This window comes from Lissotriton helveticus, chromosome 11 (assembly GCF_964261635.1).
Source record: "Lissotriton helveticus chromosome 11, aLisHel1.1, whole genome shotgun sequence".
In the NCBI taxonomy this organism is placed as follows: Eukaryota; Metazoa; Chordata; class Amphibia; order Caudata; family Salamandridae; genus Lissotriton; species Lissotriton helveticus.
Window position 1 is genome coordinate 746,400,655 of NC_136072.1, and position 72,089 is coordinate 746,472,743.

Here is a 72,089-nt window from a genome sequence, read left to right on the forward strand (position 1 = left end):
CAGGTGGTATATAGACTGACGTGCCAATGTGGTTTACACTACATAGGACTAACATCCCGTAAAATCAAAATCAGAGTACAAGAACATCTGAGTACCATAAGGGCAGGGAAATTAACAACAAAACTGCTACAACACTGTTTTACAGAGAAACACACCTTCACCTGGACAGTGCTAGAAAAGGTGAAAGGGACCCCCCCCAATATTGAAAGCATCTTACTCTCAAAAGAAGCACGGTGGATCTATAGCGAAAAAACTGACCAAATGGGGCTCAATGAAATTATCGAATGGAATAGGATTAAACTGTGAGTCCATTATCAGCCTTGTTCCGTTTTTCTACCCACTGTGGTTGGTAGTGCATGTCAGGCATTATGACCTGACAGCGGGGTTGCAACAGCGTGCCTCTCACCTTTACCTGGAATCACTGTGTGACCGGCGTTATGTAGGCGAGGCCTCATTGATGATGTTTGTATGCCTACCTGTTGGTACATTGGAGCGCTTTAGATGATTACTAATTACTATATACTACATTAGTTTTTTCAGCCCTTAGTATTTCTGTCCTTCTAGGCATTGGTATGGGGCATACACAGAAAGTCTCACTTTTTTCTTTTTTCTTCACAGCTGATGAAATATGTTTCCCTCTTGCATAAAATGTTTTATCCCTCTATAAACAGATAGTTCAGCATTCATGGCTGGATGGTCTGTTCACTCAGGAAACCAGTCTATGATGGCCGCCATGTAGCACACTCAACTCGGCCATCGTGTGAGGTATGCACTGTAACTACCAAAAAACCTTCCCTCCATAGATCCAGTAATTCTTGAGTGTGGGCGCCCACGAGATAATGTGTTTACACTATAGGGTCTGTGTTTCTAATTGATACTAGCTATGGTCCCGTAACAGCCGTTACTGTTCCAACATGGCCGCCACCTTCGGCACCCGCGTCGCGTGTCATACGTCGAGGGGCGTAGGCTGCCGCAGGCTGTTATTACAGTGTGACCGGGTCGGAAACGGTGTGGAAGAGAGAAAGAGCCTACACGGCGATATCACGGTGAGGGGTATCATTGCGATTCATTTTCAAGCCTGTATCGACGTACTGGGCAGGGTAGTAGTCCTGCAGTCCGTATATACAGGGGGCATTGCGTTCCGATACTGTGGGGCGGTTGACCCTAAAAGCGAGGCAGCTTTAAGTTTTCTATCAGGCCCAGTTTGGCGACGGCTATAGGCTATGATCAGATCCTCATCGAGGATACATTTGAAGGAGTACGATTGTATGAGATGACGAGTTGTGCATGTATTCCGAACAGAATTAATACCACTGCCTATATGAATGGTCCCAATTTGTGGAGTTGAAACAGTTTCTTTTAGTCTCACATTAACGGGACTGGCTTTTAATTTCTCTATACATTTGTAAAAACGTTCTCTGTTTATACCAGTAGATAGCTCAAAAGCTAAGTGAAGGCGAGGACTCACATTTGGAGCACCCATGCATCCTTCTCAACCCCGGGGCGGATGGTATGAGCAACTAGGCTGACTCTGGGTAAATTAAGGGTATATATATATCACACTATACATACGGCTTACAAATGGTTTGTTTACATGTTTTTAACTGGTTCTCTGCGCCTGTTTTCCTTGACAGTTAACACAGAACGAGTGTCCAAGAGTGGAGTGGCAGCATATAGTGCAGCCCTGATGAAACTGCTTAAATTGATATGGCAGTGAAACATTGACGGCACTGGCAATAGGTAATGGTACGCATGAATAGCTACCAGCCTTTTTATTCGTGCAGCATATAATCATTTCCCTATAAATAAAGTTGGTCAAGGGAACTGTATGCTGTGTTTTATGCACTTGTTTATGTTATATGTTTGTTACTAGCAGACGTTTCTGCTTTCCACTGTTCGTTACACGTTTTTGGTTGTTTGTTTTGGACACTTTCTTTCTACTTTCTTTGAGAATCAAGTGACTACCGATGATGAGACAGGGGCTTGTCTGGAAATTACATACCAGCTACCCCGTTGGTGGTGTTTCCGTGAGGTGTCATTTGTTTCTCGCACATTTTTTCTAAGCAGAATCCAGTCCAACACTGGTGGAATATTGGTCAGAATATTTGTTGTTCTGTGTCTCTGTCAAGGAGGATAGGCCTTTTTTAATGTGATTTTGGGCGGAGTACAGTGAATTGTCCCCTCATAAATTGCAGAGGACAGGAATAGGTAACAGTACATATAGACTGGTCTATTTTTTCAGTCACTGATATGTTTTGATGCCCGTTGACTGGGTTCTTTGTTGTAGGTTTAAATTTGAGTGGAGGGCGACCCAGTCTTTTTCCCTCTGAGCTCCCATAGAATTTGATTATATTTAGAAGGCACAAATGCAGAGAAATTCATTTAGTAATCGGAAATATTCTGTATTCCACTCATCTCCCAATATAAATGGTACTTAACTTCTGTAGCTGGACCTGGCCACTGTGATACAGTACAAACCAAATACAACCTGTAGACATCCTATTTGACCCAGCAGAATCTATGTTTTATTTACTATACAGGTAGCTTCAGAATTAAGGCCCTAGCTCAGCCACCACACAGTAAAATCATACCCAGACATTTCTGAAAAGTAGACACCCGGGGGTGTCCAGTGGCCATTACTTGTGCTATTCTAACCTGTTTTTATCACACAAAAGATCTTACACACCTCGAACAGTGCCAAAAGCACATATTTTCCTCATTTTCCTGTGAGGACAAGCTCTGGAATTGACAGGGCGCCTCAAATTTCCCACCACCCGGTGTTCTCCAAGGTCTCGTAATAAAGATGGCAGCTCACTTTTTTAAGTGGGCCTACTGTCCATGTAAGGAAAAGGCCCAAAACACGACATGGGCAAATTATAATTTTCCAACCACAAATCGACCATTTCTGAAATGTTGGTGGTTGTGAAAGTCGAGCCTTAGCTCATCCAGTATTCAGAGAAACATACCAAATCTACATATTTCTTAATACCAGGCACCAAGGGGAGTCCAAGGTGGCAGGGCTTGAGTTACACTCACCAGGTTTTTTACCCAGAAACCCTTGCAAACCTCAAACTAAAAACTAGACACATGGGGGAGTCCTGGGTGACTTGACTTCAGTGGGTCTCACCTATTTTGTTTTACCAAGAAACCTCAAACTTCATGTAAAAATGCACATTTTCCTCACATTTCTGTGAAAAAAAGGTCCAGAATCTCTGGGGAGCCACACATTTCCTACTACTCAGTGATCCTCCAAGTCTCTAGATAAAAATTATATCTCACTTCTGTGGTGGCCCTAGTGCCCGTGACAGGAAAAGGGCCAACATTCGACATAGACAGATTTTCTATCCAAAAAACAATCCTTTTTGCAATGTTCTTAGCCGTGGAATTGGTGCCCTATCTCAACCAGCACCCAGGGAAACCTACTAAACCTGCACATTTCTGGAAACTAGACACCCATGAGAGTCCAGGGATGCATGTCTTGTGTGACACTTACCAAGTTTGTTTACCCAGAAACCCTTGCAATCCTCAAACCTGTTCTAAAATCATACCTTTTTCCTCACATTTCTGTGAGGAACAATTCTAGAATCTGCAGGGAGCCACAATTCTCCTTCCACTAAGAATTCCCCAAGTCTCCCACTTGTGTGGTCAAGCATAGTGCCTGCATCAGGAAAAGGCTCAAAACATGACATGGACAGATCAAATTTTTATACCCAAAAACCAACCCTTTTCAGCAATATTGATGCCTATAGAATTTGGGCCCTAGCTCAGTCGGCACCCACGGAAACTTACCAGACTTGCATATTTCTATAACCTAGACACATGGGGGAGTCCTGGGTGGCATAACTTGAGTCGTTACACAGCCTTAAGCACACACAAATTTTATATGTGAAATTGTGCAATTATTCTTCAGATGCCAGTTTTAATTATTGGTAAATGTTCAATCTTTATTGGTCTTTATTGGTCCTTGGCACACTGCCAACATGTGCTTCATAGTTTAGGCATCTTACCCTATGCCTTCATCAGGGCTAAAACAAAACAAAAGCCTCTATTTTCCATAGGCCAGATATATGTCCTCAGCATAAATTATAATCACCCTTTATAGTAGTGTTTTGGACTTTAGATATAAGCACAATGAGGCTTTTTCAGTTGATGGAGGTGCAACCGACATGTGACACAAGGGGCTGTATATATTTATATTCATGTAATTATTTTCTTAAATAATGTATGAATTGAGTGTTGGGTGATGTGAGGATTATATCGTATACACTGAACTTGTGTCTCCACTATACAGCTACTCTGATATGAAGAATATGTACATTATGTCACAGGGTTCTTTTTTCTCATTCTGAGGACATATATCTGGCCTATGTAAATTAGAGGCTTTTATTTTGTTTCAACCCTGAAGAAGTCAGAGGCAAGATGCCCAAACGACAAAACACGTGTTGGCAGTGGGTGAAAGACAAATAAAGATCAATAAATATTGAACATTTAACAAAAATGAAAAATGACATCTGAAGAATAATTGATCAATTGCATTTTAATAATTTACATGTGCTTAAGACTGTGCAACTATTTATGAAACTCTAGGGTTCATTTGGGGTTGTTGGGTGCGCATCCTTCCTTTTTAGCACCATATTACCTGGTTACATTTAGACATTTAGGGCCAGATGTAGGTAGCCCTTTACCGGTCGGTAACGGCCCAAAATCGGTAAAATCGGCCGTTACCGACCGGTATTGAGAAAAAGAGATGTAGGTGTGAAAAATATACCGAATCGGTAAATATGAATCGGTAAAATACCGATTCTGTATTTTCCGAATACATATTTACCGAATCGGTATTTACCGATACCTTATTTACCGAGTCCTTATTCACCGATTCGATAAATAAGAAATCGGGAAAAAAGCCCATCGAGATGTAGGAAAGGCCAAAAATACAGAATTCAATGAAATTCGGTATTTAAGATTCGGTATTTACCATGGACTGAAAGCAGGTGGTAACCCTGTGCAGCCTATATAAATGGGCCCAAAATGCAACAGTGTTGCAAAAATGGCGGCACTCTATGTGATTGCGAGGAGGCGAAGGCTACAGGCTGCAGGTCTGAGGGTATGGCAAAGGGAGGAGCAGGTATAGAGGCAGAGGATCACTCTGTTCCAATTGACTGAGCCTGAGATACTCCAGAGGTACAGGCTGCACCCCAGGACCATCATGGGCCTAATAAGGGACCTCCACCCATACCTGGATCACCCAACACCCAGGGCCCACGCCATCCCACCCCATGTCCAGGTGCTGTGTAGCTTACACCTGCTGGCCTCTGGGAGCTACCAGAGTGTGATAGCTGCAGTAGGAGGTGTATCCCAGAGCTCTCTGTCCCGTTTTTTCAGGAAGTTCCTGGATGCCATGACGCAGAGAATGGGACATTACATCCGGTTCCCTGACACACCTGCGGAACTTGCAAAAACAAAAACTGATTTCTATGGACTGGCACACTTCCCGCATGTGATAGGCTGCATAGATGGCACCCACATTCCCCTATGCCCACCTGGAGCCACTGAACACATATACAGAAACCGTAAGTCTACGCACTCGATCAATGTGCAGGTGATATGCAATGCAGGCAACATCATCACCGACATAGTGGCCAAATTTCCTGGGAGCACACACGACTCCTACATTTTCCAGAACAGCGGAATATACACACGGCTAGTTGCTGGAGATTTTGGAGATGGATATCTGCTAGGTACATACGTGTAACACACCCTGTAATGAATGGCAGCTGAATGTGCAATGTGATTGTAACTCATGTACCTCTCATTCCCTCCCAGGTGATAGTGCATATGCCCTGCATTCCTTTGTGCTCACACCGTACCTCAACCCAACCAACAGAGCCGAAAGGCGATACAATGTGCACACAGGTCTACTCGCATCGTAGTGGAGCGAACATTTGGACTCCTCAAGAGCAGGTTCCGCTGCCTCCACAAGAGTGGAGGTGCTCGACAGTGCACCCCCATCCTGTGTTGCAAGATAATAGTGACCTGTGCCATATTGCACAATCTTGCTACCAAGGAAGGCACAGAGGTGGAGTTGACACATCACGAGAACATCGATGATGACCAAGAACATGCAGAGCCACAGGCAACAGGACCAGCAGCACTAGATGGTAGATTGAGACGGACAGAAATTACACGTCGATATTTCTAGGTAATGTATGACACATAGACAGGTGTAGTGTTTGACAAGTGTAGTTTAATCTTCACTACATCATCATTGTCACATCGGAAAAGGCTTCATTAATCAAAGTCAATGTCTCTGGCTGCTCCTGCTCAGTTGCCGTCACTGTGTGAAGTTCAGTCAATCAGCAGCATAGGTCAGTGCTTACGTCCACGCACCACATTGCGCGATTGTTGTGCCTGGCTTTCAGATTCCCTGCTGGGGCCTGACTCTGCATGGCTGCGCCTGCCGCTCCTGCGCACCTCCGAAACTGGTGTGCTAGAGCCACTCCTGCTGCTTGACCCCTCTGTCTCCTCCACACCCGTGTCACCAGCATTGCCTGTGTTAGTGTTGAGCATCTGCTCCATTGCAGAGGTCACTCTTCCCATGCCCCGTGTCAAGTCTGTGCAGCAGTGCACTACTGCATCCTGCATGGAAATAGAGCGTCAGCACAGTAGTGAGGTACTTGTTCCAAATCTGTTCATTGCCTTAGTTTGTTGGCGCATATACTGTCGATCCCTGGCACGCTGCAGATGATCCCTGTCCAGCTTATCCGACAGTACTCCCACGTATGTGGAGATGTCTGTAATCCCCTTTGCTATTTGATCCAGACTTGATGCAATGTGGCCTATACCCTTGTCCATGTTGGACATTTTACTGTTCATGCAGCGAACCTGCCTATGCATGGCTAACAGTGCTTTGGCCTGTTGGCTCTGTACCTTCACCATTGTGCCCTCCAGGCAACAGAAGATGCTCTCCCCTTCCTGCCCATCCCCACCCTCACGTGCCCTTCTGCCAAGAACACTGGTGCGCGCAGTGCCTTCTGCTGTCGGTGGTCTTGCCCTGTCAGCCACAGGTGCATTCTTGTGGGGGACATCATCCTCATCCTCCGATTCAGAGGTTTGCAGGATCCTCTGAGGGGGCTCCTCATACCTACCTGGCCCTCCCGGCATAGACACCCTGGACATTGGAATGGGTGTGTTTGACAGGTCTGGAGATCCAAACAACAGAGGGGAAAGTGGGACAGGTGTTGTGGGGCGGTCTGGTGATGAGGCTGCCTGGGTGGTGTCGTTGCCTCCTTCTACCGTGCTGTGACCAGATTTTCTCTTCTCTTTCTCCCCTCTCTTAGGTGCTGGTGCCCTCTCCTCCCTTGGTGGTGCTGAACTGCGTGAGGACTCTCATGTGGAATAAAATTGACATAGGGTCAATGTTGTTGTTCATCTGTGTGTAGTTATTAAATAAATAGTCTACAAAACTTTGCCCAGTGCACATTGTGTGTTTGGTGATGTGTGTGGCATGCCTTGCAGAGTCATGTGGTGGATGCTATCTATCTATGTATTCATGGCTAAGTCTACCATGATGCATTGCTGCCACCAAGTATGAGTTGTTATGCAGTATGTTAAATCTACACAGTGGGGTACGGGGTCAGGTTGATGGTTGTGGATAACGGTACATGCCTCTTACCTTGTTTTTTTGTAGCTTTTGCTGTGCTGTCCAGGTCTCCTATCCCATGGATGCATTCTGGCTCCATGGTGGTTTCCACTAGCTCCTCAATCGCTGTCAGCTTAGGGGCTTTGCTCCTGCCACCTCCAGTCTCACCAGCATCCTTTTTCTGGGCTGCAATCTTCTTTTTTGTCACGATGCGCATGTCATACCACCGCTTTTTTATGTCCTCAATCTCCCGGTGGGTCACACCAATGGCATTCACTTTGCCCTGTATGGAAATCCAAATGTTCCTCTTCACAGTCTCTGCAACATGCAGAGACTGTCTCCCGAAAATTTGGCTGTAGTGGCTTACAATTTCCTCTACAGCCACCTGTAGTTCCTCTGGGCTGAACTTGATCTTTCTTTTTCTCTCCCCACCATCCTTTTGGCCTTCATGTGACTCCATTCTGTAGCACTGCTTGCCTGTGGATGCTCTGCTCCTCTCACCTCTGCTAAAATGTTTGTTCTGTTGGTTTGCACCTGCATGGGTGTGGCCACTCCCAGGTACTGGGGTGGAGTGCTTCAATCTGATTGGTTGGATTCTCAGGGCCTTGGTTGTGGGGTGTGGAGGGGCTCCCTGATTGGTTGGCAGGCTCACATGGCTTTTTTCAAACTCCCGATTCGGTAATTACCGATTCGGATTTATCCAATTCTGTAAATCCCATTCATTCCTATGGGTCAGGAGGCCCATAGGAATGGTTGGGTTTCACCGACTCGGAATTGTCCGATTCGGTAATTACCGAATTGGGTTACCGAGTCATTCCGAATCGGTAACTTTTACCGATTTTTTACCTACATTCCATTTACCGATTCAGAAATACCGATTCGGTATGAGTCGGTATTTATGAATCAGTAAATGGAATTGACCTACATCTGGCCCTAAGTGTGTACTGTAAAGTGAGCACCATAAATCCTAACAATCACCCTGTGTCAGTAGTCATAACTTGAGTGGTTCTCACTATATTTTTTTTACCCAGAAATATCATCCCCATTCAGAGGCTGCCCCTAGGCTTAAAGGGAGCTACTATATAATATAGGGGAGAGGTGTGGCGCCGCGGCCAGGGCGACTGACGCTGGAATCTGGGGACCACGGTTCGATCCCCGGCTCCGGCGGCAGGTTAGCCCAGCACCATGCGACTCTGGGCAATAGCTTGCTTAATCTTCCCGACGGCCCCCAGCGCCTAGAGACCCTAACGGGTGATTGTGCGCTATACAAATGTGGATTATTATTATTATTATTAATATTTTCAATTCAACAGTAATTGAGATGAGCTATTTACTTTCCTCTCTGACACCTAAAAGGCCAAACAGGAACCGTTTTAGATTCTTAAATTAGTCCTGCATGCTCCCTTCATTTTACTTAACTCATCAAATGGCCAGAGAGCGGTTAGTATTTTCTTCTGCGCTGCGGTGCATCAGAATCTTGAAACCTTCATCAGGAAACGTGATTCAAGCCACTCTGCCCCAACACTATTGAGCACGTTATAAATAATTCACTGTCAGTTTACACTTTTGTGTATGTTTACTACGGTTTTGGTATTAACAAACTATGAATTTAATTTGACTAAGAGTAACTTTATGACTGCAGAAACTTTGCAGTCATGGCAGAGAGCTCCAGAATCTCCTCAGTTTTGGAATGACTATTAAACTTGCAGTCTATAAATATCAAATAAATTGTAAACCTATACAAAAGTATAAGTTTGACTTTTTGAATCATGTCATTAACTTTTACATGTTCAGGTAGTGAAAAACTCCTAAAGTCATTTTTCCCGGTTGCTAGGCCTAGCCCTCCCACAGGTTAACTTGGGTTACATTATCACATTTATTAAGTGCTAACTTTTGATTGGGAACAGATAGGAATGTCAAGTTTGGCTTCGAATGAATCATAAATCTCCAATAGTCAAGTCAATTATAAGGCACAATTCTCAAAGTGCCACTTTTTGAAAGTTGGAATTTTTTTGTTCTAACCATTTGGTGCCTGCATCCTGAGTCCTGGGTCACATGACTGTGAAAAAAAGTGGTAGTTGGCCTTTGTGTATTTCTCTCAAACAGGGAGAGAAAGAGGGGCCAGATGTTGGTAGGATGAGCCACTCTGCCAGAATGATTGGGGTGAAGCTGTTCTTGGGCCAACTGCATTTCAATGGACTATTTCCAGCTCACACCGAAAGAAACTGGCTACCAATGTTTTGTCGTCCTAGATTATTTGGAGCCTTGAGGGGGACTGGATGACCTTTCCAGAACCAGAGGGGGGAGTAGTATAGGGAGTCCTCCCACTTCAAAGGCTGGCATCAGGTGTAAATATTGGACCACCTGAGTAACTCATCAGTCACTACTAGACCTGTAGAATAATTCAGAAGGACTCCCTTGCCTTGTACTCCAGAGGACAGCTCTACTGCTTGAGGCCTGCAATGGTTAAGAAAAAATTGACTTTCTCCGTGTTCCCAGGCCATCTGAGTGACTCCAAAGGTCAGTTGGCTGACCTCCTGTTCTGAGCTACAGGGGTGTAGCAAGCTCCAGATAACTCCCTGCAACTTGCCAGCTAACCTGCTGCACTGGACTTGCCTGACCTGCAATTAGAGCTGCTGAGACTTGCTGTCCTCTGTTGGAGTGAGTTTCATCACTCAACTGAAAGCTTTAACCACCTTACCAGCGGCAAGCAATGCATAGCCCCGCGAAGCCTCGCAGTACAGCTACAAGCTCCACTGAAACCGATGGTGAGTGAAACAAAGCTCTGACAAGCCCTACTGCATTCCTGAAAGCTTCTTCAGACCTGATGGCACATGATGTGAAGCCCTACAAAGCCTCACTGCACTGCTTCATTGGAACCAACGCTTGACGATGCGGAGCCTTGCAAAGCAACGCTGTGCAGAACGCACACCACAGACATAAGGTACAATTGGCAATGTGCCAAACTTGTTCCTGTGCCCGGCCTGTGCTCCATCATGGTCATCCTGAACTTGTTACTTTGTCCTGGTCTAGTTCAATTAGACACCAAGAGTTGGCGCGTTCTGCTTCTTGGCGCTATTTTTATCTAAACCTTTAAAAGACAATATCTCTTTTCCAAATCAAACCTGCATAACCCCTGACTTGCCACGAAGCCGTGAGGGAAACGGCTGGGGGTACCAGCTGTCCATACCGTGCCGTGAGGGAAACAGGCAGTAAGACCCGAGCTGGCGAACTCCAACTCCCAGCAGCCCCAGGATACCAGGCGCACCTGTAGCATCATTGCCTGCGCCCTGAGGTGCTTGAAATTTGAAGTGCGCGCAGAGCACCGCGGGACGCGCAGGTGGTGCCCGGGCGAAGCCCGTACCAAGGACGGGCCCGTCCTGCGCCCATCAACGACAGGAGGAGGCAGGGCAGGGGCATCCCCCTTAGCTCTCTCACAAGATATTATACACGGAAAGACCGGTTTGCTGGAAGATATCGCTGGACTGCTTCCCAAACAGCAAGTAGTTATTTTTCTTTTGGGAACTTGGAACTTAATTACAGTGTATAACTACTCCCATAGTGTGTGTAGTTATTTAGCTGGGCAGAGAGTCAGTTACCCTTGGGGCTCTCTAGCTGGGATTAACCAAATTTAGGAGACCAATGATTGTGCCCACTGGATTATAGTAGAAATTGGACTGTATTAGAAATCAGAACTGTATTTTTATAGCGACTAGGTCAAAGGGTGTTTCCCCTCTATTTATTTAAAATAAAGAACATGGGGAAACCCTCTTGTATTTCGAAGAAAAATGCAGTCCGGGGCCAACCAGTCATAGCAACACCACCACCAGTGACATCAATTGATAAAATGCTGCAAAGGGCTCTAGGTGTTGTTACCTCAGAAAACCAACGGACTGAAAGGCAGCTTTCCATTACCCCGGAGCTCTGTTTGCCTACCCTAGACCCTCCAACTGAAATTAATTTGTCTGGTACCCTGACATCCCCTGAAATTGAGATACTGTCAACCCCATTGCATGTGGACCCAGTTATAAACTCAACAATATCGCCTAACAAGGGTATGGTCACACATAAAAAGGGGAAGCATAAATTGACAGCTGGGAGGGTGACTACAAACAAGAAGGCAAGGACGAGGTGTGATCCAAGAGAGGAAGTTCCCAATGATCAGGATCTTGGAACAGAGCCCCCTACTATTATGGCCACTACATCTAAATACCCAGTTTGGGAACAGTCTTTAATTGCAGACCTCTTGTCTCAACTTGGTGATCTGATTAGGCAAGAGGTGGCCCCGTTAGCAGACCAATTGAGACTATTGACGGATATGGTAATAGCCAGGCAGATGCAACCCACCCCTCTTGATAAAAATAATGGATTAATGGGGCGGTTTAGTTAATAGTTCTATTCCATGCCCTGGGGAGTCCATGAATAAACATATGATCACTAGTAGGCAAAGTTCCATTGATAGACAACCCGCCACCCAAGGCTCGAGTAACAGTCTAAAGTCCTTGCCCACACAACTTGAGCATGTCCAGTGTACAAACAGTTTACAGACACCAGCTCTTACTGTGCCAGAGAGCAGCCAGCTACCGGCCTGTCCCCATCCCAATCCTGTAATCTCAGGTGAGAAACGGGATGTAAGGAATAAAGAAACAAGGGGTAAGGGTGATGATGTGCTGCCAATCATAGATCTTCCCCCACAATCACTACCATATGTAATCGTTCTAACAGGGGTTCCATCCTTAAATGTTTCCCAGAGAGAGTTGCAGCTGTATCTTAGGGACAAGAGCTTGTTCTTGCTAGCTGCACACAGGCACTTCCCTTATGAGAGGGCAGGGAATATTTTGATGGTAAGGAGAGTAGATTGGGTGGGACCCAACAAGAAAAACACCAGGGGTGATTGTGTGATTATTAATTTCAAAACACCCCAGATGGTAAGCTCCCTACTTAACAGAAGAAGCCCCCCTATCGAGTCCGATAAAGGAGTGAGAATGTTCCCCCTTGATTACTTTTACTATAATTGTGCCAACCAGGAGTGACTGAGCACCCTCTTAGGCCACAATAACAAGAGGGTGGAGGGACAACAACAGACCAGTAGCCATAACACCAATAGGCCGCTGTTTTACAACTTGCCAGTTAACAACCGCTACGGCCCCTTGGAAGAAGTGGATTGACTAACAACCACAGAAGCCATGGGTTTTGGTAAGAATGGCAAGGATAAACAGGAAGGGAATGTGCTGGAAAACTTGGGGACCCCCCCGGGGTCATCCTTGTTTGTTGTGAAACCAGAACTAGTGGCATGTGACGGGATGTTGCCGGGGGCGGGGGTATGTCCATTTTCTCCATTGTCACTCGAAATTATACCAACTACCCCCACTAATTATCCTACGGATTCCTTAAATCTTCTCAACTCCCAAATGACAACTGAAATTGCCCTTAGTCAATCGGATGGAACAATTAGGAATTGGGGAGACCTCAAGATTTTATCTTGGAATCTGGCTGGCATTAAGGCCAAGCTATCTTCCCCTGAATGGGGTGTGTTTATTAATCAGTTTGATGTCTGCCTATTCCGGGAGACATGGGCAAGAGATGATTGTGCAAGGGCGGGCTTTGCCACCCACAACATACCAGCTATTACAGGGGGGCCATTGGGTGGATTATCCATATGGGTAGCCTCCCATGTGGGCTGCTATCCAACTTCCCTGAATACCTACTCCCAAGATTTTCAATCAGTATTGCTCACTTTTCCATCCACTTGAAATTAGCAATCATCAATCTCTATTCCCGTCCAGTATCCCTTGCTCAGGAATCTAAAACTCTTGAGGAATTGAATCTTTTTATCCCGAGGGTGCCATCAAACTCAGGTTTGATAGTGGGTGGAGATCTAAATTGTCATTTCGAGCCCCTTTCAGGTTCGTATGATGTTATCACCAATGAGGAGGACCTACAGTGGGATATACCTGACCCCAAACTTGTCCAGTAAAATCTTGGTCACCCCTGGTTTTACAAAGTAATGCCATTGCTTTAACCCATTCTCTGAGGACCTCTAATGGCCGTACTCCTTCAGACAGGCCGAGTAGGCCCACATTTATTAAAACTGGCCAGGCCTCTCAAATAGACTACATTATGGTTGAGTGTAGCTCCCAGCACTGAGAAAAGGACGTTGAGGTCATCCCACGGGTGGACAGTGACCACAATGTTTTGTCACTATCTTTTGGGGTTCCAGATTCTCGTATATTCCCTGTTAGTAAGACCCCCATTGATGATAGGTTAATCCTGACTAACAACAGGAGAAGAATAAAATGGGGGGCAGTGAAACAGTCTCCAGAGAAATTGAAAGAACTGTATGAAATGGTTATCCCAATATTGCAGGAAATGGGTACGTCCAGGGTGGACTGAATTAATCCAGGCCATATATACTTGGTTGCAACACTCCATAACCAGCTTATAGACAATTTAGCTAATATTTTAAATCCCATTAGTCGTCCAAAAAACCCAGAGAATCACCATACATGTGGTATAATGATGAATGCCGTAATGTTGCTGGCGGCTATTAAAGGGGAAGATAAGCCACTGATAAAAAGCAGACAGGCTTACTACAAAGAAGTTGTCTCCAGTGCAAAAGTGTCCTGGGAAGAAAATAAATGGCTAAATATCAAATCTGCCTTACTGTTTCGGGACATGAAAGCATTCTGGACAATAGTAAGAACGGGTTGCAAGGAGGGTAATCAAGCGGGCGAACCTAATTTGCCAGCTAAAGTGTGGACTGAGCATTTTACAGCTCTGTTCGCAATTGACCTAGAACAGGATCCTCAAATAGTTTCTAGGGGCATACTCTGTTCACAAACTACTTGTGCAGAAGATCAACCGGTACTATCTAGTAGACAGGCAAATGAGGTCCATGAAGGAATAACACTACGAGAGGTTATTCTAGCGATAGAAAGACTACCTGCCGGAAAAGCACCAGGCTTAGACAAAGTCCATGGGGAATTGTTCCGGGAAGAACCGTTAATTTGGGGCCCCTATTTGCTAGTGCTATTCAATGCCATCATGAATGGCATGCCCATCCCTGACACCTGGGCCGGGGCCGAAATTGTCCCAATATTTAAAAAGGGTTCCCCGCTACACCCCGCAAACTATAGACCGATCAGTTTGATCGATGTCGCACAAAAACTGTTTGCCCTGGTAATATTGTAACGAATCCAGGACTGGCTGGAAGAAAATGACATCATTAGTCCCTATCAAGCAGGTTTCAGGAAGAACACCTCCACACTGGATCAAGTATTTAGATTCCAACTAATTACTTGGAAGACGGTATCATTGGAGGGTGGCAGCTTCTATTTGATATTCGTGGACCTGAAAACTGCTTTCGACCTTGTGCCTAGACCCAAATTGTGGGGGGTTTTAAGAGATATGGGGATCCCTTCCTATCTACTTGATATGCTGATCAAGTTGCATGATGACACCTATGCCCAAGTAAGATGTGGAAGGGGAGGAGAGTTAACCAACAGGCTCCCAGTTGGCAGAGGTGTATGACAGGGCTGTGTGCTCGCACTGACCCTGTTTTGCCTCTTTGTCAACGCACTAATCCCACTACTGGCTGAGGTCGTAAACAATGATGCCCCAAAGCTAGCAAACACCAAGGTGGCAGCATTGATGTTTGCTGACGATACCCTCCTCTTATCAAAGAAACCGATGGGTATCCAGAGGTTACTGGACAGCTTCTCTGTATTTTGCAATACTAGGGGCCTGGTGACTAATACTACTAAAACCAAATTTATGATTGTCAATCCCCCTAAGACAACACACCCCAATCCACAACTGAATGGAATGTTTTTGGAAAGGGTGTCTGTCTTTGAATATCTAGGCGTTACCTTTCAGAAGATATGCATTGGGTGCCCCAAATAGCCAAAGCTAAGCTCAAGTTATCTCAGATTGCCGGGTGCATAGCCAAATTGGCCAGGGAATCACCTTTTAAACCCATTGATCCCACGCTTGAAATGTACAGGGCTCAAGCGCGGGGAGAAACTCTGTATGGGGCGGAACTTTGGGGGCACTGTTCGTCCTCTACCCTAGCTGTAGTCGAGAACAGATTCCTAAGACAAATAATGGGTCTCCCAGTAGGTACCCCGCTAATTCCTCAACGACTAGATTTGGGTATCTCGCCGATCGAAGATGAGGTTGCCCTAAAACCCCTAACCTTTTGGCGAAGACTCTGGGCAACCCCCGAACTAGTATCTTACCAGGCAGAAACAAATGAGCTTCTATCCTATCCGAGATTGCTGAAAAGGGTTCCTTGGTTCGCCCATGTGAAGCAAGAGTGTGAAAAGCTCACTAAACCATCTTTGTGGAGCACCCCAGGGGCTACCAGCCCCTTGGTACCTCGAGCTTTATTACCAAGGACCTACAGCACCCAAAAGCTCAAAGCCATGCATTCAAATCCCAAACTGGGCTCCCTTACAACTCAGTTTCTTGCAGTGAAGAATAAATACGAACTTGTACTCTTTTTGGATGATATCCTTTCACAGGTCGCAAGAAAACTGTATGTCCAGTTCAGATATAGCACTTTACCTGTACGCGCTTTTACTAATAAATCGGCTGGGCAGAAAGAGGAGGGGTGTCCAATATGTATCACACAAGAGGAAACAGAAATGCATGTTTTATTGTTCTGTCCTGGTTATCAAAAAGCGAGGCGCTACTGGCTAGTACAGCTTTGCCGGAATCTGGGGTTCGAGCACTGCAGGGAGGCATTTCGGGTTTTAAAATATGATACATCCAAACCCATTGTGTTTGCTGTTTCACGTTACTTAAATACAATGTGGCGAAGGAAATGGGCTTTTATCGAAAAGGGTAAAAAAACATAAATTGCATATCTGCATCTAATTTTTAGCATAATGTGATCAGTATGTGATTAGTTTCTGTTAGATACTGACTTTTTAATTCACTTTGTAAAAATAAGTATTCTTGACGAATGTGATTTTATTGTAAATAGTGTATCTTTTTTCCAGTTTTTAAATTATTTATTAAAATATTGCTGCTATTTTTTTTAATTGTTTGCCGATTTCAATATATTAATTGATATATTCGCTCCTTGATGCCCCATTTTTTTGCCTCCCCTCCTTCCACTCTAGTCATCTGGTAAAATTATTTGATGTGACTTATAATTAGAAATTGTTTTAATTTATGGAGTGTTCTTAAGAATGGTATGAATTCCTTATATATAAGTCTGTTATTTGGTGTTTTGTGTACACTTTTTATGGACCCAGAGACCGAAATAAAAGTTTTTGAAACAAAACATTTCCAAATGATTGGATTTTTGTTGATCTGGTATCATTTTATCATTTTATTTATTAAAATGTACTTTATTTTTCTGAATTGGTTAGGAATTTTTCATGTTTTGTATTTTTACTTCATGCATGAATATTTTACACATTGCTTCTAAATTAAGCCAGATTGTGTGCTGCATAAATATTTTTACACATTGCCTCTAAGTTAAGCCAGACTGCTTTTGTGCCAAACTATCAGAGCGTTAAGCACAAGTTAATTTAGTTACTTTTGTGGTACACCCCGACATGGATTGTGGCTGTTGCTTCTCCGCCTCAAACAAAACCCAATTTCTCAAAATGTTTTTGGGGCTAGATAGTCAATACAATTCCAATATCTGCGGAGCAGAGTCTGGTGAAACCTTCGAGCAGGTGTCTAGCTTTCTTTGATGGTACACTGTTGGTTTGTGGCAAATTCCTCCTGGATGCCAGTCTACTTTCTCTTTGGATGGTGACTGCTGGCGGGATGAATTATTCCCCACCCCATTTGAATGCTGCTCCTAGACATAATGTACTAGAACATCTATAAGGATTCCCATAGTGAACTATAAGAAGTGATTGCGCAGTGAGGATGTATGGCTATATCGGACTCAGTCAGTTATCGGAAGGTGGGGGTACAGTGAATTGCAATGAAATGCTCTAAATCCTCAATGTCTCACTTTGTCATGGCATCGGTATCTGCCACTGTGTTTCACTGAAAATTCGAGTATAATTCAGTGTGTTATTCATTTTATCAAGAATTTCAAAATAAGTAAGACCAGATCACATCCAGCCTCCACTCCAATCGCTATACTGGGTATTGATGAACCAGCCTACATTGTTTAATTTTGTGGAATTTTCAGCACATTTTGCGAAATAAACACCCCTAGATCTTAACACTTTTGCCATCACCAAATATGTTATCACCTATGTGTAATGCTTTTATTGAGCTTTTAATGTTCTACACTGTCCAGGGCACACGCTGTCCAAGTATGTCTGCCTTTTACTACTTAATCATTGGCCTACCTTCATTGCTTGCTTTAAGACCCATTGCACCCTTTATTCGCCACTGATAATATCCCATAACGTACCGCATGCCACCGGCAGGCATCATGTTTGCAATATAAAATAACAATCAAGCTTGCCAATAATTGCTGTTGCGTTTTTGAGTGGCAGGTGGATCTTTGTTGAACGAAACAATGGCTGAACACTCTGTGCAAATATCATCTCTGTGAAAGGACTCTTCTGACAGGGAAAAGCTCCACCTGCCATTTAAAGAGGGACGTTTTTGAACTCGTCAGGGTTGCCGCAGTTCTTGATGCATGGATTCAAGTGCTTGCTTTCTGTCGTGCTGACTCTCTGAAGGCTGACTTCCAGATTTATGATAATCAGGTTGCTTTCCTTCCACCCACTCCTTTACCTATTATTTCAGTAAAATTATCTATGGCAGTGTTTTCTAAATCAAACCTTCGCAAAGGTACGAATTAAACATAGACAACTACTGGAGCCTAAAGTGAGGTAATTAGGAATAACTTTCAAATATAAAGATACGGGTCCAGGAATCGACGTATAAAGTCTTTTTGACCTTTGCAATGACTGCACTGCACTGCAAAGCACAATGTGTTAAAATTACATTGTGGGCCTCATTATGTGTGATGTTAATTTCACACCTCCAGTTAACACTACCAGAAGTCCTGTGTTAACTCGGGGAGTGCAAAATTGACACAGGAGTAATATGGACAGTGGCGGCTGGCATCTACGGGGAGGGTAGTGGGGTGATAGATCGCACAGACAAAATAAAATAAACATTGCTAAAACTTACCTGAACGCAGCATCCTCTGCTTCGGTCCTTTTCTCTCCACATGAACTGGAAGCAGCAACTCCCTTGACCAATCCCGGCACTGCTCTCATGCTCTTAACTAGCAGTAAGAGAGCAATGTCCCGATTGGAGGGTGCAGCCTCACTCGCCACTCCAGAGCGCTCTGGAGACCTGCCCTTGCGCTAACACAGCTGGGCATGGTCAGTGACTGGCTGCCGCCCCCTCCCGATGACCACACCAACCCCCGGACACATGAGCATGAAACATGGTTATCTTTGGAAGGCGGGGGGTGGCAAGGCCCCCCGGCCGTATTTATTAAGATATAAAACAATACATTTTTAATTGCACGATAATCAGTTGATACAAAAATCAGCAAGACATTAGATACAAGATTGTCAACATGTGTGAGAGACTAACCTTAACAGAAACTCTAATACAGATTGTTTCCTAACCGAATCTAACATCCTCATCTGAATTTTTGTATACTAACATTTCTGGCCATATGGCAAGGTCGCTAACGGGTGTCAGGTCCTACTAGCTGCGCCTCACCAAAAAAAGATGTGCGCATGCGCAGCCAGGCCCGGTAATTACCCGGTCCACGCCGTGAACTCCATTTACCCACTAAAGGAGGGCCCTTACTCTGCGCCATCCGGTGACGTCATAAGTATGCGCGTGCGGGGTGGCTACCAGCCTAAGGAAAGCGTGACTCCTCCAACCCGCGCCCCTTTGAAGCACCAGTTACCTTGCCCCTGAAGTTCTAGGAGGGGCCATTGGCCCCTCCCCCTGGCCGGGAACCTCCATAGGATGATGCCCGCCCCCTCAGACCTTAAAATAGCTGCTCTCCGGTCATGACCTTACCGCATGCCCCATTCCTAATAAATACGACGACCTATGGGAAAAAATTCTAAAGGACAACTACACTGACTAAGTTAACTATCACGCATAACACCGTAGACCTAGAACAAGGGAAAAAAAGGCCTAAAATCATTGTAACCATATAACATACTTCAATACCATTAACTAAACGGGGAAAAAAGGCCTAAGAGAAAGCATCACAAGCAAAATACACCAACAAAACAGTTTTCTATGCATGGAAAATTGGCCTAAATAACATCATAGCAAATCACCGACTGAATCAGACTACTAATGCATACAACACCGCATAGTTCCAGGGATGGTGGGTGGGAAAACAAGAAGACCCGAGCGCGGGGCACAACCGGTGTGGGGGAGCGTCCAGGCAACAAGGGGTCACCTGGGCGCTCCCTGCTTCTTTATCCTCGGGGGGCCAAGGGGGGGGGCGGCCCCCCCCCCTCCCAACCCCTCCTGCAGCCCCACCCCCCTGACCCAGATGTCGCTTAATGCCATCCGGTTCAGGGAGGGCACCAACCAATCGGCGGTAGGGCGCACCCCAGAGGACACGCCCCACCGCCGAGGGGCACATAGGAGAGGAGCGGTCGCCGCACCGCCATGCGGGCGGGGGGGCCAAGAGCCCCCCCTTTTCACATGGTCAGTGACTGGCTGCCGCCCCCTCCCGATGACCACACCAACCCCCGGACACATGAGCATGAAACATGGTTATCTTTGGAAGGCGGGGGGTCGCAAGGCCCCCCGGCCGTATTTATCAAGATATGAAACAATACATTTTTTATTGCACGATAATCAGTTTTTACAAAAATTAGCAAGACATTAGATACAAGATTGTCAACATGTGTGAGAGACTAACCTTAACAGAAACTCTAATACAGATTGTTTCCTAACCGAATCTAACATCCTCATCTGAATTTTTGTATACTAACATTTCTGGCCATATGGCAAGGTCGCTAACCGGTGTCAGGTCCTACTAGCTGCGCCTCACCAAAAAAAGATGTGCGCATGCGCAGCCAGGCCCGGTAATTACCCGGTCCACGCCGTGAACTCCATTTACCCACTAAAGGAGGGCCCTTACTCTGCGCCATCCGGTGACGTCATAAGTATGCGCGCGCGGGGTGGCTACCAGCCGAAGGAAAGCGTGACTCCTCCAACCCACGCCCCTTTGAAGCACCAGTTACCTTGCCCCTGAAGTTCTAGGAGGGGCCAATGGCCCCTCCCCCTGGGCAGGAACCTCCATAGGATGATGCCCGCCCCCTCAGACCTTAAAATAGCTGCTCACCGGTCATGACCTTACCGCCACAGGCCAGCATTGTTAACCGACGATCTGGCCTCCCCCTTCCTAGATCTCAACCAGGACAGATTTACTTAGCAAATCCCTCTAGCCAGGCCCAGAGATTATTAGACCACAGGACGTTCCCTGCCTCAGTCAAGTGTACTCCGTCCCCCAGGTAAAACTGCTTGCCCCAGATACATCCATGAGGAATCGTCTGAAACCGGGGGACTCGGAATAGTTTGTCCAACTGTGTGTTGAATCTCTTTACCGAGTGCTTCAACGCCCTGACCGAGTCCCCCCCTCGCCACTGCCACCGAGGGATAAGTTGCGACCATACTACTGTGCAGCCCGGGCGAATCCTAGCCACCCACCCCGCAGTGGAGATGATCTCCTCAATAAGGATGCGCCTCCCCAGTTTGGCCAAATCATTCTCCCCAAGGTGAAGTATCACCACTGACGGGGGGGCGGGCTGCTGAGCTAAGAGTCCCTGGAAGAAGCCCCTAAACTGGCTGAGGCACAGACCCCCTCTTCAAATAAAGGAGATATGAAACCCCTTTCGCGCCGCCCTGTTCCTACGGTCTCCTGAAAGAAAAACATGTTCAGCACACCTCACATAAGAGTGGCCCACAAACCAAGTCACCAGTTTCTTGCGCTCTTCATGCCGCTTGTGTTGTGATGGTGTAGATTGGCGACGCCCGGCGGCAAGTTCCTCCCCTGGGTCACAGGTTTGAGAAACTGCAAAAAACCAGAAACATACCAGGCATGAGCACCATCCTATCACAACATGTCAATTCGTACATATCGTTTGTAACATTCAGACGACCATCTCCCTATTCTCTTCACATTCTCCACTGGGAGACCCCTTTCCACTGCTTCAGTTGCCGCCCCAATCCTAAAGGAGTGCGTGCCAAATTCCTTGGGATCAAAACCTGCCTGTCTGACCGTCAGTTCTAAGACTCTCCAAAACTGGTACCTGGTCAATGGCGTACCATCGGCGTGACACAACAGTGCACCCCCGCCGTGCCCTCACGCTGCCTATGGAAGACTTCCACATGATAAACCGGGCAGCAAGGATTGGCCCGGGCCCGGTGGAGCACTATGGTGTGACCCCGAGATTCCTGGTCAGTCTTGGATCTCTGAATTGTCACCCACATGGTATCCTCTCTAATCTTTACACAGGCCCCCTGTAGGCCGCCCAGCTTATCTTCCCTTGACGCTGCAACCAACTCGCCGATTCTCTGGGCCCCATAGAAAGCCAGGGAAAATGCAGCCTTGAACAGAAGTACCTCCCACTCTGAGCTACAGACACTGTGAAGCGCCACCAATAAGGCTGTCAGCCGCGCTAGCCCAATGGGCCTTCTCCTATCTGCAGAGTGACCTTGTAAACGGCGCCGACCCCTCAAAGCCTTGCCCACCATAAAGGTGTTAGTGGGATCTCGCATGCCCTTAGCCTGTGCAAAGAAGAAGACTGCCACCCTATTCCTGCTCGCAGCCGCCACTGAGCGCCCTTCCCTGTGCATCACTTCTAAGTAGGCCGCAAAGCTGTCCTCCTGTGCCCACCTAACCTCCCATTCCAGCCCCAAGAAAGCACGGTAAGACAAAAACGCCCCTTCGTAAGCTGCCTTGGTCCTGGGGGCTAAGCTAGCAACCACGAGGTCCTGTAATCTGGGGCACCAATCTGCCAAAGTACTGCCGGGAAGTGCGCCGGCGAGGGATCTGCTGCAGGAAGATGTTCCGTGAAAACCTGCATTTTAAAGCGAGAAAGGGAGTCAGCTGCATTGTTGAGGATGCCTGGGACATGCTTGGCTCTGAACACCACATTCCATTTTAAGCACTGTAACACAATCTCCTTTATCAGGTGCAGTATGAACGGACAGCGTGCCCCCTGTTGATTTATACATTCGACAACTGTCATGTTATCAGACCAGAACACCACTGATTGATTACATAGGTATTCCGGCCAGACCTTCAAAGCCACCCATATTGGGAAGAGCTCCAGGAAGCCAATATTGGTGGTCAGACCCCATGCTCTCCATTCCTCCGGCCACCGCTGGGCGACCCATTTTGTCCCCAGGATGGTGCCGAAGCCCGCACTACCAGCGGCGTCTGTCCATAAACCCAGCTCCGCTGATGTGGCGGGAAGACCGGACCACACTACCCTGCCATTAAAATCCTCCAGGAATGCCATCCAGATATGCATATCCTGGCGAACCTCAGATGACAACCTCGTGCGGTGATGTTTCTCCCGTAATCCCTTCATAGATTGGGCAATGGAGCGTGAGAATGGGCGTGCCATTGGGATGACCCGCAGAGCAAAGTTCAGTTGCCCCACCACTTCCTGCAGCTGTTGTAGGGAAACCTTGTCTTTGCGTAGGCATTGCCGAAGAGCTGTTCTAAACCTAGACACTTTGTCCCTGGGCAACCTGAAACATCCCTCCACTGAGTCAATTTCGATACCAAGGAATTCGAGGCAGGTGGACGGGCCGACCGTCTTACCTGGCGCCAGCGGGACCCCAAAAGCCCGCATGAGCACGCAAAATTCCTGCAATGCCCAAGCACACTCCTGAGAGCCCGCCGCACCTAAGAAAAGGAAATCGTCCAGGTAATGCATGACCTGCTGGTGGCCCGTCGCCTGTCTCATGACCCATTCTAGGAATGAGCTAAACGTCACAAAGTAAGCACATGATATAGAGCAGCCCATGGGCATGCATTTATCCATGTAAAACTTGCCCTCAAAATTGAAACCTAGGAGGTGGTGGTCCGCAGGATGGACTGGGAGGAGACGGAAAGCAGATCCTATGTCGGATTTTGCCATCAGTGCCCCTGGCCCCAGAGCACGCAATAAATCAACAGCCTGGTCAAATGAGGCATACTTTACGCTACAAATCCCCTCATCAATCGCATCGTTCAAGGATGCTCCTCTTGGTGCCGACAGGTTGTGAATCAGTCTAAACTCGCCTTTTTCCTTTTTGGGTACTACTCCAAGCGGTGAACACACAAAATTGGGGACAGGTACCTCCTGAAAAGGGCCAGCTATCCTGCCCAGCAACAGTTCCTTGCTAATCTTAGCAGCCACTACTGTAGGATTATGCTTTACTGACAATTGGTTCCTGCAATGCGCGCAACCTGTGTAATCCACCGCCGGGATCCTAAAACCCTGTGAGAAACCTTCCTGGAGTAGAGTGGCCGCTGTGTGGTCCGGGTATCTATTCAACCATGGGATCATTGCTAAAACGTGTATTGGCGTGGGGGGGCCCCAATCGTCTGCACTACTCTGGCTTCCCCCTTCCCCTCTGACCGTGGTTGCCTTGCTTGGACCTGCAAGTTGTCTCGGGGTGGGAAGGGTGACCACAGACTGCACATGCATGTCTAAATCTACAGGTGCCCGGGGCCCTTGTGCAGGAGCGCTTATTAAAGTCCCAGCATACCCCTTTCCTCTCTGACACCCCCCCTATTCTTCTCCGGGACCTCACTCCCCTGGGCTGACCGAAAGGGCTGTTGGGGTCTGGCGGAGAACACCCTGACTGCACTGGTGGACTGGGATGGGGCTGTGTCCCCTGAGAACCGCTTATGCCACGACATAGAGTCCACCCCGTCCCATGCCAGTGATGTGTCAAATTCCTTGGCTTTCCTGAAATTAACATCATACTCCTTCCATGCATCCCCATTGTATTGATCACTCCACCCGACAATCCTGCTCTGGTAGCAAGCCATTGCTGCCTGGACATTAGGGGGGCGGTCGGCCGTAATAGCCGTGAGAACGGAAAAGGCCCTGATCCAATTCTTCAAAGTCTCCTCTACCCTGAACCTGGAGCACTGTGCCCTCCACTCACTCGGATGCATCCATTCCTTCAATAACTTGGCCTGCTCCATTTCCCTATTGTCTAGTAACAAAGAATAAATATAGACATATTTTCCCGCCCAAATCAACTCCTTCACTGCCTGGGACACATGTTGTGTCAAATTTTCACTCCTGGATGGCACTGAGCCGTCCCCCAAGAGAGGCAGCGCCACCTCCTTACCATTTCCGGGCACCTGTGCTGGTAGACCACCATCTCCATTCGGTTGGGCGGGACTGGAACCTGTAAGTGAAGAAGATGAGGGCACCGCAGTACTGTTGGCCGCCGTCGCAGCTTTAATCTTTTCTACCAACTTCGCCGCATGATCTGATGAAGCAGGTAACACACACCCCTTTTGCAGCCAAGGCATAATCTGAGATACCAACTCAACAGGGACCGGGTCCAGGTTACCAGCTGGCACCTCAGGGACCCCAGGGGGCGTGTCCAGTGGCACTGGTGTGGTAGGCAAGGGAGCGGGTGTCGGCGGCAACCCGGGACTGGTATCGGTACCACGGGCGGGGGGGTAGGCCCCGCAGGAGGGGGCGCCGACGGCATGGCAGGAACCGGTGCTGCGTGCCCCGGAATTACCGGCAGAGGTGGAAGAGAAACCGGTACCGCAGGTACGGGCGTACTTGGGACCGGGACTAGAGGTACGGGGGCTGGGGCACTGTACCTCGGTTTCTTGGCCTTAGATCTCCTTGGTGGGGTAACGAAATCCCCCCTCGGCAAGGGCGCCGCTCTCTGCCGCACGGGCCTGCCTGATGGGCCTGGGGGATCAGCAAACCTCTCATTCATGCGGGCCTCCAATTCATCAACTTTCCCCAACCTCTTATTAATTTCGCTCATTTCACGCATCATGGCGTGCATCATAACCTCCATGCTGGGCCCTCCTTTACCACCCTTTGGCCCCGGCATGCGTGCACACCCCTGCCCTACACTCCTAGTGTTACAACTCAGGTGACCGTGTGCTTTGTACCTTCAGTTGGAGGGTGGACAGGGGGCTATAAGCACCATGCAACCGTAACCGCAACGCCCCGGCTTCTCCGGTTTGTCAGGGGTGAGTAAACTCTAACGTAGACCCACCCAGCGGCTACCAGAAGCAATGAAATGCAAGCCCCCCGCCCTCCTCTTACCAATCCAATCCTGCACCTTTCCACAGCCTGTATCGGGTTTGCGACCACGTCTACCGTTCCCCGCACTGGGCTCACCGTGCACGATATGCTGTAACTCTGTACTGTATTGCCTGAAATAGAAAAACTATTAATGCCTGGGAGTGGCAAGCTCAAGCAGTTCCACAATAAAGCAAACACGGTGTAAATTTATCTGAAATAGAAAAACTATTAATGCCTGGGAGTGGCAAGCTCAAGCAGTTCCACAATAAAGCAAACCCGGGGTAAATTTATCTAAATTCTTCCCCCTCACATAAACCTCGGCCTCCCAGGCCCACTCCAGACCCAGAGAACACTTCACGCAGCTACACACAGCCCGTACCCAATAATTACAAACAAACAGACAACTGCGAAGCCAATGTATCATCACTCAGGTCTCCCGTCCAGGACCTGCCCCAATCGATCCTGCTTCGCCCCCGCACCCGAAAAAAATCGATCTCAGGCGCTGCCTGGCCTGACCGGTATGCCCGCCCATTTATGGCACGGGAAAAAAGGCGGGGATTACCCGGGGAAAACACTCAGCAGGACACCAATAATCCCCCACACTCCCAGAAAATAGGCGCCCGACCGCCGATTAAGACCCTCTTTTTGGCTCGCCGCCTGTCCCACCTCGAGCAGCAGCAGCGACTATCCCGCGCTGCTCGACTCTGCCTGCACCCGCCCCGACAAATACCTCGTATCGCAAATCGCACAACTGCCTCCAGGTACGCACGCAGCGCTCCTACTTTACAATGAACCCCCTCTCTTCCGGCGAATAGTCTACGTGGCTGACCCCCCTCGAGGGATGAACACCGAGAGGATCCACCGCAGCACACCGCCTCGCACAGTTCCCAAACGGCACCTGGAAAACAAAACAGCCAAAGTCAATAAAACAAGAAGCCCCGAGCACGGGGCACAACCGGTGTGGGGGAGCGTCCAGGCAACAAGGGGTCACCTGGGCGCTCCCCGCTTCTTTATCCTCGAGGGGCCCGGGGGGGGCGGCACACCCCCCCCTCCCAACCCCTCCTGCAGCCCCGCCCCCCTGACCCGGACGTCGCTTAATGCCATCCGGGTCAGGGAGGGCGCCAACCAATCGGCGGTAGGGCGCGCCTCAGATGACACGCCCCACCGCCGAGAGGCACATAGGAGAGGAGCGGTCGCCGCACCGCGATGCGGGCGGGGGGCCAAGAGCCCCCCCTTGTCATTAGAGATGTGTAAAGTGCTAATGTGTGGCTGCCCGCCAAAAATACATGTGCACTTTTTTAACAGTGAATAAACAGCCCACCCTCCTGCCTGTTGTTGTCATGCAGCACTGGTCCTGCCCCCGTCCTGACACTCTGTTTAGGATTGAGGATGAAAAAATGGCAATAAATTGCCATTTTATTTTTCAACTCTAGGGTTTTTGGGGGGATTTTAAGTGGGGCGACACTCCTCCGCTCCAACGGAGCAGCGACCCCTGATTGAGGAGTTACTGGGCTAATCAGTAATTCCTTATGATCAAAAGGGGGGGAAAGGATCAATTGTCCTGCTTAAACCTTGGGTTTCACAAGTCGAGGAACTGGTATCTCCCAAACAAATATAACTCTCATACACGTGTATTTTGGATGGTTCTTTCTTAGCGGTATATACTGGGTACCCGCTTTTCTACACGTGCGTGCGTAATCATCGAGTTATTTTTTGTATTGTGCACCCTCCACCAGGAGGTTTTGCCTTTGGTTTAAGGCAGTAGTGATCGTGAATAGTCGGGGAGGGGTTGTGGTGATGGTATAGTTAAAAAATCCGGACAGCCAGACTAAGACAGTTTTAATAGGTCTGGATTCGGACTCGGTTTAAAAAGTTAGTGGTGCACTTTTTGAATTTGTAAGGGGTTCAAGTGCATTTCATATCTAAAAAGAGGTCAACATGTTTCAGCCTTTGGTAGTCAGAGGATCTTAGGCTTTCGTCAGGACCAATAGGGGTGAATAAATAGTGATTAAAGCAAACGTTGTGAGAAGAGAAAAGGTAAATTGACCTGATCCTTCGTGATTCAAGGTTTCATTGTACCTGAAAAAATGAAGAAAAACACACACAAACGACAACAAATAGGGAGACAGGGTGCGGGAAAACACATATTATGTACAATAGTGCCTTTCAATTATTAAGGAACTCATGAATGGCAATGCTTTACCTCATACTCAATTCAGGCGTCAACTCTTCCTTTGTCATGCTTCGATAGGAGGGAGGGCTAGTACTGTATTGTGGTGCCCATAGTTTTACCATAGTACTTTCTCAGTGCGTGGTTTATAGTGAGGACTATTGTTGTGGTTGGTTCATAGTTACATTCATACTTCATTCACACCATGCTTTCTGTCGCATATCAATCGTGTGGTAATAATTTCAAAATAACATGCCCATTTGATGGTCAGAACAATGTCTAGAAATCAATGTTGCGAAGTGCGTTGTGCGTGACGACTGATGTTCGCTTATCAATCGAGTGATTCTAAATTTAAAACTCATGCTCTTTTGATGGTCAAAAAATAAGTCTACGAAACTTAGTTGCAAAGTGCATTGTGCGTGACTGTAATTATGCCCAATTCGCTGCGAGCGCTTATGCATACCTTGTCTTGGATGAAGAAATACTTCATCGGGGAATGAGGCTGCTCGAGAGAGGTTACTGAGGAAGTATTGAGAACAGATTGTTACAAGGGGTCGTTAATACTTGCGGTTTTGGTTCTCGTGTTCCAGGCTGAATGCGCGTCGCTTTACCTGAGTGCCTTCTAGCTCGGTCTATGCCGCATGTGCTGGCTCTGCCTCTCATCACCCGGAACTACAGGGAGATGCGGTTCCGGGTGGACTTTAACACTCTGTGACTAGAAAGGGAAGAGTTACTTCCCGCTATGCTTGGAACTTGTTATGAAATGTTAATAATTTAATTTATTTAAATGGAAATAATTCTCAACATGGTTTGTAATCCAGTAATTCAATAAAGCGAGTTTAGGTTGGATTAGGAGAATTTAGAAACCAGATGGCCAGATTGGTTCTATAGGTGTATAGAACCGGCTGGTTAGCAGAAATAACGTCAGGGTAATCCCAATTGGTGTCATCTCGTGACGTTATCCAAATAGAACCAGGGGACATAAATTGGTGTTGCATTCACTCATTCTTTGGTAGATTCTGCAGTTGGCTTATTTTAGGGAGAGTTGTATTTAAATAAGCATGAGTGTGGCCAGTGTTAGTCGAGACATCTGAGTGTGTACTCTTTTGGCAAAAGTCAAAAGGCAATGAATGTGTTGGATTGGGGCAACCATTTTAGTTCTCACTTGGGGTACTATGATACAATGGGGCTTAGGTTGTATTTCATTTGTTCAGGGACAACCACGGAACAGAATCGTTAAGGCCCTGGGTATCCGTTTTGAGCCTATGGACCCAACGTTGTTCCTTTTCGAATAGTATTCTTGTAGCGTTTCTATCTACTGTGTCAAGGCTTTCTCAGATTACCCAGTGCAAGTCATTCACTGTGTGTTGCTTTTCCTTGTAATGTGACGACATCTTTGTCGTGGTTCTTTTGCAGTTCACATTACTCCTGTGTTCACACAGTCTCTGTTTTGCTTTTCGGCAGCTCATCCCAATATATCGCATGTCACAGGGACATGTGATCATGTACACGACATGGCTAGTATTGCAATTCGTGTGTTTTCTTAGTTTCCATAAAAAATTTGGGAGTAATTGCAATTCTTTTGTAGGTTCTGTGGTTGCACACATTACACAGGTCCCACATGGGTAGTGCCCGGTGATTGGGGGATTGTTCCAGAGTCCTGGTTGTTGTTTTTTCTTTCTTGGAGGTGGTCGTGTGTGGACCAAGAGATCTTTTATGTTGCTGCTCCTCTTGTTTGCGAATCTGGGTTTGGGCCAGGTCAGGGTGTTAGATGTTATAATCCTCCAGTTTCGGTTGATGATTTTTTTCACCTGGTTTGTGATTGGGCTATATGTAGTAACGCAGGTGGTTCTTTCATCGGTCTGTTTTGGGTGGCTTTCAAGGAGAGATTCTCTCGGTTGGTTTCTTGCTCGTTTGGCACAGGAATTAATGATTCTTTTGGGGTAATCTCTGGCTGTTAGTTTTACACAGAGATCATTTGCTTGCAGTTTGTAATCTTTTATGGAGCTGCAATTTCTCCTCAGTCGCAGAAATTGACTGTATGGGAGATTCTCTCTCAACGGGCGTGGGTGGAAACTGTTGAAGGACAGTAAACTGTTTTTGGCGGTAGGTTTAAAGTATGTTCCTGTTTTTAGGGTGTTTCCTTCAGCGAATACAGTTATGTCTAGGAAATCGAGGCTTTGTGCATGGGATGTGTAGGTGAAGTTGAGACATTCATCTTGAGTGTTCAGCCACCTATGGAAATCCATCAGAGATTCCGTGTCTCCTTCCCAAATTAGCAGAATGTCGTCGATATACCTTTTCCAAAAGAGTATATGACGAAGGTAGGGATTATGTGCATTGTGGACGTAAGTCTGTTCGAAAGTACTCACGTAGAGTCCCGCCACGCTGGGAGCAAAGACACTGCCCATAGATGTCCCATGTTGCTGGAGATAGAGAGTGTCTTTATATTGAAAAAAGTTTTCCATCAGGGCCATTCTGCAGCACTCCAGTACGAAGTGTCTTGGTGTTCGATGGTGCCATTCATTATTGAACAATATGGATGCTAGAGTCTCTAACACAAAAACAAAATGCCCCCCCCAGGAAGACCGATTGTGTCAGGAATAAATTCCATCCTAGAGCCATTGTCGCAATTTGCAGACCAATACCTAAGACCACTGGTCCAAACCACACCGACCTACTTAAAAGACACACGAGACCTAATTAATAAGTTGGAGAACTTTGAGTACTCAATAACCAGCATGCTCCTAGTAGGTTTAGACGTGGAGAGCCTCTACACAAGCCTACCACAACAGAAGACGTTAGAGACTCTAGAATCCATATTGTTCAATAATGAATGGCACCATCGAACACCAAGACACTTCGTACTGGAGTGCTGCAGAATGGCCCTGATGGAAAACTTTTTTCAATATAAAGACACTCTCTATCTCCAGCAACATGGGACATCTATGGGCAGTGTCTTTGCTCCCAGCATGGCGGGACTCTACGTGAGTACTTTCGAACAGACTTACGTCCACAATGCACATAATCCCTACCTTCGTCATATACTCTTTTGGAAAAGGTATATCGACGACATTCTGCTAATTTGGGAAGGAGACACGGAATCTCTGATGGATTTCCATAGGTGGCTGAACACTCAAGATGAATGTCTCAACTTCACCTACACATCCCATGCACAAAGCCTCGATTTCCTAGACATAACTGTATTCGCTGAAGGAAACACCCTAAAAACAAGAACATACTTTAAACCTACCGCCAAAAACAGTTTACTGTCCTTCAACAGTTTCCACCCACGCCCGTTGAGAGAGAATCTCCCATACAGTCAATTTCTGCGACTGAGGAGAAATTGCAGCTCCATAAAAGATTACAAACTGCAAGCAAATGATCTCTGTGTAAAACTAACAGCCAGAGATTACCCCAAAAGAATCAGTAATTCCTGTGCCAAACGAGCAAGAAACCAACCGAGAGAATCTCTCCTTGAAAGCCACCCAAAACAGACCGATGAAAGAACCACCTGCGTTACTACATATAGCCCAATCACAAACCAGGTGAAAAAAATCATCAACCGAAACTGGAGGATTATAACATCTAACACCCTGACCTGGCCCAAACCCAGATTCGCAAACAAGAGGAGCAGCAACATAAAAGATCTCTTGGTCCACACACGACCACCTCCAAGAAAGAAAAAACAACAACCAGGACTCTGGAACAATCCCCCAATCACCGGGCACTACCCATGTGGGACCTGTGTAATGTGTGCAACCACAGAACCTACAAAAGAATTGCAATTACTCCCAAATTTTTTATGGAAACTAAGAAAACACACGAATTGCAATACTAGCCATGTCGTGTACATGATCACATGTCCCTGTGACATGCGATATATTGGGATGAGCTGCCGAAAAGCAAAACAGAGACTGTGTGAACACAGGAGTAATGTGAACTGCAAAAGAACCACGACAAAGATGTCGTCACATTACAAGGAAAAGCAACACACAGTGAATGACTTGCACTGGGTAATCTGAGAAAGCCTTGACACAGTAGATAGAAACGCTACAAGAATACTATTCGAAAAGGAACAACGTTGGGTCCATAGGCTCAAAACGGATACCCAGGGCCTTAACGATTCTGTTCCGTGGTTGTCCCTGAACAAATGAAATACAACCTAAGCCCCATTGTATCATAGTACCCCAAGTGAGAACTAAAATGGTTGCCCCAATCCAACACATTCATTGCCTTTTGACTTTTGCCAAAAGAGTACACACTCAGATGTCTCGTCTAACACTGGCCACACTCATGCTTATTTAAATACAACTCTCCCTAAAATAAGCCAACTGCAGAATCTACCAAAGAATGAGTGAATGCAACACCAATTTATGTCCCCTGGTTCTATTTGGATAACGTCACGAGATGACACCAATTGGGATTACCCTGACGTTATTTCTGCTAACCAGCCGGTTCTATACACCTATAGAACCAATCTGGCCATCTGGTTTCTAAATTCTCCTAATCCAACCTAAACTCGCTTTATTGAATTACTGGATTACAAACCATGTTGAGAATTATTTCCATTTAAATAAATTAAATTATTAACATTTCATAACAAGTTCCAAGCATAGCGGGAAGTAACTCTTCCCTTTCTAGTCACAGAGTGTTAAAGTCCACCCGGAACCGCATCTCCCTGTAGTTCCGGGTGATGAGAGGCAGAGCCAGCACATGCGGCATAGACCGAGCTAGAAGGCACTCAGGTAAAGCGACGCGCATTCAGCCTGGAACACGAGAACCAAAACCGCAAGTATTAACGACCCCTTGTAACAATCTGTTCTCAATACTTCCTCAGTAACCTCTCTCGAGCAGCCTCATTCCCCGATGAAGTATTTCTTCATCCAAGACAAGGTATGCATAAGCGCTCGCAGCGAATTGGGCATAATTACAGTCACGCACAATGCACTTTGCAACTAAGTTTCGTAGACTTATTTTTTGACCATCAAAAGAGCATGAGTTTTAAATTTAGAATCACTCGATTGATAAGCGAACATCAGTCGTCACGCACAACGCACTTCGCAACATTGATTTCTAGACATTGTTCTGACCATCAAATGGGCATGTTATTTTGAAATTATTACCACACGATTGATATGCGACAGAAAGCATGGTGTGAATGAAGTATGAATGTAACTATGAACCAACCACAACAATAGTCCTCACTATAAACCACGCACTGAGAAAGTACTATGGTAAAACTATGGGCACCATAATACAGTACTAGCCCTCCCTCCTATCGAAGCATGACAAAGGAAGAGTTGACGCCTGAATTGAGTATGAGGTAAAGCATTGCCATTCATGAGTTCCTTAATAATTGAAAGGCACTATTGTACATAATATGTGTTTTCCCGCACCCTGTCTCCCTATTTGTTGTCGTTTCTGTGTGTTTTTCTTCATTTTTTCAGGTACAATGAAACCTTGAATCACGAAGGATCAGGTCAATTTACCTTTTCTCTTCTCACAACGTTTGCTTTAATCACTATTTATTCACCCCTATTGGTCCTGACGAAAGCCTAAGATCCTCTGACTACCAAAGGCTGAAACATGTTGACCTCTTTTTAGATATGAAATGCACTTGAACCCCTTACAAATTCAAAAAGTGCACCACTAACTTTTTAAACCGAGTCCGAATCCAGACCTATTAAAACTGTCTTAGTCTGGCTGTCCGGATTTTTTAACTATACCATCACCACAACCCCTCCCCGACTATTCACGATCACTACTGCCTTAAACCAAAGGCAAAACCTCCTGGTGGAGGGTGCACAATACAAAAAATAACTTGATGATTACGCACGCACGTGTAGAAAAGCGGGTACCCAGTATATACCGCTAAGAAAGAACCATCCAAAATACACGTGTATGAGAGTTATATTTGTTTGGGAGATACCAGTTCCTCGACTTGTGAAACCCAAGGTTTAAGCAGGACAAGTGATCCTTTCCCCCCCCTTTTGATCATAATGAGTTAACTCCGGAGACTGAAAGGATCTTCTCTCTACCTCCCTACCCTCCTGATTATACGTATTAAGCAGCGTGCAGCTGTGGGAGCTACATCTCATAGGCACTACTAGCCTGTGACATCAGACTGCCTAGCAAGAATTGCAATAATGGCAGGAAGCTTTGGTCTCAGTTACACAACTGAGGACATCGATGAAATCCTGGCAAGACCGCCTCTACTCATGGAAGGTGACCTCAACCAGACTCTATCTTCGACAGCAGAATGGGACGAACTAACAGAGGTCAAGAAGGAACAAGTACGAAGAGCAGTACATGGCATAATCATGACCGAGTATCTCCGAGTCAACGCGGCACCCAAAGGCCTTTGGGTGACGAATGCACCACGCATTTTTTTGAAAGATCTTGCGTTCAGAAAGGATTGGTCCTCCATATCATGGAAGTGTACCAGAGACTATCTAGTACTTATAATTAAAACTGCAACTAGACTTACGGATGAACTCGCAATCAAGATCGAAATTCTGGAAACAAAAATGAACAATACAATCAATATCACTATCTACAAAACCCGCCTTGATGAGATAAACAAAGAAATGAAAGACACCCAAGAATATCTAACCCAGACAAAACTACAGAAACTTGCTAAAGAATTAAAGAGATTCTCCCCGGAACGCATTCACCCATACAGTAGTAAAGACTACAAATCAAATGACAATTCTGACACCAACAGCATGTCTTCAGACAACAGCTCAAACCAGAGTGGGGATGATACCACACCACGAGGCCGTGGCAATTTTAGGAACAAAAGGGGACAACAAAGAGGTCGTAGCAACCAATGGCGCCCCCCTTTTTACCACAACAGTGGACAAGGGATACCTTTTCACCCATTCAATCCCCAGTTCCAAGGGTGGCCGAACCCATATTTTCCGATACCCATGAACCACCAAATGCCCCCACAGGGTGTTCAAAATTACCAACAAGGCCGTCCTTTTTTAGGGAATGGCCAGAACAACCGAAGGTCCAGACAGAAAGGAATAACCTGGTCCGACCAGACACGACAGGTCCAAACACGAAGTGTCACCAAAGCCAACACAAACCAAGGCCCGACAGTCTGATAGTCAATTTAACAGGACAAGAATTGACAGAGAACCAAACCAGTGTACTTAACAAAGGACTAGGCTATGTACCGACACCAAAAACAGACATTTTTAGAACGAAGTGCGAGCTTGCAAATTTCTGCCGCACCCTAAAATTGAAAGCGTTTTTCAAAGGAGAACAACAACCTCAAGAAGGAGATACATCTTTAAGAAACAAGTCGACATTCTGTCCACTCAATTCGCAGGTACCCATCGAGATCAGTACCTTTGAACAAGCAATCATGAAGGAGGTTGAGGAATTGAATCAACACCCCCCAAAACCATTCCAGAACCTAACTAAAGCTGAGAATATTGCTTTAAATGAATTGAAGAACAATCATGACATAGTCATTAAGCCTGCGGACAAAGGCGGAGGCATAGTCCTACTATCAGCAGAAGGATATGACCACCAATGCTTGACCCTACTAGCAGACCAGAAATACTACCAAATTATCACGACTGACCCAACACCACGACTACAAAGGACAATAGCCTTAATGGTTGAAGAAGCAGAGTGCAACAACTGGGTGTCCAAAAAAGAAGCGGACTATCTGATAACAAGGGAACCAGTCACGCCCTATTTCTATTCTCTACCCAAGACACACAAAAACTAAATGCCCCCCCCAGGAAGACCGATTGTGTCAGGAATAAATTCCATCCTAGAGCCATTGTCGCAATTTGCAGACCAATACCTAAGACCACTGGTCCAAACCACACCGACCTACTTAAAAGACACACGAGACCTAATCAATAAGTTGGAGAACTTTGAGTACTCAATAACCAGCATGCTCCTAGTAGGTTTAGACGTGGAGAGCCTCTACACAAGCCTACCACAACAGAAGACGTTAGAGACTCTAGAATCCATATTGTTCAATAATGAATGGCACCATCGAACACCAAGACACTTCGTACTGGAGTGCTGCAGAATGGCCCTGATGGAAAACTTTTTTCAATATAAAGACACTCTCTATCTCCAGCAACATGGGACATCTATGGGCAGTGTCTTTGCTCCCAGCGTGGCGGGACTCTACGTGAGTACTTTCGAACAGACTTACGTCCACAATGCACATAATCCCTACCTTCGTCATATACTCTTTTGGAAAAGGTATATCGACGACATTCTGCTAATTTGGGAAGGAGACACGGAATCTCTGATGGATTTCCATAGGTGGCTGAACACTCAAGATGAATGTCTCAACTTCACCTACACATCCCATGCACAAAGCCTCGATTTCCTAGACATAACTGTATTCGCTGAAGGAAACACCCTAAAAACAAGAACATACTTTAAACCTACCGCCAAAAACAGTTTACTGTCCTTCAACAGTTTCCACCCACGCCCGTTGAGAGAGAATCTCCCATACAGTCAATTTCTGCGACTGAGGAGAAATTGCAGCTCCATAAAAGATTACAAACTGCAAGCAAATGATCTCTGTGTAAAACTAACAGCCAGAGATTACCCCAAAAGAATCAGTAATTCCTGTGCCAAACGAGCAAGAAACCAACCGAGAGAATCTCTCCTTGAAAGCCACCCAAAACAGACCGATGAAAGAACAACCTGCGTTACTACATATAGCCCAATCACAAACCAGGTGAAAAAAATCATCAACCGAAACTGGAGGATTATAACATCTAACACCCTGACCTGGCCCAAACCCAGATTCGCAAACAAGAGGAGCAGCAACATAAAAGATCTCTTGGTCCACACACGACCACCTCCAAGAAAGAAAAAACAACAACCAGGACTCTGGAACAATCCCCCAATCACCGGGCACTACCCATGTGGGACCTGTGTACTGTGTGTAACCACAGAACCTACAAAAGAATTGCAATTACTCCCAAATTTTTTATGGAAACTAAGAAAACACACGAATTGCAATACTAGCCATGTCGTGTACATGATCACATGTCCCTTTGACATGCGATATATTGGGATGAGCTGCCGAAAAGCAAAACAGAGACTGTGTGAACACAGGAGTAATGTGAACTGCAAAAGAACCACGACAAAGATGTCGTCACATTACAAGGAAAAGCAACACACAGTGAATGACTTGCACTGGGTAATCTTAGAAAGCCTTGACACAGTAGATAGAAACGCTACAAGAATACTATTCGAAAAGGAACAACGTTGGGTCCATAGGCTCAAAACGGATACCCAGGGCCTTAACGATTCTGTTCCGTGGTTGTCCCTGAACAAATGAAATACAACCTAAGCCCCATTGTATCATAGTACCCCAAGTGAGAACTAAAATGGTTGCCCCAATCCAACACATTCATTGCCTTTTGACTTTTGCCAAAAGAGTACACACTCAGATGTCTCGACTAACACTGGCCACACTCATGCTTATTTAAATACAACTCTCCCTAAAATAAGCCAACTGCAGAATCTACCAAAGAATGAGTGAATGCAACACCAATTTATGTCCCCTGGTTCTATTTGGATAACGTCACGAGATGACACCAATTGGGATTACCCTGACGTTATTTCTGCTAACCAGCCGGTTCTATACACCTATAGAACCAATCTGGCCATCTGGTTTCTAAATTCTCCTAATCCAACCTAAACTCGCTTTATTGAATTACTGGATTACAAACCATGTTGAGAATTATTTCCATTTAAATAAATTAAATTATTAACATTTCATAACAAGTTCCAAGCATAGCGGGAAGTAACTCTTCCCTTTCTAGTCACAGAGTGTTAAAGTCCACCCGGAACCGCATCTCCCTGTAGTTCCGGGTGATGAGAGGCAGAGCCAGCACATGCGGCATAGACCGAGCTAGAAGGCACTCAGGTAAAGCGACGCGCATTCAGCCTGGAACACGAGAACCAAAACCGCAAGTATTAACGACCCCTTGTAACAATCTGTTCTCAATACTTCCTCAGTAACCTCTCTCTCGAGCAGCCTCATTCCCCGATGAAGTATTTCTTCATCCAAGACAAGGTATGCATAAGCGCTCGCAGCGAATTGGGCATAATTACAGTCACGCACAATGCACTTTGCAACTAAGTTTCGTAGACTTATTTTTTGACCATCAAAAGAGCATGAGTTTTAAATTTAGAATCACTCGATTGATAAGCGAACATCAGTCGTCACGCACAACGCACTTCGCAACATTGATTTCTAGACATTGTTCTGACCATCAAATGGGCATGTTATTTTGAAATTATTACCACACGATTGATATGCGACAGAAAGCATGGTGTGAATGAAGTATGAATGTAACTATGAACCAACCACAACAATAGTCCTCACTATAAACCACACACTGAGAAAGTACTATGGTAAAACTATGGGCACCATAATACAGTACTAGCCCTCCCTCCTATCGAAGCATGACAAAGGAAGAGTTGACGCCTGAATTGAGTATGAGGTAAAGCATTGCCATTCATGAGTTCCTTAATAATTGAAAGGCACTATTGTACATAATATGTGTTTTCCCGCACCCTGTCTCCCTATTTGTTGTCGTTTGTGTGTGTTTTTCTTCATTTTTTCAGGTACAATGAAACCTTGAATCACGAAGGATCAGGTCAATTTACCTTTTCTCTTCTCACAACGTTTGCTTTAATCACTATTTATTCACCCCTATTGGTCCTGACGAAAGCCTAAGATCCTCTGACTACCAAAGGCTGAAACATGTTGACCTCTTTTTAGATATGAAATGCACTTGAACCCCTTACAAATTCAAAAAGTGCACCACTAACTTTTTAAACCGAGTCCGAATCCAGACCTATTAAAACTGTCTTAGTCTGGCTGTCCGGATTTTTTAACTATACCATCACCACAACCCCTCCCCGACTATTCACGATCACTACTGCCTTAAACCAAAGGCAAAACCTCCTGGTGGAGGGTGCACAATACAAAAAATAACTCGATGATTACGCACGCACGTGTAGAAAAGCGGGTACCCAGTATATACCGCTAAGAAAGAACCATCCAAAATACACGTGTATGAGAGTTATATTTGTTTGGGAGATACCAGTTCCTCGACTTGTGAAACCCAAGGTTTAAGCAGGACAAGTGATCCTTTCCCCCCTTTTGATCATAATGAGTTAACTCCGGAGACTGAAAGGATCTTCTCTCTACCTCCCTACCCTCCTGATTATACGTAATCAGTAATTCCACCCGAGTACTTTTTCAGTCTTCCCTGCATGTTGCAACTGAAATCTCTGGGGGAAATATGACAGTTTCAAGCTTCACTGTTTAAATACACGCAGTAATAGGACACCAACTTCAGTTGGAATTATGCTCCCACGTAATGTGAGGTTGTATATGTACACAAGGGAAACCCAAAGATCATAAGGGATCAAGGAAACTTGAGTAATTCTAGAGACAACTGCCCGTTAGTAAAAGGAAATACAGTTGTTCTGGATACAAAAATCAGTTCCATAAACAGATTTCATGATCAGAGTTTGCAATTTTATCACTACAATTTGATCAAAATGTGAACTACCCCAGCCAGAACAATTTTAAAAACCAAAGATTAAGAGAGCAAACAAACTATGAACTGAAAGAAACAATTAGCAAAAACACAATAATGTACAGAAAACCAGGTGTTACAAACTGGCAATAAAAGACATGTAAACATATACAGGCAAGGAAACAGTAATCAACATTACTATAACATCTTTAGGTCACTTCATATTAAAAGCAAAACACTACTGAACTGCTGCACCCAAAACAAATATACTACAAAGCATAGTTTTCTGGGTCAGAGTGTATGTCAATGAATTTTGATCCCATAAAAATATAGGATCATCAGCAGGAATGACGATCAGTTGCCTGGAATGGTATCAAATGATATATTACATGAAGCACATGATTTTTCAACAATCTGCAATTATTTCAACACAATTTGTGTCTGTTCATGAGTATCGTACGAAGATAAAGCACCTTCAAGGCAGTTCACTGTTGTATCCAAAAATTGCGGAGGATTTGGGGGAAATCCAAATATATGCCCATATAACAATACGATCAATTTTAGTGCTGCTTCTATCGACACACATTTTCAAAACGATGCAAGAGTAGATCACATGTGGGAATCAATGTAATAATAGAGAAGTGGTCCCTAATGAAAACGTATTCACGTCATGCTATCAGGCAATGCTTTTGCTTCAGAATAGCATAACTATTTGTAAAGCGCACGTTCACCCCAAACCGAGTACCTTGGCACTGTTCAACAGATGTTTATTGTTACCCAACTCAATGTTACTCATTTTATCGACCTCAGATGGCAGAAAGGCTGAGTAGACCCGCCGGGATTTGATCCTGTGACCAGGAGGTTGAACACAGGCCTCTGCAGTTGATGCATTAGTCCACTGAGCCACCAGACCTGAATGACATGAATACATTTTCATTAGAGACCACTTAGAAATTAAATTTAAAAAAAGGTTAACGTGACATTATAGTTAGTTGAAAATTTCAGTGAGAACGTAGCATTTTAAACGCAAAGAAAATTGAAATTCATCATTTATAGTTACCTCTAGAAACTATAACTTATACCCCAAGCAAACTATTACTCATGCCATCACCAGGCAGAGCTGATCATTCCAACTATTGCATTACTCAGAACATGATATATGATGTCATTGATATCATGACTGCGGTACCTGAAATGACATAATTGCTGAGAATGCTGTGCATTGTAGGGGTGCGAGTACTGCATACCCTGTAATTACCTCACATTTTACATAACTCAAGACATGTTCTATGACATCATTGATAATGTGACTGCAACATCTGAAATTAAATCATTGATATAAAAAATGTGCATGGTGGGGGCACCAGTTATAATTACTTTAGGGCAGGAAAAATAGTTCCTTTAGATAGCTGTAACTGGTGAACATCAGTTGATTTGTTAATTTAAAACAGTATTTTCTGAATGACATTTCCACCAATTTATAATGTCCCTTTAACCTTGCAGTGAATTTCTACGTTTTTAATATTGCAAAGTAAGATATTATTACCCTTGCTATCTATAATGCCACTTTACAGTGAAAAAAAATATATAGAGCCTTTTTTTGCAGATAACTTTGACAACGAATCTTCATGAAATTTTCAAAACTAATTTGACTCTCGCTTCAGCTGCTGTATTGAAAGTTTCAGTGTGATTCCTCCAGCCAGGGTCAAGAAAAAGGGGGTCCCAAAACATGTTTTCCCCATGTTAATTCCCATAGTTTTTTTTTTAACATGAGTACAGCCCAAACCACAAACGGAATAACACCAAATTTGGCAGAAAGCTAGATCATGGTCCACAGTAGAATCCTTTAGTAGTTTGGTGTCCATCCACTCAGTCGTTTTAGCGATATTATTAAAAGTCTACATTTGTATATATAGGGGCGTGGATCACCAGGGGATCTGACAGTCCCCATGCTGTAATCCTATTGGCTGTCAACATTTCAACCATGAAGTGTTGGAAGCCATCTTGGGACTTGGCTTCAGCCTACTCTTACAAGAAACTTTACAAATATAGACAAGGGGATAGGGTAGGAATACCCTGACCCCCTAGATGTGGTTGTGGGGTCCCAGAGGGACCCTGCTGGGGTTTTGATTTTGTTTTTTAATTTTGCCATGAAAAATTGAAGAAAAAAAAGAAAAGCGCATTCTCCTATGATTCTTCTGAAATGAACCCCATGGTGGGCCAAGTCTGGGAGCATTTAAAAAAAAGGGGGGGGGGGGCGCATGGTCCTTCCTGAAATGAAATGAAATGAAATTTAATTTGTAAAGCGCATGGCTGCCTTAGAGCGTCCCAGCGCTAACCCAACAGAGAACAGAAAGAAAGTCGGAGAGGAACCGTTACTTAGAGGATCTTGGGAAAAAGAAAAGTTTTAAGAGACTTTCGGAATTTAAGGTAGCAGGGTTCGGTCCGAATGTACCTGGGGAGAGTGTTCCAGTTTTTTGCCGCATTTACAGTGAAACGGCGTCCCCCTGTGCGAGTCCTCCTCACTCTTGGGACTATGGCAAGATTTTCCAAATCCGACCGGAGGGCCCGGGAGGATTTATAAGGGAGGATCAGGCTCCTGAGAGCCGGGGGGGCTTTGCCCTGGAGCGTCTTGTGGGCGATACATAATGATTTGAAGACAATTCTTTCACGAACTGGCAGCCAGTGGAGGGCTCTCAGCGCTGGTTTGGCCGACGATCTTCTTGGAGCCCCAGAGAGCATCCTGGCAGCTGCGTTCTGCACCCGTTGCAGGATATTAATGGTGGCTTCCGGAGCCGCCAAGAATAGAGCGTTGCTATAGTCCAGCCTGGATAAAATGAATCCCTGGATCAATAGTTTCCTGGACTGGAAAGGCAAGAGGGGAAGAACTTTCCGCACCGCCCGAAGCAGGCCGAAGCAGACGCCAGCAACTTTCTGAGCATGCGTCCTGAAGGTTAGGTCGGGCTCAAACAACACCCCCAGGCTTTTGATTTTTTCTTTTGGCGAGGGCGGCTCACCCATACAGGGAGGCCAGGAAGCTTTAGGGAGCGATGTAAATTGGTGGCCCAGGAGCATGATCTCAGGTTTCGCTCCATTCAGTTTAAGCTTCGAGACAGTCATCCAGGAGAATATTCCGGTAAGGCAGGCTGAAAGATTATCCAGACATCCCTCTTGTTGCGTTAGCGTGACGACTAGTTGGGTGTCGTCTGCGTAAGTGACTGATTTAATCCCAAAGGGGGCCACCACCTCCTCCAGTGTGCCATATAAACATTGAACAAGGTAGGGCTCAAAGAAGAGCCCTGAGCAACTTTACACTGGATGGGGGTTGATTTGGACATAACACCATTTTCCCAGATCTTAAACGATCGCCTATTCAAAAAGGATTCAAGCCATCTCCGGGCCAATCCTGTTATGCCCAATCTGGCGAGATGGTGGACTAATATTTCATGGTCCACCGTATCGAACGCTGCACTCAGATCCAGGAGGATCACAACTGCGGATCCTCCTGAATCTAAGATGCACCTTGCCTCCTCTGCCACCACTATAAGGGCTGTGTCAGTGCCCTGTCCCGGGTGAAAACCCGTTTGGGAGTTTTGACCCTGGCCTGTTTCCAGCTGGGTGGCACCACCCCGCAGGTGAATGAGGAGTTAAGCAGCTCTGTTGCTAGGGGGGCAATAGTATCTGCAATCTGTTTAAGGATGAACATAGGCACCGGGTCAGATGGAGAACCACTATTCAGGGAGGATAGGGTTTTACAAAAATCCTCCCTGGTGATGCAACTGAAAGAGTCCAGCAAAGGGCCGGAAGTAGGTGCTGAATAAGTGTCGTCACCGGTAGAAGTGACGTTCTGTGGTAGGCTATCAAGGATTCTTTGTATCTTGGTGTCCTTAGTTCTTCCTAAGGCTCTTAGAGCCCAGTGGACCACCACCTCCCCAGTGCTTTATTTATGTAATTGAGGGTGGCCACACAGAACCCCCAATAGGTTTTCTCGGAGATCTGGGGACCACCATCTCCCTGCGGCTAAATATAAAAGGAATGAGGGGCCTTGTAGATCCACCCATGGCCCAGGTGACCACCACCTTTCCAGGGCCAGATCACTTAAAAGCTTTGAGGGGGTCATGTGCCCATCTTCAGTCATTATACAGTCCCAGGGACCACTACCTCCCAAGGGCCAGCCTGTGCAAACAGAAGGAAGGGGTCAGCAAATATGGCCCTGAAGATCACCAACCCACAGAAGCTGCTCCTGCTTTGTCCCGTGCCGGGGTGCCCAGTCCCAGTGGCTTGCTTTGCAGGTACTGTAAAAAGAACAATTGATGGACATAATGCAGAACAATGTCATACATTCAACTCAGTACAGAGATCTGGGCCTAAATCCATAGTTTTTTTGCTCACCGTGCCATTCCAGTTTGGACCCAGCCATATGCAGATCAGTCTAGACCCTGCGCCCAATGGGAACAGTCCAGCCCGAACTGCCAGGCCAAGTCCTCCCTTGACTGGAAATAAGTATCCTAGGACCGGTTTCGGGCTTTCAGCCCTCATCAGCCAGGGTAGCTTGACTCCAGTGGAATGGAGATCATGGGACTCACGTCTGAGCATACCCGTCCCACTCAGGGTGACAAATGCAAAAAGAACAATTGATGGAAGAATGCAGAATAATGTCATACATTCACCCCAGTACAGAGATCTGGGCAAAAATCCATAGTTTTTTTGATCACCATGCCATTCCAGTTTGGACCCACCATATGTAAATCAGTTTTGACCCTGCGCCCAATGGGAACAGTCCAGCCCGAACTGCCAAGCCAGGTCCTCCCTGAACTGGAAACAAGCATCCTAGGACCGGTCTCGGGGTTTCACCCCTCTTCAGCCAGGATAGCTTGATTCCAGTGGCATGGAGTGCACGGGACCCACGTCTGGGCATACCCGTCCCACTCGGGGTGACAAATGTAAAAAAAACAGTTGATGGACAGAATGCAGAACAATGTCATACATTCACCCTAGTACAGAGATCTGGGCCTAAATTCATCGTTTTGTTAACGCAGTCATATGCAAATTAGTCTTGACGCTGTGCCTCATGGGAACAGTCCAACCCAAACTGCCAAGCCAGGTCTTCCCTGGACTGGAAACAAGCATCCTAGGACCGGTTTCAGGGTTTCAACCCTCTTCAGCCAGGATAGCTTGATTCCAGTTGCAAGGAGAGCACGGGACCCACGTCTGGGCATACCCGTCCCACTCTGGGTGACACATGCAAAAACAACAGTTGATGGACAGAATGCAGAACAATGTCATACATTCACCCCAGTACGAGATCTGGGCCTAAATCAATCATTTTTTTGCACACCATGCCATTCCAGTTTGAACCCAGCCATATGTAAATTAGTCTTGACCCTGTGCCTCATGGGAACAGTCCAACCAGAACTGCCAAGCCAGGTCTTCCCTGGAATGGAAACAAGCATCCTAAGACCGGTTTCAGGGTTTCACCCCTCTTCAGCCAGGATAGCTTGATTCCAGTTGCACGGAGAGCGTGGGACACACAACTGGAAATACTCGTCCCACTCTGGGTGACAAATGCAAAAACAACAGTTGATGGACAGAATGCAGAACAATGTCATACATTCACCCCAGTACAGAGATAGGGGCCTAAATCCATTGTTTTCTTGCTCAGCATGCCATTCCAGTTTGAACCCAGCTATATGCAAATCAGCCTTGACCCTGTGCCTCATGAGAATATTCCAAACTGAACTGCCAAGCCAGGTCCTTCCTGGACTGGAAACTAGCATCTTAGGACCGGTTTCAGGGTTTTACCCCTCTTCAGCTAGGATAGCTTGACTTCAGTGGCATGGAGAGCACAGGACCTACGTCTGGGCATACCCGTCCTACTCGGGACGACAAATGCAAAAACAACAGTTGATGGACAGAATGCAGAAGAATGTCATACATTCACCCCAGTACGAGATCTGGGCCTAAATCCATTGTTTTTTTGTTCACCATGCCATTCCAGTTTGAACCCATCCATATGCAAATCAGTCTTGACCCTGCGCCTCATGGGAATAGTCCAACCCGAACTGCCGGGCCAAGTCCTCCCTGGACTGGAAACAAGCATCCTAGGACTGGTTTAGGGGTTTCACCCCTCTTCAGCCAGGATAGCTTGATTCCAGTGGCATGGAGAGCACGGGACCCATATCTGGGCATACCCGTCCCACTAGGGGTGACAAATGCAAAAACAACAGTTGATGGACAGAATGCAGAACAATGTCATACATTCACCCTAGTACAGAGATTTGGGTCTAAATCCATCGTTTTGTTGCTCACCATGCCATTCCAGTTTGAACCCAGATAATATCAAAATCAGTTTTGACCCTGTGCCTCATGGGAACAGTCCAACCCGAAAAGCCAAGTAAGGTCCGCCCTTGACTGGAAACAAGCATCTTAGGACCGGTTTCGGGGCTCCACCCCTCTTCAGCCAGGGTAGCTTGATTCCAGTGGCATGGAGAGCATGGGGCCCACGTCTGGGCTTACCCATCCCACTCGGGGTGACAAATGCAAAAACAACAGTTGATGGACAAAAAGCAGAACAATGTCATACATTCACCCAAGTACAGAGATCTGGGCCTAAATCCATTGTTTTGTTAACACAGCCATATGCAAATTAGTCTTGACCCTGTGCCTCATGGGATCAGTCCAACCCAAACTGCTAAAGCAAGGTCCTCCCTGGACTGGAAACAAGCATCCTAAGACTGGTTTCAGGGTTTCACCCCTCTTCAGCAGGACAGCTTGATTCCATTTGCATGGAGAGCACAGGACCAACGTCTGGGCATACCCATCCCACTCTGGGTGACGAATGCAAAAACAACAGTTGATGGACAGAATGCAGAACAATGTCATACATTCACCCCAGTACGAGTTCTGGGCCTAAATCCATCGTTTTTTTGCTCACCATGCCATTCCAATTTGAACCCAGCCATATGCAGCTCAGTCTTGACCCTGTTCCTCATGGGAATAGTCCAACCCGAACTGCCGGGCCAAGTCCTCTCTGGACTGGAAACAGGCATCCTAGGACTGTTTTCCGGGCTTTCACCCCTCTTCAGCCAGGTCTGCTTGATTCCAGTGGCATGGAGAGCACGGGGCCCACATCTGGGCATACCCGTCCCACTTGGAGTGACAAATGCAAAAACAACAGTTGATGGACAGAATGCAGAACAACGTCATACATTCACCCCAGTACAGAGATTTGGGTTTAATCCATCGTTTTTTTTCTCACCATGCCATTCCAGTTTGAACCCAGCCATATGCAAATCAGTTTTGACCCTGTGCCTAGTGGGATCAGTCCAACCCGAACTGCCAAGCCAGGTCCTCCCTGGACTGGAAACAAGCATTCTAGGACCGGTCTCGGGGTTTCACCCCTCTTCAGCCAGGATAGCTTGATTCCAGTGGCATGGAGTGCACAGGACCCAGGTCTCGGCATACCCATCCCACTCGGGGTGACAAATGTAAAAAAAACAGTTGATGGACAGAATGCAGAACAATGTCATACATTCACCCCAAGTACAGTGATCTGGGTCTAAATTCATCGTTTTGTTAAAGCAGCCATAGGCAAATTAGTCTTGACCCTCTGCCTCATGGGAACAGTCCAACCCAAACTGCCAAGCCAGGTCCTCCCTGGACTGGAAACAAGCACCCTAAGAACGGTTTCAGGGTTTCACCCCTCTTCAGCCAGTATAGCTTGATTCCAGTGGCATGGAGAGCACAGGACCCACGTCTGGGCATACCCGTCCCACTTGGGGTGACAAATGCAAAAACAACAGTTGATGGACAGAATGCAGAACAATGTCATATATTCACCCCAGTACGAGACCTGGGCCTAAATCCATTGTCTTTTTGCTCACCATGCCATTCCAGTTAGAACCCAGCCATATGCAAATCAATCTTAACCCTGTGCCTCATGGGACTAGTCCAACCCGAACTGCCAGGCCATGTCCTCCCTGGACTGGAAACAAGCATCCTAGGACTGGTTTCGTGGTGTCACCCCTCTTCAGCCAGGACAGCTTGATTCCAGTGGCATGGAGAGCATGGGACCCACGTCTGGGCTTACCCGTCTCACTCGGGGTGACAAATGTAAAAACACAAGTTGATGGACAAAATGCAGAACAATGTCACACATTCACCACAGAATTGAGATCTGGGACTAAATCCATCGTTTTTGTGCTCAGCATGCTGTTCCAGTTTGAACCCATCCATATGCAAATAAGTCTTGACCATGTGACTCATGGGAACAGTCCAACCTGAACTGCCAAGCGAAGTCATCCCTGGACGGTAAACAAGCATCCTATGAACAGTCTCTTCAGCCAGGATAGCTTGATTCCAGTGGCATGGACCCACGTCTGGGCATTCCCGTCCAACTCGGTGTATCAATGTAAAAACAACAGTTGATGGACAGAATGCAGAACAATGTCATACTTTCACCCAGTACAGAGATATGGGCCTTAATCATTTTTTTTTGCTCAGCATGCCATTACAGTTTGAACCTAGCCATATGCAAATAAGTCTGGACCCTGTGCCTCATGGGAACAGTCCGACCTGAACTGCCAAGCCAGGTCCTCCCTGGACTGGACACAAGCATCCTTGGACCAGTTTCAGGAATTCATCCCTCTTCAGCCAGGATAGCTTGATTCCAGTGGCATTGAGTCCACGGGACCCACGTCTGGGCATACCTGTCCCACTCGGGGTGACAAATGTAAAAACAACAGTTGATGGACAAAATGCAGAACAATGTCATAAATTAACCCCAGTACAGAGATCTGGGCCTAAATTCTTAGTTTTTTGTATGCAGCCATATGCAAATCAGTCTTGACCCTGTGCCTCATGGGAACAGTCCAACCCAAACTGCCAAGCCAGGTCCTCCCTGGACTGGAAACAAGCATCCTAAGACCGGTTACATGGTTTCACCCCTCTTCAGCCAGGATAGCTTGATTCCAGTAGCATGGAGAGCACGGGACCCACGTCTGGGCATACCCGTCCCACTCTGGGATACAAATGCAAAAACAACAGTTGATGGACAGAATGCAGAACAATGTCATACATTCACCCCAGTACAGAGATCTGGGCCTACATCAATCGTTTTCTTGCTCAGCATGCCATTCCAGTTTGAACCCAGCTATATGCAAATCAGTCTTGACCCTGTGCTTCATGAGAACAGTCTAACCCGAACTGCCAAGCTCGGTCCTCCCTGGACTGGTAACAAGCATCCCAGGATGGGTTTCAGGGTTTTACCCTTCTTCAGCAATGATAGCTTGATTCCAGTGGCATGGAGAGCACGGGGCCCACGTCTGGGCATACCCGTCCCACTCTGGGTGACAATTGCTTGTTTCCGATCCAGGGCAGACCTGGCTTGGCAGTTCGGGCTGGACTGTTCCCATGAGGCACAGTGTCAAGGTTGATTTGCATATGGCCAGGTCTAAACTGGGGTGGCATGGTGAGCAAAAGAATGATGGACTTAACCCAGATCTCTTGACTGGGGTGAATGTTTTGATTTGTTCAGCATTCCATCCATCAATTGTGTGTCTTTTGCTTTCTCAACCTAAGTGCACCCTCTATGCCCAGATCTGGGTCTCGGGCTCACATTGCCACAGGAATCAAGCTATCCTGGCTGATAAGGGCTGAAAGCCTGAAACCGGTCCTAGGATGCTTGTTTCCGGTCCAGGGAGGACCTGGCTTGGCAGTTTGGGCTGGACTGATCCCATTAGGCCCAGGGTCAAGGCTGATTTGAATATGGGCAGGTCTAAACTGGGGTGGCATGGTGAGCAAAAGAATGATGGATTTAACCCAGATCTCTTGACTGGGGGTGAATGTTTTGATTTGTTCAGCATTCCATCCATCAATTGTGTGTCTTTTGCACTCATCTCTCCATAGCCCCTCTCTCACATACATTTCATATGTGTGAAAGCTCTGGTAAAGGCTGGCTTTACTAATCCTCTCAGCTACCCACATAAAACACAGATCTGTTTTTGCAGTTCGCCCTCTGCACTACTTTATGGTAAGTCAAAGCTGTCACTAGGCAAAACTCCATCTCTCTCTCTAGCAGGAACCTTAATCAGAGTTACCTTTAAATTTTTATTCTGGCCTAAAAGATGTACACACAAAGAACTCTGGAGCAGGTGCCTTTAAATCTAAAGCTTTTGCTAAACACAGCACCCTCCCCCTATGAGCTGTGCCCCGCCTCCATGTCAGCGGCGCGCCCAGTGCTGGCACACCAGTCGCACTGCCCTAAAGCCTGTCCTGGCCTTAACAGAGTAGTAGTGGGCATGAGCAGATCCGCTGTATGGCCAAATAATATTTGTGAGCTGGAATAGTGAACTTGCATTCGAAGACAAGCCACTTGCATGTGTACAGAACACAAATAAGAGAATAGAAATCCCATACAAGTGCCTACATCTATGGGTGCAAGTTTACAGTTGTCTGAGAATCAGGCATTTAAAGGAACCACTGTGTTAGAAATAGGGACTAAATACATATTAGGAAATTGCGGCTGGATTTGGCAGTCTTTGAAAATAGAAATATAATATTAAACCCATGCTTAAAAACATTTTATATAGCACTTGTGATTCTGTTTTCTGCAAGAGGTACAATGTGCAATCAATATTCAATTACTGGTTAGCCTATTATTGAAAAAAATCTCCAAGACATTTGTGAGCCAATCTCTTCAACATACCATTTAGCTCCAAATTCCAGTTACTTTCACGGTCTCCTCACACGTCCTATTAAATTATCAGCCTGTTTGCTAATCCCAGTGGCACCTACCAACACAGAAAAAATATGCACATATAAAATAAACCAAACATCCGTGGGAACGAGTTCCAGTTAAACATTACAACAGATTATTACTTCTGATGCCATGGAGCGTGGGTGAAGGGCCACCTCGTGATTACTGATCCGTCTTGGCCTGCAGAAGCGGGCACCTTGTCCTTGGAGGGCTCCCATGCCCTGCACACCCAATGCCCGTATGGGTGCGTGGGCGGGCAGGCATCCTGCCTGGCCCTCAGCTGTCCTGGCTCGATCTTCAGCACCTCATTCTTGCCGACATGTGGAAGGCAATCACCTGGCTGTTCTGGATGGTGAAGCTGAGCTGCAGTCCTTCTTCAGCTGCTTCTCCTTGGTGAGCTGCAAGCTCAGCTCATCGCACAGGAACTCAGGGCACCAGCAGAACTCCCTGCCATTGGACCAGTAAAAAACGCCCTGGGGAGGTGGTGGTCTCCAGAGTTTAAAGGAGCCTCAAGAGACAGGCCTGTGCGCTCTCCTCCTTTTATTAATCCTGTACGCCCCCATACCTGAACCACCTGAAGGCTATACATTACAGAAGCGTGGGAGCCCGCGCTTCCTTTTCAGAAAGATTTAAGCAAGAGCGACTACCACTGAAAAATTAAAAGACTTTTTTGGCCTGCAGGGTCCCTAAGGGATCTTCCCAATATTCAATGAAAAGAGGTTAAAAGCTTAGCTATAGTTTGGAAAACATTCTTTGTTCTTTCTATACAAAAACACAAAACCTACTTAAACTGCACAAAACTTAGAAATTCTAAAATTATAGTTATAACTTAGAGTTATTACTTGTTCCCTGTTAAAAAAATCCTTTAAGTCACACACCTCTATACACAGTGTTGTGAACTCACTCGCTACACTATATTAGCGTAGCCTAGAGTGTTGTAGAGTGGAGCACAGTATCATAGAGTACCATACAGTGGCATACAGTGTAGTAGAGTGTCGTTAAGTGTCTTATGGTAGAGGGGCGTTGAGTTAACTGCTGTAGAGTGGAGTGCCTTTTGTACAGTGGCTTGTTTTAAAGTTTCTTACTGTGGAGGGGCATAAATCGGAATGGCAGACAGTGGAGTGACATCTCATACAATGGAGTGGTGTGTTGTAAAGTTGAGTCGGTTGTTGTACACTGGAGTGGGGTGGCATGCTGTACGGTGGAGTGGCATCTCAATGAAGGGAGTGGTCTAGAGTGTCGTAGAATAGAGTCAAGTGGTATAGAGTGGATTGGCATGTTGTACAGTGGATTGGAGTAGATTCTCATCCAATACATAGTGGAATATAGCGGTGGAGAGTAGAGGGCCATATAGTGTAGGAGGGTGTTGTACAGTGGAGTTGCGTACAGTCAGATGACATGTTGTATAATAGAGTTGAGTAGTGTGTCTTACAGTAGCCTGTTGTAGAGTGGAGTAGAGTGCTACATAGTGAATATAATGTTGGGCAGTGGCATAGAATTTGGTACAGTCCCATAGAGTGGAGAGGCATACAGTGCCATTAAATGTAGTAGGGTATCATACAGCGGTATACACCATAGTAGAGTGTTGTGGAATGGATGAGCATAGAATGCTGAAGAGCAGAGTAACATATTACAGAGTGGTTGTAGAGTGCTAAAGAGTGGAGTTGAATGTCATACAGTTGGATAGAGTGGAGTAGAGTGACGAAGTAGAGTGACAAAGAGTGGAGCTGCAGAAAGTCTTGTAGAGTGGAGGTGCACTATCTAACAGCGACATAGACTGGAGTGGGGTAGAGAGGAGTTGTGTGTCATACACTACAGTAGAGTTCCGTACGGTCGATTGTTGTTGAGTGGAGTCTTGTTCATTGTTGAGTCATCAACTGCAGTGTCATCGAGGGTAGTGTGGTTGCAACTAGTGTGATAATGTGGAATAGAGTGAGTAGAGTGTCACAGAGTGGAGTGGTGAACAGTGGAGGGCTGTGTCATAGAGTGTGGCGCCATACATTGTGCCACAGTGGAGGTGCATGGAATGGAGTGCTGTACAGTGGAGAGGGATGTCATACAATTGAGTGGATTCTTGATGGAGTGTCATGTTGCACAGTGTCACAAAGTGGAGTACAGCTGGTACAATAAAGGTCTATAGCTACTTTTGCTGTTAGAAAACTCAATTTCATTGAATTTTGCCTTTGTAAAACAGCATTTCATTTGCTTACAATCCTCATAATTGTAGGAAACGGGAAGTGTATATCTCTTTCCCCATTGAATGTTATTTTGTCAAGGGGAAGTTGGTGGGCCGTGGAACTAAAATATTATTTTTATTATCTCAAGCCACTTTGCCAGTGTTCCAAAACTGTTATGGTAGAAGATAGTATGTTTATAATAGTCTGCTACAGTGATATCTGATTCAACTTAATACACATAACAGAAAGTCAGTCCTTTTTGTTTTCCTTTTTATGTGTTTCTCAGACATAAGTAGCATATCTGTTACAATATTAATCGATCATTCAGAGAGTTGTAAGCACGCTACTCACTTGTGAGGGTCTCAAGGCACTAGGGGAGGGGGGGAGAAGCTCTGGTCAATCGAAGAGCCAGGTCTTTAGGGTCTTCCTGCAGAAGGGTGGGGGAGCATATGATGTTGATCGGCAGCTTGTTCCAGGCATTGGCCGTGATGTAGGAGAAGGTTCTCCCACCTGCTCTTGCTCTACTGATGGGCAGGGGTTCGGCGAAGGAGAGGTCAGTGGATCTGAGGTTCCTCTTGGGTATATGGAAGGAGATTCTGTCATTGAGATATTGAGGTCTGGTTTTGTGGAGACCTTTGTCGGCGTGGGTGAGTTTCTTGAAGGTTACTTGCTTCCCAACAAGGAGCAAGTGGTGGTCTTGTAGGTGTTGGGTGAAGTGTTCGTGTTGAGGGATGTCGAGGACAAGTCTGGCTGCGGTGTTTTGTATGGTCTGGAGTTTGCGGGGCAGAGACTTGTTGATCCCGGGGTAGAGGGCATTTCCGTAGTCCAGTCTGCTGGTTATGAGTGCCTGGGTGACGGTCTTCCTTGATTTAAGGGGGATCCATTTGTAGGTCTAGCGGAGGAGGTGGAGGGTTTAGTAGCAGGTGGAGGCAATGGCGTTGACCTGTCGGGTCATGGAGAGGGAGGAGTCGAGTATGATACTGAGGTTTTGGGCGTGGTCCATGGGACTGCCGAGGGCGGTGGGCCACCATGTGTAGTTCCACGTAGAGGGGGAGGGTCCAAGGATCAGTACCTCTGATTTCTCTGAGTTGAGCTGTAGGCAGCTGCTGCTCATCCAGGATGTGACGTCCTTCATTCAATCCTGGAAGTTGAGTCTGGTGGTGATTGGGTCTTTGATTAGGGAGAGGTTGAGCTGGGTGTTTTCGTCGTAAGAAACTATGATGAGTTCATGTTGTCTGACGATGGCGACGAGGGGGCCATGTAGATGATGAAGAGCGTGGGGCTGGGCGACGATCCTTGGGGTACTCGGCAGTTGATTTCCATGGGTTTGGAGAGGAAGGGAAGCAGTCTGATTCTTTGGGTACTGCGGGTGAGGAAAGAGCGGAGCCAGTCAAGGGCGGTTCCCTTTGTGCCGGCGTCGTGGAGTTTGGTGGTGAGTGTGCGGTAGGAGACTGTGTCAAACGCTGCAGAGAGGTCAAGTAGGATCAGGGCTGCGGTGTGTCCTTGGTCGAGGAGGGAGCGGATGTTGTCTGTGGCAGTTAGTAGAGCGGTCTCGGTGCTGTGGTTGCTGCAGAATCCGTATTGGGAGGGGTCGAGGATGGAGTTATCTTCGATGAATTTTGTTAGTTGGGCGTTGGCGGTCTTCGCTGTGACTTTGGCCATGAAGGGGAGGAAAGAGATGGGCTGGTAGTTCTCGAGGTCCGTGGGATCTGCTGAGGGCTTCTTACGTAGGGGAATTACATTTCCAATCATAAGGGAAAATGCCAATTTCGAAAGGGGTGTTGATTGTGCGTCGCAGTTCCGGAGCATGTCGGCTCTGTCGAGGATGTGCGGGAGCAATGGTCAGTGGGGGCTCCTAAGTGGATGCGGTGTCTTCGGTGGTGACTGGAGTCCAGTAGGAGGTGGTAGGTTGGCCGGTGTTGCTGGAGGCAGGAGCGGTTTCGGAGTCAGGTTTTTGGTCATCGAACTTGTCATAGAGGCCCTTGATTTTCAGATGGAAGTAGGAGCAAAGTTTGTTGCAGAGGTTCTGGGAGGGGGCGAAGTCCATGGATTCGCTGGGGGCTGTGGTGAATTCCTGGATGATGCTGAAGAGTTCCTTGGAATAGCTGGAGTTTGTGAGTATCTTGTTCTGGATGAAGGTCCTTTTGGTGGATCTAATGCGCTGGTGGTATTTATTCATGGCGTTCTTGTGGGCGGTGCGATCTTCTGAGGTTTTGCTGTTTCTCCAGTTTCTCCAGTTCTTCTCGAGATGTCTGCAGGTGCGTCTGGATTCTTGGAGGTCAGCGGTGAACCAAGGAGCCTTTTTGGGGCGCTGTTTGTCAGGGTTGCGTAGGGGTGCAAGATCCTTTGCTCAGTTGGTGATACATCTGTGGAGTTCTTTGGCTGCGAGGTTGGCATCAGTCGAGGTGGTGGGGCGTTATGGTTGAGGGTGGAGTTGAATTGCTCCTCAGTGACTTTGCTCCAGTTTCCTCTTGGGGGGCAGGGTGCTGGTTTGGGCGGTGTGAGTTTGTTGATGAGGTAGTGCACGCAGTGGTGGTCTGTCCATGGTGGTTGCATGGTGTGGCTGAAGCAGATGTTGTTCCCAACTGTGAAAATGGGGTTGAGGGTGTGTCATGCCTTGTGGGTGGGGGCAGTGACAAGTTGTTTCAGTCCGATGTTGTCCAGGAAGGTGGTGGAGTTGAGGTCGCTGGGGTTGTCAAGGTGGAAGTTCAGGTCACTGATGAGCATGTAGTCCATGGAGGCAATGGCGTGGGGTGAGATGAGGTCGGCGATGGTCATGGTGAATGAAGCTCGAGGTCCTGGGGGTCTGTATGCGAGGTGCTGTGCTGCATGGTTCTGGGGCTGGTCTGGATCTGGAAGTGTAGGTGTAGGTGTTCGGTGGTGGATAAGTGGTCACTTGTGGTGGAGGTTGAGAGTCAGAGGGATCTCTTGTGTGCGATATTGAGTCCTCCTCATGGATGGTTGGGGTGGTCCTTCCTCTGAACCTTGTAGGCATCGGGGATGGCAGTGGCGATGTCGGGGTAGAGGAGGGGTTAGTCCATGTTTATGTGAAGAAGGTGATGTCTGGCGAGAGGGTGTCGAGGAGGTCCCAGATCTCTGCAGCATGTTTCGCAGCTGAAAGCTGGGAGCGGGGATCGGCAGGGGCCACAGAGGCAGCAGCGGTGGGAAAGAGAAGTGGCACAGAAAATACAGAGAAAGGCCGAAAACATACAGTGGGTGGCACAATAACAGGGATCCACAGAGAATGGCACTAAAAACAGAGCACAATTACTGAGGGACAGGAAATGGGCAGAACCCAGTCCAGGCAGTGGTGTGAACACCTACCAGCACTGCGCACTGCACAGTGAAGCGGCACAGCAGCGTAGCTACAGAGAGAGAGAGCAGGTCCCTGGCCAGGAGGTCAGAGGTCCTGCTCCCAAACCATGCAATCATTTAAAATATTTACAGTTCAAGAAGATCATATGGTTAGAGCCATCATGAAACACTGGTGAAATACAAATCAATGGGATTGTGAAAAAACCCATAAATGCTGTGCATGTCTAACTGATCTAATATCTAACTAAGTAATCTGATACACGCAAAAGCATAGAAGAGATGGACATGGACCACTGCCTACTCATACAAAATAAGAATGAAATATTTAATTTTTATTTATGAACGCATGCAATTTTCCATTAAGTAAAATGGCTGTATTTAAAAACAAAAGATTACTTTATTTAAAAGAAATAACAGACATGGTGCTCTGCTGACCCTAGCAGGCCACCAGCCCAGTATTGACAGCGAATCCTAGTGGATCTAAAATTGCGATCTACCTCATTATTATTCTTGAGATAGTTCTACTTACGACCCATGACAAACTGCTACTTTAGGGAATAGGGCCTAAATACCGCCTTCCTACACTAGTAAAATTGATTACCAAATAGCGATTTACATATTCATATATCTAGCCCTAAATTTTTAAATGGAAGAGATTTGTAATCAGGAATTCATAGTGCTGTGGCGTTTACCTCTGATGGACCTTGTTGGCTGCTGATAGGGGTTGGAAATACAGGGTCCCAACTGTCATCCAATGATGACCAGGAATTGGATATCTGAATTATAAAGTCGCTTTCAAGCTCATGAAGATTACTCTCAAGACAATACTCTAATCACTGCAAGCCCAAATCTCCCAAAGAAATGTAGGCGAGCTATAATCATACACACCAGGAGCTTGGCAAAAGCTATACAGAATAATAACATTAGAATTTGATGTTCTGAGATCTCTCTAATAGTATATCACCTAGTCATTAGCAATCCCAAATTGGAAATGCACATTCACTTAAATAAGGATAAATCATGACAGCTTAGTCAAGTAGTGAATTTAGTTTACTGCAAAGGGCAATAAGACAAATAAAGAAAGGTCTAAATAAGTACCAAAAGCACAATAGTTCAGGAAAGGGACAATTGTGCCAGTTCAAGTAGTCCACGAAGGAAGGGACCACAAGTGCATATAGCATATGCGTCAGTTCTGCATCAGGCAAATCGGCAGGCAATGCAGAACAGCAAAATGTCAGTCACATCACCATTGCAGTAATAATATTCGCGAGAGAGAGAGCTATCTGTTAGGTCAGAAAATATTATATTCTTAGCATTTCCGGGGCTTACACTGCCTAGAATCACCTCATCTGGTCAGACCAATCAGCCCATTGGTCAGTTCTTATAGAGTGTGTGTCAGGCGACATAAAGAAGACAAAAAATGCAGGGAACCAAGTGGGACAATTGCACAGTCCTTAAGTCATCCAGTAGGAGAAACTATAGGACAATGTTCCTTTAGCAATAGCATGGAAAAAGTTCAAGATGACAGTTTCCAATGCAGATGTCTTGAAATGGTAATATAATTGTAGGAAAATCTTTCATTCAACAAGCGAAGAAGAAACACTGTTGCACATAATTTGTTATTCTGTGGAAATTTCTCACAGACAGTGAGTTTAGCAAGGCAGAAAACTGTGCAAATGCATTCAGGCCCATATTAATATAGGCTAATATAATGCAGTATATAGACATAAACACACATTCCTAAAAGAACAATGAAGATGACATGTTTTCTGTATAACTTCTGATGCACTTAGGAATATTAGTAGGATTTCAAATAATTCCTGTCAATAAAGGGTTCTTATAACTTTTTTTATGTATCAAAATGTACATACATTTCAAATAGTACATTTTTAGCATTGTTTCAAACAAATAGGATTGCTTTATAGGTGAAGTACGTTCTCTAGAAGTTTCACAGAAGATCATCAAATAAAAATGTGTAGCACCTACTTTTCTTTTGTCATTTTCTGTGCACACGATTACACATGTAAAGTAATAGATTTGAGTAAAATTCACTATCATATTCAGGGTTAATCATACTATTTGATAAATCTCATTAGCTATTCTTTCATATAAATGATGTTCTGAAACGATTACAGGTAAATTTGACAATATGAGTGCAAGTTTTTCTAACACATGTTTATAAAATATAGTTTTTTTTCCTTTAGTAAATCCCAACCTATGTTACTTATATGAATGATATCATCTATACTACTCTTTTTTCGCATGCTTTTATGATGCAGTAGCTAAAAAAAATTGTTTTTGTCATCCTTTCTATGACCTGTACTTAACGCATGTTTAATAATTTTTTTCTCAACAAGTGTCATGTTATGTTTTTCTTGTCATTAATGGTAAACATGATTTTCCTACAATGGCAAATCAAGCTATCACACTCTTATTTTCATCACATCTGATGTCACTTTATAGTTCTGTCATTCTCATTAGTTTTAATCTAGATTGCTTTAGAGCTTTCATCTCGTCATTATAACCACATTGTCTATCTTATGACTCTATCTCATCTCTCTTTCTTTTAATTCCTCTTGTCTCTTTCTTTGTTGTTATCCATTTGTAGATTTTGATAGAGATAACTAGTATTAATATGACTGCAGCAATTGTTAATATGGGCTACAAAATCTGTCCTACTGATCCATTTCCCAGGTTAGCAAACCATTTTCCCATTGAAGAAATTCCCTTCCCAGAGGATTCCCAAGCAGCATCAGTTTTTAATCCACTCAAATCTTTTCCAAGTAAGTAATGTTGGTAATATACCCCTTCAAATATTTAATGTTGTCAGGGATCTATGTGCAACATTGTTGAACCTTCAGCATTCGAAAGACTCAACCTTCTTTTGCGAGAAGGATGTCTAATGCAGATCTATTTTGATGCACCATAGATCTCATGGCAATCATTTTGGTATCTTTGGCTAAGAACCTTCCCACAGTATCAGCTGACAATCTGTCAACTACAGTAGAATGTTTCTGAATTTTGTGAGAATTTAGTGTCCCTCAACTGATAGAAATATTGCATCAAATATACCCCCTCCAACTTCAGCAGTACTTGTACCTCTTTTTAGTTCAGTATGTTTTACTTTATTGGTTTCACCCGATTGATACACATGATAAATCTTTGGAAAAATGTCCCCATATAACAAGATTCATAACGCATTTTAGGCAGCCTGTAATGGGCATTTCCCCCCAAATACAGTAAATATCTGGAAAACCAGGATCTATGCCTCCCAAGAATATTCCTCAACCACCTATAATTTGGAATTTGTGATCACACTAGCTGGAACCAATAAAGATGTTACTGTATACCACTTTTTCACCATAATATGCATAGCTTCACTTTATGTTGCCAGTCTAAATCGATAGCAACTTGGGTTCCTGTTTGTTTCAGTTCAGGCTCTCTAAAAACCCTTGGTGCAACTTACGTGTCATTAGCAACTTTTCCTATTATATCTCTACATCTATCCTCTGTAGAATCTATTTTTTTTTATTTCATGTAAATGGCAGGTTAGATTGTGTTGATGTGTATATGTATTGTGTAAGCTTTGAGTAGGTTGGCAAATCCACCCATTATCTCCACAGTCTGAGTAGCAGGCACACAATTGAAATACTTTCTGATAGGCACTTCAGAAAAGACCAGGTCATAATTAGAATAATAATTGAAATTGTCCTTTGCCATAAAACAAACTAGTTGGTGCACTACAAGAAATTCCATAAGTAGCAGGTAAGTGGTGGTTAGTCACTGTCTCGGAGACTGACGAAGGTAATTGAAAACACAAATAACAAATAACTATTTTGTGCATCCATCATCATCACAAACTCACAGATGAAAACATGCAGCGAAAAATCAATGGTAGATGTATCTCCATGCAGAGTCCTTTCTGTTAACATACTTAGTATTTTTTTTTTTTTTTTAATGAATATTTAGGTATAGAATTAGGTTTAGCTTTCTCTTAATACACATGATGAGGCAAATTCAGAAATATAAGGAGTATGACAAGAACTATAGAAAATGCAGCAAGTATACAGGCACATATGCGCTTGCATCTCACTGGAATCTACCTTTGGATCCATGACTTTTCCAGAATCAGACTTAGCGACTTTGTTAAAATTTGGATTAGATGTTAACAGCATTTGCAGCAAAGGTGAAAAATCCGGAACTCATCAAGGTTGCTTTAGCTTTCCTTTATCTCAATTCATTTTTCTTCTAACAATCTGGATCTAGTTCATAGAATTTGACATTTTTTTACTCTTGTTTCTCCATGACTGACTTTGTATTTGTTGAATGTTCAAATCGAGTACAACAATTTCTCAAGGTGGTTCATAGGAACTTGCATTGATGAACAAAAAGGTGTGATATGCTTTTTCCCAATCATTCAATGCCAAGTAAGTCCACTATCGTGCAGCGTATATACGACTTGGTACTCTTGCTCTTTTAGACCTTCTCACTGACGATCCTTCATCTTCACTGTCACTTTGTTCTGAATGGCTATAGGCTTCTGTAATGGGATGTGCATAGCGTTCAGTTAGAATGTGCCTCAAACTGTCTTATCCTTGGGCCAACGGTCTCTTTTTACCAATTGGTTCTCAGTTACACTGCTCCCTTCATGTGGGTCAATATCTTGCCTGATTAGTTCTTCTTCACATGCCTCTTCTGTACCTACTGGAGCTGACTCTCTCGGACCCCTCTCGGGATTAGTGCCAAAAGTCTCAGTAGCTGGAGCCCCCTCAACAGTTTGGCTAACCTGAGATGCCTGTCTCACTGTAACCACCAGCACATCCAAATTAGGCACTGTATCTTCAAGAGGACATGGGACTCAGAGAGTGATGGGCAGCATGTACCCAGTTTGCAAGATCACCACTTTTGACAGCAGTTGTGGTTACTAGTATGACTTTGAAGGGCACAATCCAACGTGGTTCTAGGCATGACTTGCATACATGCTTCTTCACCAAGGCCCTGTCTCCAGGATTGAGGTTGTGGCATTGCTCCTGGTGAGGCAATTTTGCATCTTCCCCAACCACCTGAGACACAGAACGTACCATGTCAGCTAGTCCTTTACAATAATTTAGCACCAAATCATGTTATGTTTACTAATTGGTTCAAAGGGCATGCAGGCTGTCTCATGGCTCTCCCCATGATAATTTCATGAGGGGAGAGTCCATTTCTCCTGTATGGGGTACTTCTCAAACTCATCAATACAAGAGGCCATTTGAGGGATATCGAAGCACACACTTTTGCCAACATGGATTTTAATGTCTCAATCACTTGTTCCACTATGCCCGATGCTCATAGACAGTAAGCACAAAGTAGTTTCTGATCAATTTGTAATGATGCACATAACATCTTTAGGACCTCATTGTTAAACTGAGTCCCTCAGTCTCAATCCAAAGGAGTTGGTAATCCAAAACATGGTATGAGCTCTCGCAACAGTAATTTGTCTATAGTCAGGCTGTCATTTTGCCAGGTGGGATAGGCTTCTACAAAGTCAGAAAAGACACATACAGTTACAAGGATGTATTTCAGACCATTGCTAGGAGGCATCTCAATGAAATTGAGTTGCATTCTGTTAAACAGTCCTCCAGATCTTCCTACACGACTCATTATAACTGGTGTTCTCTTGCCCCCATTTTGTTGTTGACGCACAATACATTGATAGCACAAGGCTTCTTCTACTGCTCTGAATCTGGGATTAAACCATGTCTGGCTAAAGAGCCACATCATAGCATCCTTTCCAACATGTGCAGCACCATATTAATGATGAGCCATGGGAGACAACAAATTGTCCGGTAGGACTGGTGTCCCATTTGTGTATATCCATAGCCCATCTTCTTGTCTCTAGGTGCAACCTGCTCTTATCCCATCCCTGTCTCTCAGTATTTGATCCTTCATCTTGCAATCCCTTCACTTCGTCCCAAGTTTCTACAGTTGACAACAACGGTGTACAGTTAGAGACATCAGTTTTCTCCATTGAAAGTGTAATAATTTAAATTGCAATAGCGCACTGTCTCATCGCATTGCAGTTGCCAACTGTGACATAATCAATGCCCTGTCGATGGGCACTGCACTTCACCACTGCAATTTGGGCAGGCAGTTGAAGTGACAGCAGAAGGTTCCTTATGCTTTCCCATTTCAAATTGGAATCCTGACGATGTCATGAACCCACGCTGGGATGACAACTGCCCAAAGTCATGTACATTGCCAAACCCGTACTAACTGTCAGTGAAGATGGCAGCTCTCAATTTGTAAGTTAAATTGCATGCTTGTGGCAAGGCAACTAGCTCAACAAGCTGTGCAGAGTATACACCCTGCAACTAAGAAGCTTCAATCATTTCGGCAACTGTACATACAGTGTATGCAGCTTTCATATTTCTATCTGCATCATGCAAACATGATCCATATACAAACAACACTCTGGCAAAGGGGTCTTGGTTTTGTACACAACACATCCAGACAATCATGATCTGCTTCATCAACCACAATTTCATTTCCAGGCAATGACATCAATGTTGCTGGATTCAAACCTGTACATCTCATTAGAGTCATATTTTCTGTTCCCAAATTCACTTGATCATGACTTATAAGGTGGCTATTGGTGAGATGTTGTGCACAAGTTAGCAATATCTCAACAGAATGGGGCACATACACTTTCAACGGATGTCCCAATAAAGTGCCCTCTCTCTGTTCCAAACTCACACATGTAGTAACAACAGTTTTAAGTCATCCAGGCAAATCAGCTGCTACAGAATCAAGAGTAGCTGAAAAATATGCTACAGGTATATGCACAGTACCATGCATTTGAGCTAGCACTGAAAATGCGCAACCTTCTATCTCACTGCAAAAAAAGTGAAGCCTTTATTGAAGTTGGACATTCCTAAAGCTTGAGCTCCACAAAGACTCTCTTGCAGTTCAGCAAACGATTACATACATTCTTCAGTCCAAAGCACAGGATTGTTCACATCCTTGTTCATAAGCCTTTGAAGAGGCTTTGCTGTCAAAGAGAAATTGGGACTCCATTTTGGACAGTAGCCAGCCCTTCCCAAAAACATGAAGACTTCTTTCTGGTAAGCATGGGCGGATTTAGCGAATTGGCAATCCGCGAAATTGCGTATTTACGGATTCGCAATCCGCAAAATCCGTGAACTCTCGCGAATTTGCGGATTTTTTTTTTTGTGTGTTCGCAAGGATTTCTGCAAGTTCGCGAGGATTTTGTACCAGTTCGCAAACGCGAACTTACTTTTCGGGTAGCAACGGTCGCGAACATGTTGTTTCTACATCTGGTTCATCACAGCACCCTCTGTTTCACCACTGCCACCCTCTGTTTCACCACTGCCACCCTCTGGCTCACCCATGCCACCCTCTGTCTCACCCATGCCACCCTCTAGTTCATCACTGTAGATTATGGGTGGAAAAGCACACCTGCCCTGCCTCAACTGACATAAATGAATTAGGGGCTGATTAATGTGTTACTGAATTTGAACTTCCTGGCTGGAACCTGCTTCCTTATCTGTAATTGCTTTCTCTGAGCCAGCTGTGAGGGTCAGAGCAGGGTCATAGAATAGTTGCAAGTAGGCAACTGAACTCTGGAGGGGCCCCTCAGGAAGCACTGCAGGGAATGGTTACTAATGATAAGATTGAACTTTTGCACCTGCTGAGTGCTTCCAGGTCAAGATCCAAATCAAAGTGACCAGCACATGAAGAAAGCACGAGAGGAGCCTGCTGGACAGGAACAGGAAGTTGGAGACTGTGGGGCACTTCCTTCCTCCCACCCCCCCCCCAAAATGGACTCCTTGCAAAAAAAAAAGTGCAGGCAAATGTCAACCTGAGGAGTTATTCTAATAAAATTCATAATTTTCAAGGTTTATGCTGCCTGCTGGTGGATTTCTTGTGCGAAATTGCAAATTTTGCAATCTCGCAACAGCGAGATTGTTGCTGCCCGCCGCATCTACGTTTTCGCAAGTGTTTACTCCCGCGAAATTGTATAGTATTCTAGTTGGCAAGTGCGACCAAGCAAAAAAATCCGCTTCGCACGGATTTACGAATTTTCGGTAAGTTCGCGAGAGTTCGCGGATTGCGAATTTACCGAAAATCCGCAAAATCCGCGAGCGGAACGGATTTTACGCCCATGCTTACTTTCTGGGTACTGGGAGGTTTCATCTGCTGAATCACAGTGATCCCGTCTTGTGACATCTTCTGGGCTTCTTTCTCGATGTGATGTCCCAAATATAGAAGATCCTTTTTCAGAACTGCAATTTTGATGGTGACACTCTATGTCAATTTTTATCCAGATGATTCAACAATGCGATGGTGTTGCATATGCAAACCTCCTGTTTACTTGATGCCACCAACAGGTCGTCAATGTACTGAACAAAGACAGTGTGATTTGTCATCACCAATGACTCAAAATTCTTTTTAAGGATCCAATTGAAAATTAAAGAGCTTTCCCTATACCATTGAAGGGCTCAGTACCATGCCAAGACATGATTGCCGAATCAGAATACAAATGAAAAGGGACTATCCTCATGCAGTGAGATAGAAAAGGCCTGACACATATCAATGACAAAAACCATTCAACTTCACATGGAAACAGGAAAAGAATTACAGCTGGATTTGGCATAATTGGGCAACATGGTATTACAACCTGGTTAATCCGGCGCAGGTCCTGGACCATCCCATAATTCCCATTGGGTTTTTATATACCCATAATAGGATAATTGCACTGACTGCCCATGATTTTCTTTAAGATTCCCTGTTTGATCAATGACTCAATTAATGGAGTAATTTCTTCAACAGTTTCTGGGCTCAGATGGTACTGAGGTATTCAAGGAAATTCAACATTTGGCTTCACATTAATTCATACTCCAGCCACTCCCTTGATCAAACCAATGTATTTTCATGTGAACTCCCACACTTCTGATGATGCAGTTTCTCTCACTTCAATAGGTAAGTCATTTTTGGTTAGCATAGAAAATAATTCTTCAACTTCAGATTTTTGTTTTGCCAATTTAAAAACAGTGTCCCCATCATTAGTATAGAAATTCTATTCCATTCGGAGTACAGTAGATTGGACAGTTGAGCTTTAACAGCAAATCTTGTTGCAACAAATTCACAGGGTTTGAGTCACACACCACAAATTTATGCAAATCCTCAAAGAATCCAATTTGAACAGGTATAGGTTTAGTTGCCGGGTTGAACATTAATCGTTTTGAGACTCACACAACTTAAATTCTTTCTCCCAAGAGGGGTAGGTTGGGAACTTCCTCTGTCCTCACAGTGAAACAGGTAGCACCAGTGTCAACAAGTAATGAGATTGGAGACCCATTGAATTGAATTGAATTGATGATTTGTAAAGCGCGTTGGCTACCCAGGGGCGTCCCAGCGCTATAGAAAAGAGTGAGTTGGGCTGGAGAGGCTGGAGTAAGAGAAGCTGAGTGAAAAGTTAGATTGGAATTTTGCTGAAGAGCCAAGTTTTTAATAGTTTACGGAAGGTGAGAAGGTTAGGTTCTGATCTGATAGGGAGGGGAAGGGAGTTCCAGATCCTAGCCAGGTTGTAAGAAAGCGAGCGGCCTCCACATCTGGCCTTCCTAATGCGTGGTACTGAGGCGAGGTGGGAGGTTGTAGACCTGAGTGGGCGGGAGGGTAGATAGGCTTTCATCAGGGGGGAGTTAATAGAGGGGCCTGTACCCCAGTAGGATCGGTGTGCGATGCACATGCTCTTAAATTCAATTCTGGATCTCACCGGGAGCCAGTGAAGATCCTTCAGTCTGGCTCTGACTGAAGTTCGGCGGGGGATATCCAGGAGGATTCTTGCCGCACAGTTTTGAATGACCTGGAGTCTGTTAAGTGTAGATTGTGGGGCCCCCAGATATAGGGCGTTTCCACAATCGAGACGGGAGAGGATCAGGCCTTGAACCATAATCCGTCTTGAATGGAACGGAAGGAGGGGGAGGATTTTGCGGAGAAGTCTCATCAGCCCGAAGCAGGTGGCAGCAAGCTTGGTGGCTTGGTAGTTGAAGGTTAGAGTGTGGTCGAGCCAGATGCCTAAGCTCTTGATTTGCTCCTTGGGTTGCGGGGGGCTTCCTAAGCAGAGAGGCCAGATGGGATTGATGGATTTCGAGATGTTATTTCCAAGGAGCATTATCTCTGTTTTGTCCCCGTTAAGTTTGAGACAAGAGCTAGACATCCAAGCAGCGACGGCTTCAAGGCAGATATGTAATCTGTGATGAGAGTTCAGGGGGGGGTCCAGTGCTACCACTAGCTGCGTGTCGTCCGCGTAGGTGACAATTTTCACCCCGAATGGGCGGACGACATCAGCTAGGGGGCGTAGGTAGACATTAAAAAGGGTAGGGCTCAGGGAGGAGCCCTGAGGCACTCCACAAGTGAGGGGTTTACTGGCTGAGGTGAAGTCCCTTTCAAAGACCTGGAAGGATCTATCAGTAAGGAAAGACCTCAGCCAAATGAGTGCTGTGCCTGACACTCCTATTTTGTTAAGCTGGTGAAGTAGGATGTTATGATTGACAGTGTCGAAGGCGGCACTTAGGTCGAGTAGGACGATGGCTGTGGACCCGCCATCGTCCAAGATCCTCCGTGCCTCCTCCGTCACTGCAATAAGTGCAGTCTCCGTACCATGACGGGGCCTGAAGCCGGTCTGAGAGAGGTCTAGTATGTTGTTGGCTTCCAGGAAGTCAGTGAGAATGATGTTTACATGCTTCTCGAGAAGTTTGCTAAGCCATGGCAGAAGGGATATAGGTCTATAGTTAGCGGGGTTGGATTGATCCAGATTGGGCTTTTTTAATAGAGCTCTAACCATTGCCCTTTTCCATGGAGGTGGAACAGTACCAGTCTGGAGGGATGAGTTGAGCAGGTCTTGTATGGTGGGCGAGATGAGATGGGTTATCTGGGTGAGAGCGCTGGGAGGAGCTGGGTCGATGGGTGATCCAGATTTAATCTGGCTCATGAGTTTTTCCAGTTTGGTAAGTTCTAGTGGGGGAAAGCTATTGAGAACGCAGGAGGGAGCCGTCATGTGGTCTATGTTGACGGAGTCTGAGATCAGGGTAACGGTGGGGGGAAAAGAGGAGTTGATGGTTTCTATCTTTTGGTGGAAATACTCAGCTATTTCCTCGCAGTGGGTCTGAGTGTTATTGTGATGTTTTGGGGCCTCAGGAAGTTGCAAAAGGGATTTTGCTATCTGATAAATCTCCCTAGGTTTGGAGGCTGCCTTCTCGATCTTGAGTTCAAAGTATTTAGCCTGAGCTAGATGGATATTTGCTTTGTAGTTTTTGATTGCCGTTCGATAGCTTGCTTTGTCTGCTGGAAGGTAACTGAGGCGCCACTTCCTCTCGAGTCGTTTACAGACACGTTTGGCCTCACGTAGATCACTCGTATACCACGGGGCTGTAGGATTGCCCCTTTTAGGATGGGAGTTTTTTAGTGGTAGTACTGTGTCTAGGGCACTGCTGATCCAGTTGTTGTAGTTCTCATTGTCTAGAGTGGGAGCGGAGGTGTTAATGGGTTTAGTGCCTTGAAGGAGATCCTGCCACTCAGTTAAAGGGAGTTTGGACCAGTTGCGGGAGCGTTGAGTTGTCGGGGGTTTGGGGAGGAGGTGAAGGGGCAGGGTCCAGGTGAGTGGGATGAGGAAGTGGTCAGACCAAGGAAGGGGGGAGGGAATTCCAACATGGAGGTTTTTGCAGTTGCTAAAGACCGGGTCTAAAAGGTGTCCTTTTTGGTGGGTGGGCCCAGTAACGCGTTGGTGTAATTCGAGGGCGATTAGGCTAGAGGAAAGTTCTCTGGCTATAGAGTCATTTGGGTCGTCTAGGTGGATGTTGAGATCGCCTAAGATAGTAAAGTTGGCAGAGCTGACTGCAAGATTTGCCGCTATTGAGGCGAGATCCGAAAGAAACTGTCCTTGTGGTCCTGGCGGACGATATATAAGTATACCCGAGAAGGTATGTGTGGCGCTGAATTTTATAAAAAACGGAAGGCATTCACAGTCCGGAAAGTTTATAGGGGTGCTAGTAACAACGTAATCTGATTTATGGATTACTGCCAGGCCACCGCCAATACCCTTTTTACGGTCTAGGCGAAGTAGTTGATAACCGGGTGGGAGCGCTTGAACCAGATCAGGTTCAGAGTGTTCCTGAAGCCACGTTTCTGTGGCGAAAAGAACATCTGGGCTCTTCTCCTCCAACAATAAAGCGATTTCCGTGGAGTGTTTGGGGAGTGAGCGGCAGTTGAGCAGTAACATCAGAATTGATGTGGGTTTCTTTGTACTGTGGGTAAAATGAAATCCACACTGATTACGAGCGGGGTGCTGGATAGCCGGGTCCCACGTGTGTAGGCAGGGTGAACTAACTGTCTGGTTTAATTGGTGTAGGAGCTGTGGGTGGTAGGTGATGGGCTGGCATGTTGGATGAGCAGGGGGGGTGGCCCCTGGCCCCGGTCGGTCGCGGACGGGCGCAGACGGGCTTGCCTTAGGTGCGCCTTCGGCGCGCAAACGTCGCCCCCGCTGCGCTCGTCCGCTGCGCGATCGAAATATGCACATGATTTATACTGCTCCGGGGTTGTGGGTCGAAGGGGCGTGGCCTAGAAAGGGGCGTGGCCTCTGCTCGTGGTGAGAGGGCGCGAAGGGGTATTGGCGACCAGCGTGCTGCGTCAACGCTGGCTCCGCTGCGTCTGACAACTAGTTTCCCCAAGTAAGTGAATTTAAAAACACAAGTATTCTGTGACAGTCAAATTCTTAAAAACACAAGAAATCTGTGATAACAATTTTAAAAAATAGTGCCTCGCTCCCGGCTTCCGCCTCAGGAGCACAACTCTCAGCTTTTGCCGGTAGGGCTGTAGTAGTTGTCAACAATAAGTGTTTCAGGATTTCGAGTGACGAAGTTGTGTTTGAGGTTTTTTTCTAGCGTGTTTAGAAAGATTGGGGGGTACGGAATGCACCAGGAGTTGGGACCATGTTTAGATAGAGAAAGGTCCTGGGAGGGATATTGAGAGGAGGCATGTTAGGCAAAGGAGCATGTAGGAGAGAGGAGAGTCAGATAGTCACGTGAGTAGTCAAGGGAGGGCCGTGGGTAGAGGCTATGGAGGGAAGAGAACTTGGAAAGGGAGGAGAGGAAGGATGCGATGTTGGGAAAGGGTAAGGGGAGGATTCGGCAGAGGAAAAGAACAATGAAAGGGAATGTGAGATGATATGAGAGAAAGGGGCCAGAGTCAAGAGAATATGAGTTAGGTAAAGTATGAAGGAAGTGAGCAGATTAAAGTCCAGCGAAACAAACAATCACATCACCGCTACACATGGGGGGAGCAGTATTAAAGCTATGTTGAAATATCCCCAGCAAAGCAAAAATCAATCCCCGCAAAGCTACGTAAGGTGAGGATCGCTAGGTTCAGGACCAAAAGTATTGGGTCATCAAGCTGCACATATTCTCAAGTTGGATGCATTGTTAAAAACAGTCCAGCGAATCAGACAATCATAGCACAGATACACAAAAGGAGCTCATAGGAAGATTGGCAGTGGAAGATAACTATAGGGGTAAGAAACATATAAGACCTATAATAACTGCTGCTAGTTCGAAACATCAAAAGTAAAAAACATAAAAAGCATATGAGGGGCAGATCGAAGATTTAACAGGACATGTAGTATGTGTATGAGATTAGTAGTGCGTTAAATTCTTCATACAGTTTTTGTATGGCCTGCCATAGACAGTCCAATTGTTAGCATAGGGGTTAAAAAAAGGAGAAAAAAAGATAAAAGGGGGATAGGTAAACAGGTGAAGAGCTGTTATGATAGCAATATGAGGCCACGGACAATAGTGCAGTGAAAAACATCAGACATAATGCATAAACAATCAAAAATGTCCTTTATGTCCTTTAAAAATGTCATTTACCTTGCCATCCACATAGGGACCACTCTGGTCGACCTAGGGTCGAACTAATGACCCGTAATGCATTGGGTGATGTAGAATGTGTTTCTCTATAAACATGATATGAAAGAATTAAAAATGAAAATGAATTTGACCATGAAGTAATGGGGAAATTGCGAAATGAATAAATAATCGAAGCTTCATAACGTTGTGAATCATTCAGTTTACTCAAGGATAACTTTGTGAAGAAACTACTTTGTTTCAATTAAACAGTGTGCACATCTCAGAGACTGGTCACACTAGTCCCACACAGTTTCACTTAGTAAATTCCAATATTCACGTCCTTGTTTAGTTTCAATTAACCAATACCAGGATGGCACCTCTATGATGTTATCAACCTATCCCAGTGCAGCGTTACACCAACCAACCAATACCAGTGCAGCACCTCTGTGATGTCACCATACTCCTTGCAGCAAGTACCCCTCCTTCAAAATTCTCATGGGTGCATTTTCTTCTAGCAATTATTCACAAAAATGTAAGCATTTCAAAACCCCTGTCTGCTCCACTAAAAGAAAGTATAGATTTTCACTCGCTCAACAGGATCGACAATACTCAAATCTAGCTTCCAATAACTCAAAGTGAAATCTCGACCAGTGCAACCTCACTTTGATCGCTACAATTGTTCCCTGTGCACTGAGAACACCCACAGTGATCATAATTTCTCAAACTTACAATAGAAAATTCCCGTCACTAGTGGTACTGCCAATGATGCCTCAGGCACAATACCTTCAAAAACCACAGCAGACAGTCTTAATCAGCATATGCCATACTAAGACCACTCATAGGTGTATATCCCAGGATCATATACCACTTCAGAACCAATAACAACTTTAACTTTTCTGCACAAAGGGAATCACTCAATGCAACTCTAAACTTTGCATAACCTCAAACAGCTATATTACTGTAATCTAAGCTTTAAGCAATAGTTCACAACCCTATTGATACTCACACCATGATCTTATTGCTGTTGTTGTATTCCTTCAGTGCTGGCACTTGGTCACCTTTGACTGGACACTGAGCTTTGGGTATGATCTAAATCCTAACCAAATTTTGAATAGGGGTCTCAATAAGGATTTCACCCTTATATTTTAACTTCATCAGACCACAAACCATCAGACATGCTACCAGAAAAACTGCTGTAACCTTTACTAGGACCCAATATACTTAATGGATGAGAATTTCTAGGATTAGTTTACCACTCTCTTGGTCCTCCGATGGACCTTGCTGGATGCTGAGACGGGTCGTATATAAATTGTCACTACAGTCATCCAATGAGGACCAGGAATTTGGTAACTGAATTACAAAATTGCTATCAAGCTCAAGTAGATTACTCTTATGACAATATTATAAAGGTAAAGAGTTATCACTGCAAGTCCAAATCTCCTGAAGAAATGTAGGTAAGCCAAAATCATACATATCAAGAGTTTGGCTAAAGCTATATAAAATAATAACATTACAGTTTTATACTCTGCGATCTCTCTAATAGGATCTCCCATAGTTGGAAATGCACACTCACTTATATAAGGATAAATCATGACAGCTGAGTCAAGTAGTAAATTTAGTTTATTTATCAAAATGTAGAAAGATAAGTGTATCGACAGACCGCATAGGGCAATAAGACAAATAAAGGTAAAAATAAGTACCAAAGGCTCAAGAGTTCAGGAAAGGGACACATGTGCCAGTTCAAGTAGTGCACAAAGGAAGGGACCACAAGCGCATATGTGTCAGTTCGGGAAAGAGTCCACATCAGGCAAGTTCAATTTTCAGGTAAGTTCTGCAGATCTCCGGTAGCGGTTCGTAGTCAGCAGCCAATGCAGAACACCAAAATGCCTGTCACCATTATCATTGTAATAATAATGTAAAAGAAAGAGAGAGAACTATACGTTAGGTCAGACAATATTATATTCTTAGCATTTTCGAGATTGACAACTCCTGGAATCACCTCATCTGGTCTGACCACTTAGTCCATTGGTCAGTTCATATGAAGTATGTGTCTGGCGACATAAAGAAGACACAAAATGCAGAAAATTATTAAGTCCTTAAGCCATCCAGTATATGAAACTTTAGAACAAAGCTCCTTTTGCTAGATCATAAAAAAAGTTCAAGTGGACAGTTTCCCATGCAAATAGCTTGAAATGGTAACATGATTTTAGAAAAATCTTTTGTTCCACACATGTGAACTCAGTAAGGAAAAACACTGTTGCACATAATTTATTATACTGGGGACATTTCTCACAGACAGTGAGCTTAGCAAGGCAGAAAACTTTGTGAATGTATTTAGGCCCATATTAATGTAGGCTAATATAGCAC